The sequence below is a fragment of the Clytia hemisphaerica genome, unplaced genomic scaffold (assembly GCF_902728285.1).
Source record: "Clytia hemisphaerica strain Z4C2 unplaced genomic scaffold, Clytia hemisphaerica genome assembly, whole genome shotgun sequence".
Lineage (NCBI taxonomy): Eukaryota > Metazoa > Cnidaria > Hydrozoa > Leptothecata > Clytiidae > Clytia > Clytia hemisphaerica.
This window is the reverse complement of record NW_027104551.1, coordinates 1,875,409-1,930,112: the sequence shown is the minus strand read 5'-3', so window position 1 is coordinate 1,930,112 and position 54,704 is coordinate 1,875,409. Positions and strand designations below refer to the sequence as shown.

Below are 54,704 nucleotides of genomic sequence, written 5' to 3'. Positions count from 1 at the left end.
AGCTCCGGCTTAAGAGATTAAAAGATGTGAAAGATGAGCTTGTTGAGTTAGTTGGGGGGGGGGGGCGTACGGGTTTGTCGGTGTGTCGGTATTGACCCTTTTTTGCGTCGGTGTTACGGTGTTTTAAGTAAAAAGTGTCGCTATTTCGGTGTTGGACATGCCTTGCGGTGACGGTAAAATTGATTTTTTGGGTCGGTATTTCGGTGATTCGAGAAATACTGGCGGCGAATCTGCATATTTCAAAGGATCTCATAAAGTTTTTGAATCTGCATTTTCAGCTATTGAATATCTTATCTATACAGGAATTGTAGCTATGACGAGTAGATGTAGCTATGACGAGTAGAATTGTAGCTATAATATAGCTATTTTTGTAGCTACCCTGTCTCATCCTCTTTTTAAAATTGTGTGCATAATGGTGTTTCTTAACCACTTCTTTACGGGAAATGTGCACTTTATGAAAAAAATCATAATAGTGGGTAACAGGTAAAGAAAGCCAAGTTTGCAGAATTTCTCGAGGTCTCGAATGCAGCACTCATCAAAAATCAACAATCCTTAAATTCTTTCATTTTACGGAATAATCCATTAACCTATGATTTAGGTGCGTTTTCACAGCATTTCTGGCACCTTAAATTTCAAATTTTGCCTCCTCGGGCCAACCATGGTTGGCCCTCGAATCATATCTCATTTGCCTTTCAATATAAAATACTTCCTGTGGTCCTCCCCTTGCAGAGCTCTCTTTGCAGGCTTTCAATACCAGTTTAGTTTCAGCCTAAATCAAACGAACTATTTATCTGGATGGCGTAGTAAAATGATAGTTTTGTGAAAAAGAGAGCGTTTTTAGCCAAATGAGATTTCCTGAAATATTTTTCTGTCGGCGCAAACCATGCTTGTGCCTCTTTTACCCGCGTGGCTTTGTTTCAATCGGTTGGGCGACCCTGTCTGGTTAAAAGCGTTTTAAAGACAATGTAATGAGAAACATGCTAAGGCGTCAGGGGTTTCGACCCGTGAATGATTAGAAAACCCTTTTCTTGGGATCGGGAGGGGTTCTCCGTTATAATGTCATTGCGTGAATAAATCACCAAATGAGAGATTACCAAAAAGATCGAAACTTGTTGATGCTCGCTGTGGTTTTTGTGGTCCTTATGCGACTAACTTTCTCCTTTTTAGGAGCTCTTTTAAAGCCACTCTATACAAATTCATTTGCCTTTCAATATAAAATACTTCCTGTGGTCCTCTCCTTGCAGAGCTCTCTTTGCAGGCTTTCAATACCAGTATAGTTTCAGCCTAAATCAAACGAACTATTTATATCTGGATGGCGTAGTAAAATGACTAGTTTTGTGAAAAAGAGAGCGTTTTTAGCCAAATGAGATTTCCTGAAATATTTTTCTGTCGGCGCAAACCATGCTTGTGCCTTCTTTTACCCGCATGGCCTTGTTTCAATCGGTTTGCGACCCTGTCTGGTTAAAGCGTTTTAAAGACAATGTAATGAGAAACATGCTAAGGCTTCAGGGGTTTCGACCCGTGAATGATTTGAAAACCCATTTCTTGGAATTGGGAGGGGTTCTCCGTTATAATGTCATGCCGTGAATAAATCACCAAATGAGAGATTACCAAAAAGATCGAAACTTGTTGATGCTCGCTGTGGTTTTTGTGGTCTTATGCTGACTAACTTTCTCCTTTTTAGGAGCTCTTTTAAAGCCACTCTATACATGAGGCTCATTGCTTATTCTGCAAAAGCATAACATTATTCACCTAAAATGTAATTTTAGAAAGAGGACATTCTATTGTTTAATTGAACAGTGAAATGACGTTGCGCGCGTTCTTTTGTTTTGATGATTGGTTTAAAAAAGTGCTATATGTATAAAATGTCAGCATTTTTTAAAACAGTAATTCAGACCTCGCTAAAAAGCGTCAATGTGACTTTAAGCTGGTTTGACCTTTCTCACACCAAAGATTTTTGCCTGCGGCGCCAAAATTTCAAAGAACCCGTTTCTTGTTTCCGTGCCCCTTATTCCTGCCTCTTTTTTAGCCATTGATCTTTATTAATGGAGAAAAAACTAAGACCAGCGGCGCAAAAGCTTAAAGATTATCAGGTAATTTTTCTGAGAAAATTTTAGAAAACAAAAATGTTGTGTAGAACAAATCGCCTTACAAAATCGCCTTAGGTACAAAATTTCAATTTCAAGTATCAACAGCTCATGTATTTTATTTGAGGGGCTTTATTTTTGGTGCTAAATCGGTATAATATGGGGCGTTTTTAGACAGATTGAAAGTTGAAAGTTGAAAAATTTTCTGTCGGCGCAAACCATGGTTGCGCCTCCTTGTCCAGAAGATTTTTACATTTCAAATTACAAGGAAATAAATAACAAGTTATCATTACCACCATCTTCGTATAAATAAAAATTCCAAGTTTCTTAACTCAAAGATTCCGGGCGCTACTTTCAACCATTCACTGCTCTTACAGTTTATGTCACTTAATGATGGAGGGCGCAAATAAGGACAAAAAATACCAGGGGCGCCTATTTCATAGTTTGCACCATCGAGAAAATTAAGCCAGGTCGCCACTGAACAAGAGCTCTTTTGCGGCGCCCTTTTCTAACGGTGCTTTCGGCTAAGGTATATTTATTTCTAATAACGTTCAAAAAGATGTCTTTTAGCTAAACAAGAGGACAAAAATGGGAAAATTTTCTCCGTTTGCGCAAACCATGGTTGCGCCTCCTCCTCCATTACTTTATACATTCAGATATCTCTTTTGTTCCCTCGTTTTTTGCAAAGATCTTTTAAAAACTTTTTAAATGTTTTTCTTCAAAGTCAACTAAAGTAAGCACTAAAGTAAGCACTAAAGTAAAAATAGCACTTTAAACCCTTCAAAGTGTTCCCTATAAATTCTGGATTTGTTTATCCACTAGTCGTTGAAAAACTGAGCTTTAAAGATTTGAAGACTTGAATCGGCGATAGTTTTCTCCAAGAAAAACTGAACTAGTGCACTACTACGCTCGTGATATTGAGCATTCGTACTAAGAATAAAAATCTTAAGCTTGCTCTAAAAGACGTCGGTGTCGGTGTTTTAGGAAAATTTTGTCGGTATTACGGTGATTTAAGAAAAATCTGTCGGTATTTCGGTGTTGGCAACCCTCGTACGCCCCCCACTATGAAGGAAGGGTCTTTGATTCATAGTCCTGAGAAAACCTCCAATTTTTGACCAATCCATTTTCTGTAAAGTTTCTCTAAAAGAGTGAAAAGATTCATATATAATATAAATATATATGAATCTTTTCACTCTTTAAAAAAAAATTTAAGTGTAGAAACTACGAAAATTTTTGAAAACAAATATTTTCGCATTGGAAAATAATTGTGTACAAAATCAAGAATTTTTCATCAGGATCAGAAGTGATCCTTAGGCCAGAAGATCTATCTTCCTTTAGGGACATTAGAAATATTTTCATTTCATTTACACCATAAATTTCTTCTTACGTATGAAATTGTAGTCAAATTTTGATTTAGATTAGAAACAACTGAGATTTTTGTATAGTATATGGTCATGTATATAGGTCATGTTTCCTACATTGTGTAACTGTTTTAAAAATATCAAAAGAAATTTAAACTAAAGAATAATTACGTTATAGTTAAATTTTCCAGCTTCAGGTATGAAAAATGTTTTGTAAACACAATGATAGTCGTACATATACAGAGTCTATTTCTTTGCTTTTTTTCTTTGCAGTCCTGATGGTCCTCTTAATTTTGGCTCACCTCCCCTTTTAACAGGAAAAAGTTTGGCTGATGGCGAAATATCTTTTAACAATTTATCAGTGATCGTTGGTTTTAACGAATAACTACCATGGTTCGTAAAAGGCAGAGGTGCTTTTCTTTCTTGTTGTGTTTGTCCTAGTATTATAACCTTGGGATTCTTTTGATTTTGACCTAACTGTTGTACAGGTTTTGGTCCATGTGTTGCAACTATTTTGATAGTTTTTTGTGCGTTTGTTTGAACAATTGACGTGGGTACGAATGAATTTGTTTGTGCGATTAATGAATACGGTTTAAATGTATTAGTCTGAACGATCGGTGAGTTTGCCTGGACCTGAACGATTGAATTTGCTTTTAATGAGCTTGCTTGAATGATCGAATTTGCTTTTAAGGAATTTGCTTGAATGATCGAATTTGCTTTTAATGAATTTGCTTGAATGATCGAATTTCCTTTTAATGAATTTGCTTGAATGATCGATTTTTCTTGAACAATTGAGTTTACTTTTGATGAATTTGCTCGAACGATCGGATTTGGTGCATTTGTTCGAACGATTATGGACTTTGGTGTATTTGTTTGTATGGTTGACGTTGGTGCATTTGTTCGAACGATCGGATTTGATGCATTTGTTTGAACGATTATGGACTTTGGTGTATTTGTTTGTATGGTTGACGTTGGTGCATTTGTTCGAACGATCGGATTTGATGCATTTGTTTGAACGATTATGGACTTTGGTGTACTTGTTTGGGTAGGTTGTTCTCCGTGTACTGGTGTAACTTGAGAACCAAAGTCAAGTAGATCTGTCGATTCAGGAGATGAACCTAGAGAAAGTGGAGAGCCCAGAGACATAGGCGAGCCAAGTGACCTTGGTGACGTGATGGTAGATGAGGAAGACTGAAGTTGTTCATTGGTTTCTTTCATTCTCTTATCGTGCATCATACCCAATGATGAGCTGTATCTTTCTGTAACTTTGCTTTTTTTCCTGCCATCTTCGTATTCAAATTCAATATACACTCTCCCACCAGTGACCAACATATATTGATACGCTCAGAGAAGAAGTCCTAAGAAAAAATAAATAAAATCTTGCTGTTTTATACTTCTAGAACTATCAAGATCTACACATTTTTTTTTATAAGCAACTCCATTTTTCGGGTCAGGCCTAGAGTTGCTAAGGATTTTTCGAAGTCCAGGCCCAAAGTTGCTTGTAAGGTTGCTTAAAAATTTTCAAGCTTAAAATGGTTGAAAAGCACAGTTTTGCATTTTTCAACAATTCTTCAATTTTGAATGGGCAGTAGAGGTATTTTTCAAAGATTTTCAAGGCTTTCTTTTAAAGTTGTGTCAAAGATATTTTTTATTGTCGAGGAAAAAAGTTGCTAATTTGAATTTGAGGCCTCAGGATTGCTAAGCAAGTTGCTTATTTTTAGGGCAATTTTGAGGCCTGAGCCCTTAGCAACTTTGCTTACTAAAAAAAAATGTGTATCACAATATATTTACATTTTGCCCTAGTACCCACCTCAGGATATTTTATCATTTTAAAAACTATTTTAAGTTCTATTGTCGCTAGATTCATACAGTATATAGGCAATTGTCAATTTGTTTATGGAGAACGGAGTAAATAAATGAAAAATTGTATTACATAAACAAATCAATACCGTTTTTCCTTTTATGTCTGGCATCTGATCGCTTAGACGGATTTGTTATATATCCTTCAGCCCTTCTTCTTGTTTTTTTACCATTGGCCAGGGTTTCTTCTTTCGAAGAGTGTTTCTTATTAGAGTCGCGAATTGGATACTTTTTGAGATTTTCATCATAAACAAAAGGTGTTTCTTCGATTTCTTCTAATGTTTCTTGTTCCATTCTATTTCTATGTTGTTTTTTTTACTTTTTTCTGTAGAAGAGAAGTTGAAATTAAGTAACTGATATTTTATACTTCTTTTTTGTAAAGAATTGAGTAAACTCTCCCTGATTCGAACTTCTTATTATCAGTCTTTGTAATTCGAAAAAAAATGGATATTCTGTTGATGAGAATTCGAATTCGAAAGGGTACACTGTAAAACGCTTGCAAATAGTCCGAGAAAAGTCATATCCTGTCCTCCAAACGAGCAAAGTTTCAGCTGGAGATGTAGAAAAAAAATAGGACTAAGAGGAATCTTGTAGTCAAGAAAAAATTGTTTATTACTCGCAGACTTAAAGACTATACATTGCATACTAGATGGAGATAAATTTTTACATGGATTCTCCTAAAGTAATCAAAGTAGTCAAAGTGTTATATTACTTCGTATAATTCTAATAAGTGCAAAACAAAACATCAATAATATACGCTATACTGTTCAAGGGACGTGAGCTTCTTCAACGGCAATTAATTTATTCATCAGTTCTTCTGCGAGTTCGTTTCTCTTCTGGACGGATTCGAACTCGAAAGCATAAAAAGAAACGAGTTTAGGGCCATCACCAAAATCAATGGAGGGTCCATGTTGCCATTTATCATTTTTCCAGTAAACACTGGTTTTAATTATATGGCCAAGATCGATGTACTTGGATACAATGCGGCAGCATGTCGCTGGCATCCTTCCAACACATGTACCATCTTCTTTCAGGATTTTGATCGCCTTTGGGTCATAATTGTTTTCTGGTTCTCTCATACAAGTCATCCTGTATGAGTAGGGTCTCACGTGAAAGTGATGATACCCATTGACTGTAGAATAAAACCCTAAAAAGGGCTTTTTACGGAGATTATTGTCGAACCTGAATCGGTTGTGCTGAACAATATCTTCCAAATCGGCTTCTTGAAACACTTCAGATGTTAAAACTCTTATAAATATCGGACATTTCTTATAAATATCGATGTTTTATAAGAAACATTTTTCATAAGAATATTGATCATTCCAGTTAGGGTTAGGGTTGGAGACCCAAACAATAGCATAATTATACTAATTATTATACTAATTATGCTATTAATGATGTAATCTTTACTATACGAGATTTTTCATTGACCGCCCTCATAGATTCCGCACGTAATAGAATCGCTTCTTCCGAAGGAACCACACAAGGCGACCCGATAGCCGGATTAGTCTACGCGATCGCAACACAGTTGGCGAACTGCGCGACCACAACACGAACACAAAAGCAGCTGGATATGCCGATGACGTTTTCGGAGGCGGTACGATTCGTGGACTCAAACGATTGTGGGATACCATCGTTAAGTGGGGTCCGAAATACGGCTACTTTCAACAAGCCAGCAAAACGTGGGTAATCGTCAAACCACAATATCTTGAAGAAGCCACTGAAATCTTCAAAGATACCAACATCAAAATCACTACCGAAGGAAAGAAACACCTCGGAGCTGCCATCGGTTCAGAAAACTTCCGTGAAGAATTCATCACCGATAAAGTCAACACGTGGATCAGCGAAATCGAAACGCTCACAGAAGTCGCCAAGATTGCCCCACACGAAGCCTACACCTGCTTCACATCAGGGTACAAGCACAAGCTCAACTTTACCCTAAGGACAATCCCCAACATTAAACAACACCTTCAAAGGCTAGACGAAATCATCACAGCGCGGTTCATCCCAGCCATAACCGGTGGAATTCAGCCAAACGAAACCGAACGTGAGCTGTTCACCTTGCCACCAAGCCTTGGTGGTTTAGGTATACCAAAGTTCAGTGACATTTCAGATCAAGAGTTTTCCAACTCGGAAGCGCTGACCAAACAACTCCAAAATAAGATCAAAAGCCAAGACTATGTCAACGACATCGACAAAGACGAGATCACGAAACTGAAATCATCATTCAAGCGTAATCGAATGCAGAGTTACCGCCAAAAGCTTGAGCTCATCAAACAACAGTCGCCAATTGAGATGAAGAAGTTGATTGAAATCAACAGCGAACCAGGAGTATCCCTTTGGTTATCAACGCTTCCAATCAAGGAAGAAGGATTTCAGTTCGACAAAACATCCTTTTGGGATCTGATAAAAATCCGCTATGGTCACCAGCTGAGTCGCTTACCTACCATCTGTCCATGTGGTTCACCTTTTGATCTGGGACACGCACTCTCGTGCAAGAAAGGCGGTTTCATCATTCAGCGTCATAATTCCATCCGTGACACCACAGCATCCCTCATGACACTAAAAGTATGCAAGGACGTGAAGGTCGAACCGATATTGACCACCTTGTCAGGGGAGACTTTTGAAACTAAATCGACCAACATCCAAGACCATGCTCGTCTCGACATTGCTGCTAGGGGATTTTGGATTCCTGGCCAGAAGGCATTCTTCGACGTAAGGGTTTTCAACCCAATCGCCAAAAAGTTCAGGAATTCCACTGTCTCCAAAGCATGCGATGCAAACGAAAGGGAGAAAAAGAACGTTTACAATTCAAGAATCATGAAAGTTGAGCTCCTTTACCCCAATTGTTTTCACCGCAATGGGTGGTATGTCAAAAATGGGAGGAGGGTAGAAGATCTTGAAACCCTCCATGAACATCAGTCTAGGTGTAGAAGAGTAGTCAGAGATGCAAAAAATTCTTATTTTTCTCGTTTAGCAACTAATTTTAGTGATCCAAATCTGGGAACGAAAAAATACTGGTCCATTTTAAATCAATTTCTTCATAAGAGGAAGACGCCAAGGATTCCCCCTGTTCGAGACTCCAGCAATAATCTCATTGCTGATGTTCCAACAAAAACAAATATGTTTAACAAATTTTTTGCTAATCAGTGCTCTCTCATAGACACTGATAGTGTTTTGCCACAACAAAGCTTTGCTACAAATCTTGAAATAAACAATATTGCTCTTGATGAAGCAAAAATTTTAGCCCTTATACGCGCACTTACATCTAACAAAGCGCATGGTTGGGATGACATCTCCATACAGATGATTAAGATCTGTGATGAATCCTTGGTTAAACCTCTTATGAAAGTTTATCAATTTTCCCTAGATTCTTGTAAATGTTGTCCCTGTTTATAAAAACAAAGGGGACAAGAGTGTGTTAAAAAACTACAGGCCAGTATCTCTTCTACCTATTTTTGGTAAAATCTTTGAAAAATGCATCTTTGACTCTGTTTACACCTATTTTGAAAACAACAATCTCTTTACTAATTCCCAGTCTGGTTTCCGCAAGGGTGACTCTTGTGTGTCCCAGCTTTTGTCCATAACGCACGACATCCTGGTAGGTTTCGATTCAAATCCACCTCTAGATACTCGCGGAGTATTTCTTGATATTTCCAAAGCTTTTGACAGAGTTTGGCATGATGGGCTGATTTTCAAACTTAAGTCGTATGGTGTGTCCGGGCCCCTTCTCTCATTACTTCAAAATTTTCTCTCAGGTAGGTTGCAGCGGGTGGTTCTTGATGGCCAAGCTTCCAATTGGACGGAGGTCTTGGCCGGTGTACCTCAAGGCTCTATTCTAGGACCGCTCTTCTTTCTGATATATATTAACGACCTCCCTGAAGGAATTATTTCCATGATCAAAATTTTTGCTGATGACTCATCAATATTCTCCCTTATCCTTGATCATATTCGCTGTTCAAACGAATTGAACAGTGACATGCAGAAGGTTAGTGAGTGGGCTCATCAATGGAAAATGACCTTCAACCCTGATCCTTCTAAACAGGCTGTTGAAGTGTACTTCACTCGGAGGATAAATCTACCTGATCTTCCAGAAATTTATTTTAACAACGCAGCCATTGCTCGACAAGATCATCAAAAACATCTTGGTCTCATTCTTGATCATGAGCTGGCTTTTGACCGTCATCTTGATGAAAAAATTAAAAAAGCCAATCAAGGTATTGGTCTTATTCGTCGGCTTCGTGCATTCCTACCTAGGGATTCACTAGTCACGATATTTAAAACCCATATTAGACCACATTTAGATTATGGAGATGTCGTGTATGATCGTCCAGGTAATTCCACTTTTTCTGAAAAACTAGAATCAGTTCAATATGATGCTTGTCTTGCAATAACTGGATGTTTCAGAGGAACTTCCAGAGAAAAAATTTATCTTGAGTTAGGTCTTGAAAGCCTGTCGGACAGGCGACTAAGTCGAAGACTAATTTACTTTTATAAAATAATCAATGGCTTTGCACCTGCTTATCTCTCAAATGTTCTTCCTCCCCAAAGAGGTGAGGAGGAACGTAGGGCAGGGCGGAGGATACAACCACCATTTGAGGCACCATTTTGTAGGACTGAACGTTACCGTGCCTCCTTTTTCCCCTTTTGCATCAATGAGTGGAATAACCTGGGCGAAAATATACGAAATCTTCCATCTATTTCATTATTCAAACAAGCGATTCTTAAATTTCTCAGACCTTGCGCTAACTCAGTTTTCAGGGCTAGTGACAACGATGGCGTGGTTCTACTTAACCGATTAAGGGTTGGTTTCAGTCATCTTCGGGACCACAAATTTAGACATAACTTTGTAGACACAATCGACCCATTCTGCAACTGTCGAAGTAATTCTGTTGAAACGACACAACATTTCCTGATGCATTGCTCTGATTACTCCAATAACAGACTTGTTATGTTCGACAGCCTTCTTCAACTTGACATAACCTTGTTTCCATTTAATCCCAAAACATTGTGTAGAATACTTCTTTATGGCGACCCCGATTTTAGCATTATCCAAAATCATGATATATTGAGTATAACGATAAAATTTATCTGTGATACAAGCCGTTTTGGGGGACCGTTATTTTAGTCTACTCCAACTGCTCTCCTAGCTCTTTTAGTTTTTGTTTTTTATTTCTGTTAGTATTTATCCTCTGTAGTTTGTTTTCTTTTTTCCATTTATTAGTTCATTTAATAGTTTATTGTTAGCTTAGTAGGGTTCCTACCTCCTGGCGGTATGATCTGGTGGTCCTTTTGCGGGAGGTTAGGAACCTTTAGTTTTGTACTATTTGTTCGTGTTACCTATATATAGATAAAAAAAAAAAAAAAAAAAAAAAAAAAAAAAAAATGGGTGGAATTGGGAGAGAAACGAAACACTTTTACAAAAGACTATCAGAACTTTTATCTGAAAAACGAAACGAGTCCCTTGCCATCACGACAACTTGGGTAAGAAGAAAGATTAACTTTTCCCTCTTGAGTTCGGTTCTCCTGTGCCTCCGCGGCAGCAGAACTCCATGGAGCAAAGATAGTTTTTCTTCTTCGCTCTCATATAGTTCTAGTGATTCTGAACTTTTGTGTTCCTTCTAGATTTTTGACAAAACTTATTTTATTTAACATATCTAATATTTGGCGTGCCGGTGTAACCGTAAATCTTTACTCCCCAGAAAAAGTCACTCCCTCAGTTATAATTTCCCGGGAAAAAATGACCCCCGGAGTAATAATTACATGAGAAATTATTACTCCCACGTGGAAAAAATTACTCCCCTTCAAATTGCAAATTTATTAGCTCTAATTAGGGGGAGTGTTATTTTCCCAGTAAATTATGACTCCCTGGTGAATTCCGACTATTGCATATTCAAATTAAACATTCGATTTGGACATTCCAATCAATGAAGTCACTTGCTAAGTAGAGACGTTTTGAAAATGTATGCATACTGTAATCCATAAACTTCATTGTTGTGGTTGCTGTAAAAGAAAAACTAGCCATAAAATCATCTACAAGTTAAAGTGATCCGTTGTTACCCCCACCCATCCCGTTGAACTGGTGACGCCAAGAACATTTTCATCCGTTCGGGGAAAAATCAAAGAATGCTATCCCCACTGTAGCGATTTTTTATCTTCATTTTTATGTCGAAATGTTCTACTCTAAGGACCCAAATAATAGAGGGGTCCAAATATAAAAGGGGGAGGGAGTCCGAAATTTCTGTAAAATATAATAGACGGGGGGGGGGGGGTTTGAATAAACGGGGAGGGGTTCGAAATCAGTATAGTCAAGAAAGATGCCTTTTTATTAGAATTTTTATTGGGCCAAGAAAAAGCTATACGAACAAGAATTTTTTGAATTAAATTTCAAGAATTATTTCAAAATAAAGAAAACAGTGTTGCAGTGTCAAGATGTAGCCAGGTTTTTAAAATACAAATTGCACTCAAGAAAAAAGTTTAAATTCAATTTAAATGTCAAAATAACAGTAAAAGTTTCGGTTTGTGTAATTTACGATGCGCGATCCAACGATTCACGATGCACGATGCACGATCCATGCATGATTTATGTCGATTTATGTTAATTATTCTAATTATGCACGAATAAGTTTTCATAATTTAAAATAACTTATATCTTCTGTGTAGAAAAAACAAAAATTGATAGCGAGAGAAAGAAAATGTTCACCGCATGCCTCACTCGTTTTTAAAATGAAAGAAAAAGCCTTGACGTCATAGAAAAGTTTTGGCGCGAAAAATTTATTAAAACACAAACTCATTTTTGCACGTTTATTATTTTTTTAAGAACAGTGAATAAGGTAAAAAAGGAATTATCGGCTACATTACTTTTGGCATGTTCTCATAAAAGCCTTTCACCAACTGAATTGCAACTGGTGCTTTTATTTATTTGATCCTTTTCTTTGTTTGATGATCAGGTTAATTCATTTGATCTTTCTCAAAAAAGGTGAGTTTATACATGCGCTCTTCATTAAAAAACGTCTTCCCTACTTTACCACAACATTGTAAATTTTTGTTTATAACCCTGTCTCAATCCACACAGGAAAAACTTTTTGATTCCCTAGGCTATGGAAATATATATTTCCAGATCTGGAAATCTGGATTTTCCCTAACCAATCCCTAGCTAGGGAAGATGCAACAGCTCCCTAGTTATGGAAATGAAATTTCCCGATCTTATGACTACCTATGGATGTTAAATTTCCCTATTATTGAAAAGTGCTTTTCTCGAGCGAACCCCAATAAAACCCCATAGGGTTACCCATATTCACGAATTAAATCGTGATTTATAGAAAGCTGGTAAAATAATTAAATGTATTCGATCATTCTGTGAGCATTGGTTCGATAGCTCTCATTCGTTCTGACATGTACTTGCGCTACTTTGAGAATCCCGGCACTTTTGTCACAACAGTGGAGCTGCACTAGAGAGCCAACTTAATGACCTCAAACCCGTCTCACCGATCCACTGAGCCCTTGCGACGCAAGTCCATTTCGAACGAATGAGGCCGCCCTGGCGGGACGCCTCACCTTTAGCGTTGTGTTACACACTGATCGAATACAACCTTATAATGGTTTGCTTTACATACGACTCGAACACTTTTGAGTGAAAAATCACTTGTGGTTTTTTCTCACGCATGCGTAATACAAGTTAGGGAAATCAATTTTCCCTAACCTGAAAATAATTCTCCCGAACTTTAGGCTCTAATTTGCAACAGTTTAAAATTTTTGATTGAATTGTCTTATTTGAAGGTTTGAAAAATAAGTTTTGATTTAATTAATTGTTTAAAGGATACACTCAAATTAAAGAGTTCGGGAAATCGAATTTCCCAGTATGGGAAATTTTATTTCCCTAATTCGAGAAATCACATTTCCCGATCCAGAGAAAGAATAGAATAAAGCAAGCAGGGTCACAATTCGTGATATTTCCTTTCCCTAGCTTGTAGAAAGTAATAATTTTAAAAACTCGTGATCTCTCTTTTCCCAACTCATCCATAATCAGTTTAGAAAAACTTGGGATTTTTAATTTCCCGATGCAATTCTGAATGGGCAACTAGAAAGTTAAAAATATTAGTTTTCCACATGTGGAAATCCGTTTTCACTAACACATTGGTAATACACTTCCAGCATGGGAAAATAGGTTTCCCTAGTTTCCTTACTTTCCCGAACTTAAAATTCTAGACTAATGTGATCGAATAAAAAACCACATCTGAAAATGAACCATCCCTAGGCTAGGGAATCAATAATTTTTCCTGTGCCAATGCATTTAGTTGGTTTAACTGGAGAAACGTTTTTTTTAAAGAAAGAAAGCAAAAAGGTTACAAGATATTCAATTCAAAAAAGTTTATGTTTTGATTTGATTTGATTGTTGAGGTTAAAATATATACACGCATACTTTACATTGATTTTCCAGGAATACAAAAGAAGGAATTAAAATATGTGATTACTAAAACCTGTAAATGCATAATTAGAATAATTAACATAATATATGCATTGATCGTGCATCGCGCATCGTGAATCGTTGGATCGCGCATCGTAAATTACACAAACCGTAAAAGTTTCCATATTGTTTTTGTTATTTATTCATGATAAACAGGAGAAAAAAAGATTAGGAAACCGAACGTTGATCGTGATCTATGCCAGTTTTTTGGTAATGGTATACTATCAGGGGAGTAAAAATTTCCCGAAGGGAGTCATCATTTTCGCGTAAATTTATAATCCCGGAAGTAATAATTTACTGGGAAAAGATTACTGGGGAGTAATTATTTCCCAGTAAATAATGACTGGAGAGTATAAATTTTGGGGAGTAATATTTTTATTCAAAATAAACAATGCAATCGTAGGCGCCTCTTAAATTTTGTATCTTTTGCCGGGCAAAAGTGAACTTGCCAAAAGTCCGTTTGCTGTGAATACAGCCGGTTTTCGTCCAATCAAAATCACTGTATAAGTTGTATAAGCAACAAACCCGTTTCCAGTCTTCAAATTAAGAGACAAGAAAAATTATTGTGTGAGAGTTAGATTAAAGATTAAAGATGAAAGAAGCTTTTACGAGATAAAAACAAAAAATCAAGCTTATAACGAAGATTCTTAATATTTTGGTAGTATTTATCCAATTTTGCCCTTTGTTATCTGTAACTGTCAAAGGATCCAACACTAAATATGCAGAAGGGAATACTACCACTGGAAGCTTTGAGAATTTGTCATGATAAAAATCCTGGAATGCGAAAAAGTATGGAAGATGAAATTTCGATTGTTCATGCCCCCAATGATCAAATACCAACTACTTATCTTGGAGTTTTTGATGGTCATGGAGGAAAGGAGGCTGCAATATATGCTCGAGACAATTTATTTAAAAATCTCAAACTTCAACCTGGATTTTTTGATAACGAACCATCAAATGTAAAGAAGGCTCTTCAAGAAGCATACAACAAAACACACATGGATATGTTTCAAATAGTTGGTGAGTAAATTTTCTATTTGCTAGAGACAAAGTATCTTTAAATTTTTGAGTCCATATAACCAGGGGATGTCAATCGAAAATTTCGATTGTCGAACCAATCGAACTCAATCGAAACCAATCGAACTGATTGGTCGAATCAATCGAACTCAATCGAAGTGATTTATCGGACAATCGAACCCAATCGAATATTTACATTTTTTTCTCGGTTGATTGGTTTTGATCGATCAATTCAATTGAGTTCGATTGGTTTCGATTGAGTTCGATTGGTTTTGATTGAATCGGATTGCCTTCGATTAAGTTTCCTTTTTTTGTGCTTGAGGATTAAAGTACGAACAATAACGCTGTGATCGTCTCCTTTCTACCCTTATCGGCTCCCTTTACGTCAGCTCTTATTGGCGTTATTTTTTCGTTGCTGGCGTAATAAGGGCCAGTAATAATAAAGGGACCGGCGTAAAAAGGGCCGATGAGGTTAATAGTCTTCTATTCCTTCTACGCTACGACAATGAAAGCATAGCTGTCAACTCTCCCGCATTGGGCGGGAGACTCCCGCATGCCAACGCTTTCTCCCGTGGGAAAAAAAGTCAGCCAAATCTCCCGCATTTTTAGGATTTTCTCCCGCATCTCCCGCAATTCCAAAAAGTTTCCGATTTCTTGAAAAAAATTCAGAATTTGAAAGAGCGGAATGGCAAAATTTCCTGAATTTGGAAAATTCATGCGTAAAATTTCCCTATTTCCGGAAAAAAAAATCTGATAAAATCGGATTTCGCAGGAAAATTACCTCGATTTCCTGATTTTCCGATTCGGAAAAATTGGATTATCGAGAAAATTTTTCCGACTTGGAGCTCTCCCGCATTTTTGCAAGGCAAAAAGTTGACAGCTATGTGAAAGCCTAGAAGTAAGTCTAAGCCAATTGGAAACGATTGATTGAATCAATTGAACCCAATCAAACTCAATTGAAGTAATCGATCGGACAATCGAACCCAATCGAAATTTTACATTTTTTCCGACTTTGATTGATTTCGATTGTCCGAACGATCACTTGGTTGGGTTCAATCGATTCGATCAATCATTTCGATTGAGTTCGCTTGAGTTCGATTGATTCGATTGACAATCAAATTCGATTGTGTTCGATTGACATCCCCTGGATATAAGTGTTTTTCCATCATATAAGTGAGTCCCCCAGCGGCACCCCTACAGTGTAGACCTAAAGCTCTAAAACAGCATCTAATAACATGAAAACCAGAATATGATTCTTCAATGGGAATCAAAACTATAAAGTGCACTTACAAACATCAATTTGTCAGATCTAACAAAATTAATAACCGCACTGTCATCATTGACAATGAAACAAACGATTTTCTGTCAAGAGCCTTGTAAACATTCCAACAACTTCCATCGAAATGATCTATCACAGCTCAGTTTACCATTTTTAGCGCGGTCCGAGGATTGAGCCGAGAACTCTCGCATAGCGCCCGAGCTCCCAATCATTTTCTCAAGCGAAGTGTACGCGAAGTGATTCTAGCTTTACGATAGTGCCGCGGATCATCAATGGATAGTATTCAATCATCATTATCCCTTTATTTTCATTCCTAGAACTTTTGCAAAAAAAAGGAAAAATAGAAAAGTTTTATTTTTTACTGCTCTATTCACATACTGAATTTGAAAGATCTTCTATGTGGCGTTTTTTTGCAAACTTCAAAAAACTGATTTTTGTCCCGCCTTTGCGGGATTTTGGCTCAAGTGCTTGAGTGCAGCATAGGGTAAAATAAGTCCAAATATGTGTTTCCCGTAATTTTTGTATGAAGAGTTAGGTCTACACTGCCCTTAATCACGCCATCAAGCAAAAAAAATTTCTCTATCACGCAAGGACCCTGCCGACGCAATGGACTTAATGAACACCGAACACGCAAATGAGAATTTTTTTACCACCGGACAATTTCTACACCGGATTTAAGGAAGTCGGATGTCCGGTGGCGGAGAAGGATATTTTTTCCCATGGGACAATCAAATCACCGGACATGACCAGTCCGGTGCGTCCGGTGTTTCTTAATCTTTTGTTTCATAAATGTCCGGTGTCCTAAATTCCCTGTATGCAACACCAGACTGACACCGGACTTATTGCTAGGGGGGATGTTATTTTGCAAAAATGGCATAAATTCTTAGCCCATTTGTCAAAAGTTGCCTTTGGGTATAAAAAGTAGAAAAAATCATGTTAAAACCCTGTGGTACCCTTTTCAAGGTTGCCACAGGCAGGGTGCCACCGTCGCTCCGCCAGCAAAATTGAAATTTCAAAAATTTTCAAAACATAGTGAAGTGACCCCTCATTTGAAAGGTATTTTCATGCTGATTAAGAAAGTCAATATAATGAGGTTGAATAACACTGTCACAAAAAGTAATTTCTGACAGTTGGCAAAATTTTGAGGATTTTGCTAAAAACGCAATTTTTTGATCGTTTTTCTTAAGTTACTTCTTGTTAGAGTGTTTTTCACCCTTACAAAATTGCTAAAATTTGTCATCACGCAAAAAATAGCGAAAAATAGCCCAAATCACACATCACGCCTCAAATTTTTGCCCTATCACGCATCACGCCAAAATCTTGATCACGCCATCACGCCAATAAAAATCTGTAATCACGTCATCACGCAAGAAAAAAGTCCCAATCACGCCATCACACAAACCGCTGGGGGGCCTCATAAGTCATTGGTTGTAATGTTGTATCAGTCTTAAGAATAGAGACAAATTTATTTTCTGATACTCAGAGGTTTGTGCCGTTTCAGGCAGTTTTCAGTCAGATTTTAATGTTGTAATATTGTATATGTTCCAAAATTAACCATAGGCCTTAGGGGAAGTTGGCCATCCTATTATTTGTGTCATTTTAATTTTGAATAGATATACATAATCTGGCATGAGTTGAAGCAAAGTTTTATTCCATAATTTAATTACATAAATTAATAGTGTTAGGAATAAGCCTTAAGGCAGAATGTTCTGCGCCGTTGAGGTTTTGTGTCACGTATGTAACAGCTCAATTAAATATATAGCTACTGTATTAGTACTGTGGGATAGCCAGGGGGGAGAAGCAGTTAGTACAAGACATCATGCCTACTAACTGCTTTCTCGGAAGAAGTTAGTAACACCACCACCTTGGTACACTTAGTACAGTTAGTACTAACTGAATATAGCCTTGAAAAAGGCTTTTGACCTTCATAAATTCAATAAAATCAAAGAAAATAAAATTTAATATCTTAAAAAAAATGATTCAATTTTCCAGAGCTTTCAATAGGAAAAAACAACATTTTAGAAAATCAAATTTCTATTGCAACCAGCAAATTGTTTTTAAGATTTGAAAAGAAAATCTACTTCCCAAAAATTCTTTTTGGTAAAATACGGTCTTTTTTTAAAATTTTCTCACAAAATCCTATTTTTACACAGTTAGTACCAAAATTTGGCAAATTTTTAGCAAGGGACCACCCTTTTTTGCAGTTAGTACATCTGAGTACTAAGTGATTTTATCCAATTCATATGGCACACCACCACGGTACTAACTGGCATGATGTCTTGTACTAACTGCTTCACCCCCCCCCCTGAGATAGCCCTGCTTAAATAGACCTTTTGGCCTTTCCATCCGCCATCTTGAATTGTATGCAAAAATAGAGGAACGAAAAAGCTGCGGTTGGATTTAGTTGGAAAATATGCAAAACATAAACAAGTTTATACAAAGCTTAAAAAGACAAAAAAGCATCTTGTAAAGAAATATTATAATCATTAAAACAATTAAAGATGGAATCTTTTAATCCAAAAAGACAGCCCTGTGAATGCAGACTAAATCATATCAGCACATAAGTGCCTACCAAAACCGGCCGTAGGCCGGCAAAATTTTGTCGAACTAGAGGTCATTTTAGGTCGGCAAAGACAATAATTAACGAACTAACAAATTCAGCTGCTCTATAATTGTGTTAATAGGTTTTATGTTTTATAAAGAGAATGGAATGAGGCTTGATTATCATGTGTTATCAAATGATAACACAATTAGATTAACCTAACAAATAATATTTTTCCTCTTTAGGTCGGCTTTGCCGACCCAAAACATTTCTTTTGTCGGCATGCTGACCTAGAGTGTAAACTAGTCGGCAAATAAAAGCCGACTTCAGCTCAAGTTATGTTGGCTTTCAGGTCGGCATTGCTGAATGCCAACCTGGATTCACAGGGCTGAAAGAAATATTTACCGGTTAGTGTAAAACGCAGGTCACAGGTCACAGGTCAGTGATGACAGGTTAACTCTAATCAATGTCATTGCAGAGGAAAATGTTTGGAAAACACAAAGAATTATCAAAAACATAATTCTCAAGCAATTTCATCCATATAAAACCATTTCAAACATCAAAATTTAACCATGTGCTTTTATCGATCTTTCGCACTTTGCGCCGTGTATAACGCAGACCAGAAAATATTTGAAACCATATTATACGTATAACAGGTATATTACATATTGTAATGTTTGTAAAAATGTTATATGATGGTTACATATAATAAAAGAAATCGCTCTAAAACTACCTTCTCAGAGAACTCACGAGCTTCTGATTGGTGTAATTTTATATCCAGCCATATTGTTATCATCACATTCGGCATGCTGAATATTTTTGGTGTTTTTCTCTTGTAAGACATGATATTTTGTAATTCCGTCAATATTTTTGTCAAAAATTGTCAATAAGTCATTAAAATGACAATTGAATAATTAATTAGTTTCATCCTCCTAAAACCACTCTCTTAGGGACCTCACAAGCTTCTGATTGGTGCCGTTTTATATCCATTCACACTATCTACATCACATTCTGTATTATAAATATTTTTCGTTTTTTTGTCTGCTCTTGCATCATATTTTATGATTCTGTTAATATTTTTGTCAAAAGTTGTCATTAAGACATTAAAATAATAACTGAATTATTAATTAGTTCCATCCTTCTAAAACCACTCTCTTAGGGTCCTTGCAAGCTTCTGTTTGGTGTCATTTTATATCCATTCACACCATCCACATCACATTTTGTATAATAAATATTTTTCGTGCTTTTGTCTTGTTAGGCATCATATTTTATGGTTTTGTCATTATTTTTGTAAGTAAGTGTCACTATGTCAAAATAGGTTGTCATTCTATTCAATTGTCATTTTATAATATCTAAATAGCATGTATTACTTTTTTGTAATTTAATGCGCTATGTATTGATGTTATGTTATGTATATGTTATGATCTTACTTTTTTCCGGTCTGCACTTTGTTGACCTGTGACCTGTGACCTGCGACCTGTGACCTGTGACCTGCGTTTTACACTAACCGAATATTTACAGAACAACAAAAGCCTTTTAGAAATTTGTTCTTAAAGACATTGCATATTCTGTTTTCATGCCATTAAAAATTTCCACCAAGACAGAGTATACACATCAAACTTTCAAAACACGCAAACTGAAAGCAGTAATTATGACGTCACACATTCAGCGGGTTCGGATCAATGTTTTGATTTGATCGTCTGACGGTTCTATTCCCAGGAGAATAATTTACCGTCAGCAGAATAAGGAATATTTCTGTCCTTCGCAGGTGATTTTTCAGATTGAGTTTATGTCTAATGTTATGGTTTTTTGAAGTGCTTGTTCTAAGAGATGAGCGAATTTGGGGAGAAGACATAACTTGGACCCCCTATATGGACCCCATTATGGACCCCAATATGGACCACATTATGGGCCCCCTCAAAAATGGCGGGAAAGCTAAAGAAGCTTTATATTTGACCATCTGATCATTATTTTGTAAAAATAAGTCATTTTGTCAACATAAGGACAAAAGAATATATGATGAGAATTGTATCTCTAAAACTGCGCTTCCCAGTGTTTGCCTCTTGACAATATTTATCTATTTATATCAAAGGCATCTCATTCGGTACAATTGAAATATTTGTTTAAATAAAGCTTGCAGGTATCCCACTTAAGTGCCCTGTCAATATTTTTGTCGAAAAGTGTCACTTTGTTACGAAAATGACAGGTAACCAGAGGTAACGTCTTTCCCGTGGAAGAAACACGTCCTTTCAAAACTTGAAGTTATGTAATGCTCTGTTCATACGAAAATAAAAATAATAATAAAAGTACTATTTTCATATCTCTAAAACAGCTCTCTTGGAGCATTTAATGTTTTCATTGCTTCACAATCTATATCCATTTGCACCCCCAGCATCCTATTGAGCATGAAAAAAACACTTGTTGTAAATTGGTGTATACACCTTATATTTTTTGATGATGTCCTTATTTACAATATTACATAACTTAAGTGTCATTTTTGTCAATATTTGGGATTGATGATTTGTCATTGAAATCTTCTAAATAGCATATTTTGTATACATCATTTCCATTGCATATATTATTTTCATGTTATATATAAATTATATGATACGAGCGCGTTACAATTTTTCTGGTCTGTAATTTGTATGACCTGTGCCCTGTGTCTAACTAAGACACGTTTGACCTTATGTTCTAAAACATAATTTCAAAGTTATTTTTGATAATGAAATGATTTTATTTCAAGAAATACAAATAAATAGCCGGTCTATGAAATTAAACATGTGGTAACCATCATACAATTTGACCGCGTGTCAATTTGCAATTTTTGAGGGGGTCCATATTAGGGTCCATATTGGGGGGTCCAAGTTATGTCTTCTCCCGCGAATTTGATTATTTCTAGTTTTCAAAAGAAGCAAATTTAATCAACTCACATTTGTTTCGTCACTCCAAACAAACCGGTCATTCACGCATAATCATGCAAAATATGAAAATTATTGGCTCGGGCTATAGAAACAATTTTAAAAGAAAACTCTCCGAGGCATTATTTATTTAAACAAAAACATCCCAAACTCAATGTTCAAGAGAAATCAGTTCCTCTGTTACTTTTTAAATAGAAACAATTAATATTTTATCGATCATTTAGCACCTTTGTATTTATTTTAATGACTTTTTAATTGACCAGATTTTTTAACCTTTTAATCAAATTTTTTGAAACGAATTTCATTTTAACTGAGGATGATGCTCGGAGAGCATCGAAACGTCTTATAATAAATTTTTAACAAAAATAAAAAATGCTTCTGTTAATTTTTATCATTAAGATTCTGGCCCGATTGAACATATTTTTACATATCAAAGTGAAGCATGGGCAGACTACATTGGCTATCGTTAGAAAGTTTGAACAAATCAAATACAAAATTGTTAAAATTGATGGAGATATTGATTTTATTAAGAGGTGTAAAAAGGAGAAGTTGAATCCAACATTTGCTCGAACAAGTTTACATTTGAAAGAAGGAAATGCTAAACTTAAAGAGAAACTTTGTATTGTGATTTTGAACGCTGAATTAAATAACAAACACTCGGAGAAACGGAGGTTAATGAAATCTTTCAAACAATTACGAGATCAACTACACAGAATCTTATCGTTCTTGGAGTTTAATGCCTTGTTATATCGATTAACATTATACACTTCAACAAAAAGGAAAGACATCGCAGAACGACATGAACGTAAGTTATCGAATCTACGAGCCCAACAAAGCAACAACACTGTTAATACATGGTTTCAGCCCCCCCTTAAAATAAGGGGTGATTTAAAATTTAGAGAAAAACACAAAGGGCAAAACTGTTAAAAACTGAGAAATAAGGGGGGACTTGGTCTCAAGGGTCAAATGGAAGCCCTTGCTACTTGAGGGGGGAGTAATCTTGTTCCTTTCTGTTCCAACGGCTGATATTTCTTCGTCACTTTTTTCATTTTTACCTCATTCTAAAATAATTTTGTTCCTGCTGTGTCCCGATCTTGTAAAGCATCTAAGGCTCCAATCACATTTCAGCTATGGAATTTTCTATTACGATTCGAATGTTACATTCGAAAATATTTTTGTTTCCTTGGTGTGTCATCATCCTACACTACATCTAAGGCTCCAATCACATTTCAGTAATGGAATGTCCCGTGATTCGAATGTTTACATTTTTTAAAGACATTCAATTTTTCTGTTCTGCTTCTATATGGAATAGTTTCCAGTTTGAGGAGAAAACGATTTTAGAAAAGTGTATTGTAGGGATTTTTATACCAGGTATATTGCTTATTGCAGTTTATCATACTCTACTAATATTTTAAATTTGCTGGTTTAGAAAAGTATATAATGATAAAAAACTTTTTCACAAAAGAAAGAAATAATATCAGTAGAAGAGCTTCCTCAAAACAAAAGATGGAGCTGATGCTGATGCACCACCAACCAATAAACAAAAAAATAAAAAGCGGAACCCAGAACTAGGGTTTTCCCCCGGATGGCATTCAAAAATTGTGTGAGGTTTTCAAAAACAGCAAAAAAAAGAAATTTGAATATATCTCTTTTGAAAATAACTCTTTTCAAACGAAACTTCACAATATTGGTTCTAAAGTAGGTTGAAGTAGGTTTGAAAAAAAGTTTTTTGTAAAATGGGCCAAAATTGCGGCACAAATCAAGAAAAACACTATGTTGATAAAACAGCAGCCACAAATTTGTTCAATGAGTAAAAATCATTTTTTTCAGATGAAAGTCGTAGCAAAAGGGTTTATCCACAAAATATAAAAAATGGAACCAAAATTGTTGGGTCATTGGGCTAGAATTGTGGCTCAAAGTTGAAAATTTTTTTCATATATGCTTTGATTGAAGCCACGTTTTAAGCCCATTGAAAACCCATAAGTATCTTAAGACCTTAATAAACTACCAATTTCAAGAAAAACGGTTAAAAAATATTGAAGTCTTAAAGCAGGACAGCACATAAGCCAACCCTAAATATGCCAACTAATACTTATATGTAACAGCTCAGAGGGTTATAGTTACAAAAAATGGTATACTAGTTGCAGCCACAAAATATACACTCTTTCTTAAAATAACACTGTATTGTGTCAGATTGTGTTTGCTTTGCATTAGGCTTTGCAAATATTCATGTTTTAAAAACAAAACCCAACCTGGAATGTGTAAATTGATAAATTAGTGATTGAAGTATGATTGAAGCCACATTTTAAGCCCATTGAAAACCCTGCAGCCACAAATTAAACCCATAACTATCTTTATCCGACCTTTAAAACTACCAATTTCAAGAAAAATGGTTAAAAAATATTGAAGTTTTAAAGCAGGACAGCACATATAAGCCAACCCGTTGAGTGAGCCACAGTGACATACAGTCACAAAACCTGCCCTCACTTTGCCATCTTATATTTCAAGACTGAATCACTCAACTTCAAAGAGGGCCACATTTTTGGAAAGCTCATCAATTTTCTTATTTATGGAATTTTGTACTACACAGCAGCCACAAGAATGTCAACGCTGTGGGCTAAAAAGTGGTTGTTATTGAAAACCTCACTTTTTGGGGTTCTATTTTTGAATGCAATCACCGCAATGTGTTTATGGACTAATTTCTCGCTTGTCTCTACACCCCAAAAATTAAGGGCATGTATACATAAGAGTCTTGCAAATTTAAGGGGGGAGTAAAACTTAAGGGGCACCTCAAAACCATCTTTAAGCTTTAAGGGGGGATAAATTGATAAGGGGTGATTTGTGTTTTTAGGGGGGACTCAAAATCATGGATGAAACCATGTTAATAAATGCAACAATTTTATCAAACAAGTCGTACACAATTTCTCGAACTATGAACTTACCGCTGACGAACAAATCGCGTTATCTTTTGGTCTAGACCAGCATATCCCTACGAAAATCAACAACAATAATCTCAAGGTCGAATTCGAAAATTTTTATCAGGATATCGTCCGTAGTATATCTCCACTTACCGATGATACAAAGGAACTGTTAAAAACTAAATTACGTCACACGTATGATCAATACTCGAGAATCAAAATACCTTACAAAAGCATCGTCAAACAATCGAAAACTTGAGAAAACGTGATGATATTATCGTGATGAAACAAGACAAAGGAAGAGGTGTTGTCATTTTAAATAAAACCACATACACTGAAAAATGTATGGAATTCTTAGATGGCGTACAATTCGTTAAAGATAATCAAGATAAAACTAAATTGATCGAAGGAAAAGTCCAACGTGCTTTGAGGAAAATCAAAAAACATTTTCCTGATAATACCTACAAAAAACTTTTCCCTACAGGCTCAAATTTGGGAAAATTTTATGGACTTGCAACAGTTCATAAATTGAAATCTGGCAAAGGAGTAGATAAACTTCCCATTCGACCAATTGTTTCTAACTTAGGCACCTCTACATACGAAACAGCCAAATACTTGTCAAAGTTATTACTACTACTTACTAAATCTGAGTACACTATCGAAAGCACGAAACATTTTATCGAATTAATAAAGAATGAGAAAGTTCCAAAAGGCTATAAACTTATATCGTTTGACGTTAAAAGCTTATTTACAAATGTACCTCTCGAAACCACCATAAACATCATATTGAATCGTATTTACAACAAAAAAGAGATCAAAACTACCTTATTGGAACTAATTTTCGCCGGTTTTAATTTTAGCGTTTTTCGCGGTTTTTCGTCAAATTCGCGAAAATTTGATCCCGTTAAAATTTTTGAGAGTCGAAAACCGCGAAAATTAATTCCCGCGAAATACAATTTTTTCCGAAAAATTTGAAAAATCTCTAGGAAAATGAAAGAAATTTGTCCAAAAAAAGGCAAAACCCCGAAGATTAAAACCCGCGAAAATTCCAGAATGGAAAAAACCGCGAAAATTAAAACCCGCGAAATGCAATTTTTCGGATATTTTTTTTCGACCGCGAAAATAAGTTCCCGCGAAAATTAGTTCCAATAAGGTACCATTCCAACAGCCCTTTCGATTGACTTCCAAATTTGCCATACTCACCAACTTTGCCAAATCCACAATTTCAATGTCAAAAGATCACAGCTTCATGGCAAATTTGTACATCACCGATGGCTAAATCTTCATGATGCACCGGCCTTGCAAGTACACCGCGCGGGTACGCGCGGGCAAAATATTGTGCGCGTAAGCGCACAGGCGAGCGCAGCGTTTTGTTAGGGATAGGCAGCAGGCTGGCGAAGCCAGCCTGCTGCTCATCCCTAACATGCACCCAGACGGCTGTGCACCCTCCCGGTGGTGCACCCGTGTGTGGGGTCTTCCTGGAGGAATGGCGATCATAACAGTTAGCCTAACTTGTGAGGTCTGTTCACCCGTATATACTATATATGTCACTCTATAAATAACCTTGAATTTCGGAAAATTAGCAGCCGCCGTGGTCCAGTGGTATAGACTACGTGTTTCGTAATCGGAAACATGTAGGTTCGAACCGGGGTAAAGTATTGAAAAGTTTCAAAAAATTTTCTAAGTCTCCGTGCTTGTCGGTGCATCATGAAGATTTAGCCATAGGTTGTACATCGCTACTCTGCCATTATGATTTCCGTTTTGTGATGCTTAGTCAGCAGTTTTCTGTCGGCGTTTGTAAAGCGAACGATTTTTTAACCAATCAAATTGCCGATCGGCATTGTTTTGCTTTAGCATTGGAAGGTTTTCTATTTTTCAAAAACTTTGGCAAAAGTGGCAAAATTGGAGCCGAAAAGAACACAGGTCTCGTGGGAACAGTGTTTTGTATGGAGACGTATGGAGGTAAGTTCCAAATTTGCCAAGAATGCCAGATTCACCACTTCTTTTTTATTTGGCATTTATGGCACTCCAATTTTGCCAACTTTGCCAAATTTCTGTCAATCGAATGTAAAATAATTGGCAAACAGGGCAAAATTGGCATATTTTGAAGTCAATCGAATTGGCTGCAAGAAAAGAAATGAAAGAACTGCTGTATTTATGTACCAAATCAGGATGTTAATATGTTCTTCTCACAAACTGACGGAGTTGCCATGGGATCACCACTGGGTCAGTACTTGCCAACATCTTCATGGTTGAGCTAGAACGTTCGTCTGTACCCAAAATGCGAAAGATAATGAAATTCTGGTACCGCTATGTCGACGATACCGTATGCCTCGTAAAAGAAGGTAAACTTGAGCAAATTTTGAAAAAGCTGAATAAATTCCATAAAAACATTGAATTCACTTATGAAGAGGAAAGAAATTTTATGTTAGCTTTCCTAGATGTCTTAATCATTCGCACTTCAAAAGGATTTGATACGGTCGTTTACAGAAAGGAAACGAACACAGATATCTACCTACATTGGGAATCATTTGCCCCAACTGTCTGGAAGAAAGGCACACTTACGGGACTAGTTAAACGTGCCTTTACAATATCTAGTAAAGACTACCTTTTAGAGATGGAACTTGACCACTTACGTAAAGTTTTCATCGATATTAATGGATATCCAAAATGGTTTGTGTACCAAACAATCGAAACAGAAAGAAAGAAAACACACATTACAGTAAATGACGACCAACAGCCGGATTTAGATATTGACGAAAATTCGACAAAGAAATTGCAGATTTGTTTACCTTACCAAGGAGAAAAGGGTGAACTCGTTACCAAGAAAATGAAAAACTATCTAAAGAACTGTTTACCTAACACAGAAACTCGCGTAACTTTCAAAGGTACACGACTCAGTTCTAAATTTTCTATCAAAGATAGAATTCAAAATCAACACAAACATAACATTGTATATGAGGGCCAATGTCCCGATTGTGACGCCAATTACATTGGAGAAACCGAAAGAAGATTCTTAATTAGAGCAAACGAGCATGCTGAAAAGGACTGCAACTCACATTTGTTACGTCACTCCAAACAAACCAGTCATTTACGCATAAGCATGCAAAATATGAAAATTATTGGCTTGGGCTATAGAAACAATTTTAAAAGAAAACTCTCCGAGGCATTATTTATTAAACAAAAACATCCCAAACTCAATGTTCAAGAGAAATCAGTTCCTTTGTTACTTTTCAATAGAAACAATTAATATTTTATCGATCATTTAGCACCTTTGTATTTATTTTAATGACTTTTTAATTGACCAGATTTTTTAACCTTTTATTCAAATTTTTTGAAACAAATTTCATTTTAACTGAGGATGATGCTCGGAGAGCATCGAAACGTCTTATAATAAATTTTTAACAAAAATAAAAAATGCTTCTGTTAATTTTTATCATTAAGTTTCTGGCCCGATTGAACATATTTTTAAATATGTTGTATATTTTTAATTATTATATACCTGTAGGCAAAAACAGCCATTGAATAATTCCTGATATACCATGGCTATTATACCACGGTAGATTTTTTTTTTCACATTTTGCATTCAAAGTTTGATTTTTTTGTCGCTCTTGTTGTTATCAAAGAAATTCATTAAAAAAATCTATTGTGAATTTCATGAACAATTTTATGACTCAAAGTAATTAAGAAAATCTTTAAAAAAGAAAAACATTCGAACGTTCGATTATGGGAGTGTTTTATGTGAAACGTTCGACTATTGACACAATTAATGTTTTGTTTTTGCCTCTAGGTATATAATAAAACATATATTCAATAGGTTTTCGTTGGTTATTGGATTTATTAACCCTCGGTGATGTATATTCAACTGGATATTACATCACCTCGGGTTAATAAATCTCAATAACCAACTTTTACCCATTGAATATCTGCTTAATATTTCTTAAAAGAAATCTAAAGAAAAATGATATATATTTTGAAAAACATAAAAGAAGGTTCTGATTGAGAAAACATATGCACCCTTTAGTTCTTAATTGCCCTCTGAAATGTGCCAAGAGGCCTAACTTTTTCCATAGTAGAAGGTTATTGTCTAGTTGTGGAATCATCCGCTTTTGTGTGACAGCTCCTTGAATCCCATCGAAGCCTCTCTTTTCTTATCATTTTGATCTTTTTTGTGCGTCGACATATTGATAATATAATTTATATTTGATTCATTTCACAAAATAGATAGTGATGAAATTATTATCCTTATGCAACAAATATACGAACAATATGAAAAAAAAACATGTGTGATCAAATCGCCATCAAATCAAAATTAAAACATTTTAAAGTGCTTCGCTCGCAACAATAGAATGTCAAAAAAGCAAAACATTTGAATCGCTTCGCAAAAATAGAATGTCTTCTTTTTGGCCTTTTTGTGGTGTGTGTACCAACCCCTCTCGCACGCAGATAAAAATAAAACAGTAGAATATTTAAAAACAGAACATTAAAAACTAACAAAAAAATATTTTTACAATTTCTTAATTATTGTAATTAGCCCCCAGGATTTTAGTGCAGCCCTTCAGGTCCCCACTTTTTTAGCCCCCCCCCCCTGAGTTTAAAAAATGAGACAGCTCCCACCCACTTTTAGGCCAATTTTAGATTTACACCCCCCCCCCCAAATAAGTGGAGGGGGCCGAGCCATGTCACCACTGCAATTCGGCCACCATAATTTTTGCATATAATTCAATATGGCGGATACAAACATTCCCTCTCCAAGTTGAACAATAAACTATTGCAAGAACTCTCAGAACAAAACATCCAGACAATGTCAATCGAACAACTTAGAACAAAAATCGCAATCAAACGTAATCGAATGCAATCGAATAATTGCGATTCGATTGTCCAACGTAATTGAATCTCAATCGAACGACCGATTCCTGGGTAATATTCGATTGTGTTCGATTGCGTTTGAGTAAGGTTAGATTGGTTCAATTAATTGTTGACTATGTTCCATTTGTTCGATTGATTGTCAATAGACCTTTTCGCCTTTCCATCCGCCATATTGAATTGTATGCAAAAATTCTGGTGGCCGAATTGCTGTGGTGAAATTCCCTTAGAAAGTATGCAAAACATATGCAAAAAGAAAGTATTAATATAAAACTTACATGCATAATTGGTATTATATTAAAGTGTAATCTTGTAGAGAAAGATTAAATTTGTTTCTTTTGAAAACTAGAAATAATCAAATTCAGTCATCTCTTAGAGCAAGCACTTCAAAAAACCATAACATTAGACATAAACTCAAGCTGAAAAATCACCTGCAAAGGTACAAAAATAATCCTTATTCAGCTGACGGTAAATTATAGACCGTTTTTTAAAGAGGCAGCCATGTTGAATAACTATGTACTCCAGCATAAAAACAATGATACAGCCATGCATAATTACTGTATCATGCATATTTTAAAAATTATGCATGGCTGTATCATTGTTTTTATGCTGGAGTACATAATTATTCAACATGGCTTCCTCTTTTAAAAAAGGTCTATTCTCCTGGGAATAGAACCCCCAAACGATCAAATCAAAACATTGAAGCTGCTGTGTGACGTCATAATTACTGCTTTCAGTTTGCGTGTTTTGAAAGTTTGATGTGTGTACACTCATTTCGTTTTATAAGCATACGGTAAATTTCGGCTGAAGCTCACTATGCTTAAGTAAAGCTCAATCTTGAGCCTCGACTATGCTTAACCCTATGCTTGATAAAAAAATTATAAAGGGGGGTAAAAAATTTCGCGCATTTTCCCCTATCTTTAATCTTGAGAGAAATGAAGACATTCTAATTGTTTTCGAATGTTGTTGTTATTATAAGTTGTGTTATTTATAAGAGATTAAACAAAAATAAAATCACCAATTTTGTTTGTAATTCTCTTCTTCATTCTTCTGTTATTTTCTGAAGTTTTGGAAATTATGGTTCTAAATATTTTTTCTTATTATTATTTCTTTGGCTGAGCCTCAAGGTATGCTTAGCATATGCTTAATTTTTCTGGAAATTTGAGCTTCAGTATGCTTATAAACGTTATGCTTATAAAACGAAATGAGTGTACTCCGTCTTGTGGAATTTTTTAATGGCTTGAAAACAGAATATGCAATGTCTTTAAGAACAAATTTCTAAAAGGCTTTTGTTCTGTAAATATTTCTTTTTGGATTAAGAAGTTCCATCTTTTATTGTTCTAATAATTATAATATTTCTTTATAAGATGATTTGTTGTCTTTTTCATCTTTGTGTAAACTTGCATATGTTTTGCATATTTTCCAACTAAATCCAACCACGGCTTCTTCGTTCCTCTATTTTTGCATACAATTCAAGATGGCGGATGGAAAGGCCAAAAGGTCTATTACATTTGATTTTGTTCGATTAGGATTATGTTCGATGAGTTTGATTGTGATTAAAATTAGATTGAGTCACTCCATTAGAGCTTTTTAGAGTTACTCTAGGGGCTGAGTTAGGTCTCATATGCACATCGGCGTATAGTCATTTTTTCTTTTGATCATGAAAGTATAGTCCTTGAAGAGTCAGAAAACATGTGTGGCGTTATTTGGATCAGGCACATAATGGCGGGAGTGTGATTTTTTTCGTGCCTTGCGTGCCTTCGTGCCCTTCGTGCCTTTCGAAAAAAAGTTCGTGCCTTTCAAAAAAAAGTTCGTGCCTTTGAAAAAAAAGTTCGTGCCTTTCGAAAAAAAGTTCGTGCCTTTTGAAAAAAAGTTCGTGCCTTTCGAAAAAAAGTTCGTGCCTTTTGAAAAAAAGTTCGTGCCTTTTGAAAAAAAGTTCGTGCCTTTTGAAAAAAAGTTCGTGCCTTTTGAAAAAAGTTCGTGCCTTTCGAAAAAAAGTTCGTGCCTTTTGAAAAAAAGTTCGTGCCTTTTGAAAAAAAGTTCGTGCCTTTTGAAAAAAGTTCGTGCCTTTTGAAAAAAGTTCGTGCCTTTTGAAAAAAGTTCGTGCCTTTTGAAAAAAGTTCGTGCCTTTCGAAAAAAGTTCGAGCCTTTCGAAAAAAAGTTCGTGCCTTTTGAGAATAGTTACTAACAAAAATTATAACCAGAAGCTTCATGAGGTTAAAAAACTTAGAAGGGTGGTGATTTCAACTACATACACTTTTTTATTAGAACGCCTTTTTTAAATCATATAAGTAGTTTTGGCGAGCAGGGTATACTTATTATTTTAAACAAATTTCAGCGGATTTTTGTCTTTGAAATTCATAATTCATAAAAACCCGGGGGGGGCACTCGATTTCGAAACGACGGTATGTGCCGCGCAAAATCTGCTTTTCAAAATCGTACCCTTTAGACCAGCGGCCGAGGTAGTGAATTGTGTCACTTCGTAGGGCACCCCTTAGATCAGGGCAAATTTTTGATATTATGCTCCTAATAGGGTGTAGAATTGACAAAAAAAATTTGCCCTTCGAATCTCCTGCAGTTTTCGAGTGAATCGATTTTTAGTTAATCGATAGAACTTATCAAGGGTCCCCCCTTTACTAACGGTTTTTTCGAAGCCTGAAAATCAAATACCTGATGCTACCAACTGATTCAGCGTGAAAAGTAGATAAAGAAAATGGGGTTATTTGTTAAGTTTCGACAACCTGGAGGCGAAAATCGACATTTTGGGCGTTTTCCGATGACGTCAGCATTTTCCTAGGAGCATTTTCAGAAAAAATCATTCCCACGGCTGGATAGCCCTGAATTAGTAGTATCCAAAAATGGTATGGTTTGTTAACTTTCGATGTCCAAATCTCGAGACATTTTGGTTTAAATATTGAAAATTATCGATATTTTTTGCTGAGTCAGCAGTTTTTCAGCATATTTACCCACAAAAATGAATTATCTTTCATTTTTTCTTGATTTACTCAACTCTTTTATAGTACACTATATTTCTCAGCTGTAAATCTCCGTGAAAGAAGAAGCTCGGGAAATTTTCTGTTTCAAAGAACGAAAAACGGAGAGAATTATTCTTGTCAGCTGTAATTACTCTCGGGTACCTAATAGCCGGGGGGGTTGGAATAAGCGGGGGGGGGGGGGGTGGAAAAAATTTCAAAACTTAATAAGCGGGGGGGTTGGAATAAAAATGTCCTGGGTGGAAAATTTTTGAAAATGAGGCTAATACAGCTGAATTAGGACAAAAAAGGAAACTTTCAAAAACATTTTCCCAAAAATTAATAAGCGGGGGGGTTGGAATAAGAATGTCCTGGGTGGAAAATTTTCGAAAAATTAATTAGCGGGGGGGGGGACGGCTATTAAGTACCCGAGAGTATCAGACTTTTTCAAACAAACGAGAAGTAAAAACCTTTCTTTTTAACAATTAATTTGTTTTAAAATTCCACCCTTGCAGTGCTGCAGTGCAATCTCACAGAAACACACCCTTACAGTGCATTTGGGATGCCGAAAAACAACACCCTTAAGCGCGGCACATGACGTATTCTATTCTGTGATTTTGTAAGCAAAAATTAACTATGACGTCATATTGGTCACTTTCTGCATTAATAACTATTTTTCACTTGATTTTTACCCTATGAGATAAACCTTTTTTGAAATCTACATCAAATTTCCGATCCAACGATGTATAATATGACCATATTTGTGGAGGTTCAAATTTCACCTTAGCTTGACCGCCCTGATGACGTCACAAAATCTTAAAAAGGCCTGGAAACGAGTAAAGGAGGTGGATAGAAAATGGCCAGTAAAACTTTTCTGAATCCTTTGATGTTATATAACAAGTTCCAAAAGGTTTTAGATTCTTCGCACTAAGATTTCTAAAAAAGTGGTCCAGCAACCTGACTAACTCAAATGAGAAAAAAAAGAAGACATTAATACAATAATGACCGGTTAGTGAGGGCTGTACTGAAAAATATTGCCCGAGGTCAAGTAACGACCGAGCTTGCGAGGTTGTTGCGTTGACCGAGGGCAATATTTTCAGTACAGCCCGAAGAAAACCGGTCATTATTGTATTTGTTAACCGTTTCCTTCAACTTTGATTGATTTTTAGCGCTTTATCCAGGAAAAATAGCGAAATAAAGCAGAAAAAACAAGCGAAAAGAGATAAAAAATTGCTATAATTTCTGACGTCAGAAATAAAAAATGAGAGAAATGATGTCAACGCATTGTTCATTTTCCTTTGAAAAAGTGACGTCACAATGAATTTTCCTAACGACGGGCAACTCTGGACAATGTAGGCCCGTCGTCATGCGAAAAGAACCAATTGCATTGCGCAAAAAGCCATGTAGCCCGCTTCGAAAAAGTAACCGGTTAACAATGCATATTAACGAATGCGCTTTCGAATGTTTATTTCAAAATTCGAATGTTTTGTTTTGAAAAGACAGGAAAGACAAAAAAGGATATACATGAGTTGTCGGGTTTGAGCAATGGTTTGAGAAGTCAACAAACGCGTGCAAATTACAAAAATTAGCGCGGATGCAAAGAAGAAGTGAAAGAACTAGTAGACGATGCTATCGTCCGTATAATATACTATTTTGATACAATGATATAACATAGTTTGTATATTATAAAACGTAATATGTTGAGTCTGTGTGCAAAAGGGACGAACTTTTTTTCAAAGGCACGAACTTTTTTCAAAAGGCACGAACTTTTTTCAAAAGGCACGAACTTTTTTCAAAAGGCACGAACTTTTTTCAAAAGGCACGAACTTTTTTTCAAAAGGCACGAACTTTTTTTCAAAAGGCACGAACTTTTTTTCAAAAGGCACGAACTTTTTTTCAAAAGGCACGAACTTTTTTTCGAAAGGCACGAACTTTTTTTTCAAAGGCACGAACTTTTTTTCGAAAGGCACGAACTTTTTTTCGAAAGGCACGAAGGGCACGAAGGCACGCAAGGCACGAAAAAAATCACACTCTAATGGCGGATTTTAGATTTTCAACCCTTTTTAGCCATCTTGCTTGAAAAAAAATTTTAAACATAGACATATTATATACCAATCGATCACAAATTTTATGCTGATTAAGAAAAATGTCAGAACCATGGTCTGAAAATTTCGTTATCTGGAGATATGAAGCACTTTCGATTTTGATTTTTTGAAATGACTACTTTTGATTCCAAATTTGCGTGGCTGTAACATTTGATTGGCTTACTTGATTTACTTGAAATTTTCGGAGGGTCTTGCCTACCGTTCAAATAATAAAATTCAGGAAAAGTTTTTTTTCTACATGATTTTCGAAATCCATAATGGCGGATTCAAAATTTTCTTTTGTCACATGGGCTCTTAGGCTCTGCTACCCTAAGAAAAATATTTTTTGAGCTTAAAACCCTGCATATTATATACCAATTGATCAGAAATTTTATGCTGATTAAGAAAAAGGTCAGAACTATGGTCTGAAAATTTTGCTATCTCGAGCTATGAAGTACTTTCGTTTTCAAAACTTAGAAAACGTAAATTCTTCCTATCTCTTGATAACGAAATTTTCAGACCATGGTTCTGACCTTTAGGTAAAAAATGGCTCAAGCAGATTTTTGCAAAAAAACTTTGTTGGCTCAAAAAACGCATGCTTATCTATAACAGATAAGAATCACTATTAATAAGCATACATCAAATGTTCTTAGTCAAATTACTAAATTTTTTATGAGATAGATGTTTTTTTTTGCTCATGAGGGCTTACTTTTGAAAAAATTTGTGTCCAATTTTCGGGCAAATTTGGGCCAAAAAACAGCTAAAAAAGGGTTTTTTGGACTTTGTGAAATATTGGACCATTGTTTTTTTCTGTTTTTTTTTTGCATGAAAGTAGGTAAAAGATGGCTCAAGAAAATAAAAAAAATAATGTTGCAGCTCAAAAAACGCATCTTCATCTATAAGAATCACTATTAATAACCATACATTGAATGATTGATCAAAGCTCTTAGCCAAATTACTCAATTTTTTGATGAGATAGATGTTTTTTTGCTCACAAAGTCTCGAATATGAAAGATTATTTCAAGAGCATGAAATTTTGGTTTCTAAACGGTTTTTAAGAAACAAACGACTAATTTTAATAGATCATCACTATTTGTGTTCTGAATGATTGTTTAACGGTCATGCTCACGTAGATATCAATTATGTATGTGTTAAATGTGAAACCAGGTAGGTCCATAAAAGTATCACTTGTTTATTTCTATTCTCTATCTATCATTAGGTACAGGTACCAGTACAGGCTGCATCATTTGAAAATTCCAGGCGTGTGGTCAATCACACTCCTAAAACCTTAATTTTAGTAATTTAGACGTGTGATTAGGAGTGCTATGCTCAACTTTGAGTTGTAAAACTAATTTTATGGCTTGCAATAAATCGCACTCCTAAGACATGGAGCTAAGGGTTTTTTTTTCTCTAAAAGGATTATGAAACTTATTTCTAGTTAAACAAAACATTTTTATAAAATTTGAAACTTCTCAAATTTAATGCCAAGACCCCCTGATGAATCCTCAATAAAATTTCCTCGAATTTGAATTTTAAAGTCACTCACTATCGAACCACTTGGAAATAATTCACCAAATGCACCCCATAAATATTTTAGTTTTGCACTGATCTTGAACTCCAAATTTCCAAATTGTTGCACAATTTTAAAAGCTGGAAGATTTTTTTGAAATTAGGTGGACTGAGAATGTAACGTTGCTGGAAAATAATAGATTTAAAGTCTAGCTTCACGTTTTGATAGTATTTAATATTGTCATAGATACTTTAGTGACCTTCAGGAGGAAAAAGTGAAAGTTTATGAACTCTTTTTATAGTCTAAGTTTACATAGTTCTAAAGATTCTGTCAAAAACTGACTTCTTTCGAACATGTAAATTGTGGACACATTTATAGGGATAAGCATTAGGTTCCAAGTTCTCTTCTAAGACTGTTCCAATTTTCAGAATTGCATAGTAGATTGGAAAATGTCAGGAGGAAGCCAGAAGCTTCCTTTTTATCAAATAAAACAGAATCAGTAATCTCAAAATTCTTTTTCAGATACATGGCCGAAAAGAAAAGATGGACACTTATCTGTAAGTGGAACAACAGCGACGGTAGTTATTCTTAGGCAAAACAAAGTTTATATTGCTCATGTGGGAGATTCTGCAGCAGTTATTGCCCAAAAGAAAAACAATAGATATGTTGCTCAAGAATTAACAGTTGACCATAAGCCGGAAAGCGTGAAAGAGAAAACAAGGTAAGCATCAATTGAAAATACTAATGGACCTACTTCAATCGAACTTTTTTAAGGAAAAAGATTTTTTTCCAAGGTATCAAGCCTTTGTAGCATGCAATTTTTTATTCAAACACCATGTCATCACACCTTCGGATAACTTTGCTGAATGAGCAGGGATATAATCCAGTCCAATTTTTGGTGTGGTCCAACTTTTTGACCTTTTCTTAAATGTAATCCCGATGGTATCAAATGATGACGTGTACTATTTTTAAATCATTGGTATAAGCATGTGCTCTTTTTTTAGGATAGAACAGATGGGCGGACGTGTTGCTGCTACAAATGGTGTTCCAAGAGTCATCTGGAAGCGTGCAGTCAAATTGAACTGTTCCACCACTCCTCGTTATGAATATGTTCCTTTCCTTGCTGTATCAAGATCACTGGGTATGTGTATGTGTTTTAACAACATCAGTGAAACGAATCAACCTAGATTGTTGATAAATCGATAGTTTTTAACTGGTTTATATCGGTATTCGCTAGTAATTTTAATTCCATCGCTGTCAAATCCTTTACTGTTGATTAAATGACTGTCTTTGCATCTTTTTGCATAAATTTAACCTAATGCTAATTATTAGGTAATGCTGATATTTCGATAACTTTTTCCAACAGGCGATCTTTGGAGCTATGATGAGTCCTTAGACAAATTCGTTGTCTCACCCGACCCAGATGTCGACCACATTGACCTTGAAGATACCCCCAATGAAAACAAGTTTATCATACTAGCAAGCGATGGTCTATGGGGGGTGATGAATGCCAAAGAAGCTGTTGATAACGTTTGCCAATACGAACTCAATGTCACAAGGAAAAAGCGAAACTGTTCTAAATTGTAAGTTTCATCAATTGAAATATTGCTCTTTTTATAAAGGAACGTCAGCGCTTAGGAGCTGTAACCTCTTTTATAGAACGAAGCCACGTGACCTGGTTAATTTTAAAGTTAATTAATTCTTTGCTGCGCCAGTGACGTCGCAATGTGGGAAACAACTGGAAACAATCAAAAGAGTACAGCGGAACCTTTTATCAGTGGATTTAGTGTTGGCAATGAAGTTGAAGCGCTAGTGGTTTATAATTAAGATTTTGTTGTCAAGGGCCTAATTTTCATAGAAATTTCAAATTCATTTCAGGCCAAAACCAATGATAGAATGTGAAAGCTCTTAAAAAGCTATATAGAAGACTTTAAGGGAGATGAGAAAGATCAGATTTTTCGATGCATGATACCGGGTCCGCCACAAAATTCTAAAAATGTTGAAAGAATCAAACTTTTTCCATTGGAAAGAAGAAAAATAAACTTAAATTTTGATGGGTGATTTATTAAATTTAGTTCATTAGATCAAATGTTATGCTCAATTGAATAAAAAAGTTACTTTCAGAAAGTGCTCAAAACATTGAAAATGTATCAAATTAATCAGAAGCATAATTACTTGACACATCAGTACTTTCGTTTCAATCATTAAAAATGATAATTAGCTGTGAAAATGACCTTTTGTTATAATAAAGGAAAGTTGAATTTCAATGAAAGGAAGAAAATTCGTCGAAAAATGCCAAAAATCTGGTAAGATTCATGAAAATACATCTAATATGGGTTTCGAGGTAGATCCAGCCTTACTTATATAGGCTTTATCCAGTCTAGAACCAAAAATCTGAGGAAAAGTTCGGTAAAAGTAAATCAAAATGACTACTTTAATGGGATAAATTTTCGCGGGGATTAATTTTCGCGGATTTCGCGGATTTGGGTGTCATCTGCGAAAATAAGTCCCATTGGAAATTTGAAAAAGGCCCATCCGCGAAATATTTCTAAACAAAACTCAAAATATGTCAAATAAATACTATTTGAATGGTTACTTGCATCAAAGAGGCGCAAATAATGTGTATTTCAACAACCAATATGCATGATTTGACAGTAAAAGTCACAAAATCGAGAAAATAATGCCCCCCAATAGTGCCATCCGCGAAAATTAATCCCCGCGAAATCTTAAAATTTCGCGGATGAGCTCAACCGCGAAATTTAATCCCCGCGAAAATTTATCCCATTAAAGTAAGATGACGATTTCAAACCCTTTCGAGGCTTCAGTTTCAAAATTTATGTTTTTGATCACTTAATAATGCTCTTTATCATGTGATAGCTACGTTAGGCGTACAAACTTTCGCGAGCAGAAACTTTCGCGAGGACAAAAAATCGCGAAATTCACGACATTTACTTTCGCGAATTTAACGGAAAAATATTTTTCGCTAGCATAAACTTTCGCGAATCAAGACGTAAAATTGAGAATTCTCACATGAAAAAATGGCTTAGAGGGACAAATACTTTTTGGATTGGCTTGAAACATTTGTCCTTTGACTTATTAGTCTTTTAGCAGGCTAAAAAGTGCCATAAAAGTTACATTTTTGGACCTACCCCGGTGGAGGTCCTATAAATTAACCGTTGTATGTTCGTTTGTTCGTTCGTTCGTTCGTTCGTTAGTTACCAGCTTTTCTCGAGATTGGCTCATTAGTTTTTTCTGATTTTTTGCACAAAGATGCATAACTACAAACCCTCGAATGTGACGGAGCCCAATTTTCGAAAAAAAGAATTTTTAGGCAAATTTGGGCCAAAAAACGGCTAAAAAACGGGTTTTTTGGACTTTGTGAAAAATTGGATCATTAATTTTTTCTGATTTTTTGTATGAAAGTAGGGTAACCATCATAGGTAAAAGATGGCTAAAGCAGATTTTTGCAAAAAAATTGTTTTGGCTCAAAAAACACATGTTTATATATAAGAATCACTATTAATAAGCATACATCAATGTTCTTAGTCAAATTCCTCAATTATTTTTATGAGATAGATGTATTTTTTGCTCATGAGGGCTTACTTTTGAAGAATTTGTGTGTTTAGACATGAAATTTAGGCTGCTTGGTGTGTTTTTATAGAAAAACTGGCCAAATTCGATATTTTTTTATAAGCACATTATCTATTACTTAGGTATTAGCTTTTCTCGAGGTTGGCGCTTTCATTCTTTATGATTTTTTGCACAAAGATGCATAACTATAAACCCTCGAATGTGACGGAGCCCGATTTTCGAAAGAAAATGTTTTTAGGCAAATTTGGGCCAAAAAACGGCTAAAAAACGGGTCATTAATTTTTTCTAATTTTTTTGAATGAAAATAGGTAAAAGATGGCGCAAGCAGATTTTTGCAAAACAATTTTGTTGGCTTAAAAAACTCATGTTTATCTATAAGAATCGATATTAATAAGCTTACATCAATGTTCTTAGTCAAATTACTCAATATTTTGATGAGATCGATGTTTTTTTTGCTAACGAAGTCTTGAATATGAAAGAATATTTATAGACAGGGTGGGTCAACATCCAGATACCAGACCCATAGCCGGGTGGTGGTGTCTTTTTTTCCTTTAAAAGTCTGAAAAGTCAAGTTGGTATTGATGGGGGGGGGTCCCCCTTTTTTTAGGAAAAAGAGTTATCTTCAGTTGGTATTGATACATGATTCAGAAAGTTGGTATCCATATCAAAATGACAGCAAAACTTTCCTAATTTTTGCCCTTATAGCTAGAAAATACCCGGGGTACATATCAGTCTAAACAGGTTTCAATTGGATTTGTTTTAGCTTTTGAGTATAATGACTGTAAATGAGTAATAAGTTTAAATGACTTTGAAGTTTGTTTATTTTGGACTTTTTCGATATTTTCAAGTTTTATTTTTGATCAAGCCTGAAGCAAAAGCATTTTTTCTGTGATAGCATTTGGTAATGAGTGAATCTATTCTGTTCTAAAATTATGTACTAATAATAGCTTCTCCTAGTTTTTGCACATCAATTATATTCAGATAATATTGATTCAGATTGATTTTGCTAGCTTCATTAGGTTTGTTTTTATTATATTGTCAGTTTTTAGTCATTTTCTATTTTAGCATATGGCATTTTTTGTGTTGTGTTGAAGAAAGAGTATTTCAAAAATGAGTTTGTGTGGGAGGGGGTGGGTTCCCTTTAAACAGCTTTAAACTCAAATTTGTCAGATTGGTATTGGTACTAAATTAGGGGGTGGGTCCCATGATATTTTGTCAAATTCAAAAAGTCATGTTGATATCGATACCAAATTAAGGGGGTGGGTCCCCCTTTTTTCTGAAAATTATGATTTTCAAGTTGGTATCGATACCACTTTTGGAGTGGTCGTGTTAACTTAGATCAAAAGGTCAAAAGTCGGGTTTTTGGGCTATGGGTTGGTATTATAAATGTTGACCCCCCCCTCTGTTATAGAGCATGAAATTTTGGTTTGTAAACGGTTTTTTATAAGAAACAAACGATTGTTTAATGGTCACGCTCACGTAGATATCAATTATATATGTGTTAAATGCATAACCAGGTAGGTCCATAAAAGTATCACTTGTTTAATTCAACGTTTGAAGTTTTACAGATTTTCTATCTAGTGAGGTCAGGTAGCACATAAAAACGTAAGAATACTTCAGATGGTGATTAAAGCATGAAATTTGGTACATATGATCCTTAGAGGGTCTAAAACTTAATTTTAAACAGTAACACCAAATTTTGCCACCTGGCCACCTGCCAGATGACGTCATGTAAAACTTAAAAACCTCGTAATTTTGGTACAAATTGACCAAATTTCATGTTTTATACATGAATTCATATCAAAATTCATTGCTTTTTCCGATTACGATGTTCAAATTGAATTAAAAGCTTTAAATCCTACAGAATACTAAAACTTAGATTTTGAGCTTTACAAGGCAAATCAACGCAGCGTTCTCCCTTCAGGAGCACAGTGTACAACCGACTAATTTTGTTTGGATGTTTTAAGCCTTCCTATGTCGTTTAGACCCAAACATCAGATGGAACTTCAAGAAGATTTTGAAGGCATGTTTTATACCTCAATTTTCATCAGCATTTCATGCTCTTTCCGCTGATACCATCAGATTTTAAATATTTTCAAAAAAATAAATTTTTGCTAAGCCACCTGATGACGTCATGTGGCAGGTGGCCAAGTGGCAAAATTTGGTGTTACTGTTTAAAATTAAGTTTTAGACCCTCTAAGGATCATTTGTGCCAAATTTCATGCTTTAATCACCATCTGAAGTATTTTTGTGCTAACAGACCTCACTAATCTTGTCAAGAATTTTTTACTTTCGCGAAAAGGGCCAAAATTCGTGAAAATCGCGAAAGTTTCTGCTCGCGAAAGTTTGTACGCTTAAAGTATTCAATTGCGATTGACAATTTTGAAATAAAAATTTGATAGGTCAATTTTCAACGTTTTCGAGCACTTTCTGAAAGCACTGAAAGTAACTTTTATTCAATTGAGCATAACTTAACTTTTGATCCAATCCACCGAATATGATAAATGACCCATCAAAATTTAAGTTTATCGTTCTTGTCTTCAATGAAAAAAGAATCGTTCTTTTAGAATTTTTAACTTTTTAAGAACTTTTAGAAAAATTAACTTTAAAGAGAGAAACTTTTTTGTGGCGCACCTGGTATGTTTTCTGGAGAAGCTCTAGGATTCAGATACCTTGGAAAACATTCCGGAGATGAGAAGATTCCACCCTGTTCTATTTTTTAATTAGATATGCGAATTATTTAACCAACGCAAAGGGGGAATTTACTGATTACAGAAATATAGCTTTTCGACGAATGGTACCTGAAAGTTTCTAACCAGTGATATTGTTGCTTTTCAGTTTGGTGGACGAGTCGCTAAGTATCTGGCAAAAGAAGCGTGCACGCGCAGATAACATTTCCGCCATAGTGGTATTTCTTGATGATGAGTTCCTTCCGAAAGTTGAGGAAGATGATGACAGTGTTTCAATCGCCTCTTCAGAAGCCGATACCGTCATCATTGAACACGATGATGATGACACACCTCCCATGATGAGCAATTGTAGTGCAAACCTCAACTCGCTGGTTCGTCAAATTGCTCTTCCTTCGTTTTCCAACAAAGAGGAGGAGAACAAGAAGAAGAGTAAAGTCATCTCTCCCTCTACGTCATCAGGATTATCATCTTGTGGGGAGGACTCTGAAGGGAAAGAGGAAGATGTCAACCAGCACAACAAACGAAAACTGTTACACTCCGAAGAATCTTCTTCGCAATGCAAACGAGCACGAACGAGCTGCATGTCACCTTCACCGTTGAACAACGAGAGTGAAGATAGCCATCAATGTAACAGTATGATCACCGTCCTCAGTGCAGAAAGTCTTGTTCATCTTCAGCTCGATCAAGATGAAGAAACGAATTCAAGCTCTCAGAACATTAACAAGAATTTCCAACCGGTCCCTCAAGCTGCTAAGTAAATTCGTCTTAATTTATTTTTTGAAAAGTTCTTCAGTATTTCTAAATTGTTCAGAGATCTAACCCACTAAGAAGTGTCTTTATATACTATCTTCCGTTTTAGTTATTCAAAAGTTTGATAACTAATCTACCGGGATTTATTTATGTGTGTTGCTTGACTATCAGTCGGTACCACTACATGAAAAAGGCAACTATTGCCTTAACGGGAAATATTTCCCGAAGGGAAAGGTGAAAATAACCCGAAAAGGAAACTGTTTCCAGATTGAAAATTTCATTACTTTTCTGTTTCCCGTTTTGGTCAAGAACTTTTCATCGTCCCCGAACGGGAAATAGAATTTTTGTAAACAAAGCAGATCTTTGTTTCCCGATCGAGAAAAAGTTTCCAAATAGGGAAGTTTTTAATTGGGAATGTGGAAAGTAGAATTAAGAAGCGATTACCCGGTGGGTTTCTTAAGTACCTGGCGAATATGATTTATTTTCCCTCCTTTACAAGAGGCACAAGTTTTAAACTTTCCACAGGCATTTCCGGAGTGCGCAGAGGCCAATTTCCCGACTGCCCGATTTGGAAAGTCTAGCCATTTCGGGAAGTTTTCCACCTTCCCGTTCGGGAAATTTTTCCCGTTAAGGCAATAGTTGCCTTTTCCATATAGTGGGCCTGACTGCCTATGGTCGCCGAAAACTGAAGAATTTTAGGTATATTAAAATTATTTATTTAAACGTAGTCTGAATCATTCAAATCATGAGTGGTGTGTGTTGGGGAAAACCTAAGATACAAACCTCCAAAATGTCATCAGCTACTGCTCATTCCGACATTTTAAATTTTCCGGGGGTTTTGCTGTTTGGGATTGTTTAGGTCAGGGTTGCTAGTAATGGCTTGTCACTGTGCCGGGTGCATACTCGGCGCCTTGGGCCCCGCAGGGTTGCTAGTAACGGCTCGAATTTCAGTCAGGTTTAAAAAAGGGGCAATTTTACCCATATTATAATAACATTACCCCCGTCTTTTGCCAGTTTGGTATAAAATGTTATGAATTGCGTGACTTTGCTGTGCGGCGATGGCTCAAGGGATAGAGCGCTGGCTTCCGAATCTGAAGGTCTTTCTTTGGTGGTTAAGTCTCAGAAACTCAGAAACTCAGACAGTCAGAAAAGAGAAAGACGGGATCGGAGATAAGGATCACATTTCGGAGGTTTGTATCTTACGTTTTCCGTGTGGTGGTCGCAAAATGATGATCGTAAGTTTTTTGTGCTTCATTCACGGTGCTAGTCTTTCAATTGATTGTTGATGAGAGTCCCATTTATTTGAAAGATCACATTCTTATTTTGAGTAAGTCATTTGTAGTGCATCTTTCTACATGATGAAACAATGAAATACAGGTTGATGATTTATTATTCTAGGTTTTTTGAATGGGACTTTCTTTAATTTTAACTTATTGATAAACTAGTGTATATGTATAAAAGTTGCGAAGCGATCGAGGCAGGTCACTAAATTCGCAAGTTGCAAGCAAAAAGATAGAAAGTATTGAATGAGCCCGATGAGTTCTTTTTTCTAACGTTATGGGGTCTCACCAAACAAAAATGATTTATACCTTATTACATGATTCTAAGTATGGAGTTTAACGGCCTTGAAATTAACATGAAATTTCTAAATTTGTGTTAACTCTGTTAATTACACGTCTCCTAATACTCATGTAAGGTAAGTAAAAAATATTCGAAGAAAATTTTAAAATCGCGTCTTTTGTTCGGGAAAGCTTTTCCACCTAAACCTAAAAAGTAAATCATTTTTAATTTTGGTTTTTATTTTGACTCATTTTACTTCCGGTTTTAAATTCCTTGTGTTCGAAAATCGAACTTTCGAATCTTTCGAATTTCGAATGTTTCAATAAAAACAAACATTCGAATCCCCCCTGCCATAAATAGTTTTTTATTTGTTAGAATTCCAGGGTAGACAGACTTTCCTCAGTAAATGATTGGTGACTCGGCGATGATAGTATTCATGGTTTCGAAGATTTTTACATGTAAATGTTGATATCAAATCTAGTCTTTATTTTAGAGTCCCTTGCATACAACCAAAACCCAATCAAAACAAAAGAATCCTCGGGGTCAAGCACTATCCGGTTTAAACACCAGTCGGTCTATTGAGACAGGGATGTGAAATACTGAGGAATTTAATATTTAATATAACCATACCCAGTTACGAGTTAGAAATATTGTATCCAGTTACATCATTATTTACACAAAAATTTAAAAGTTTAAGTTCTATAATTAGAATAAAACTATTAGTGGTATAAAATCCTAAAGATAAATATAAAGAAAAACCAGAAATAAAGAACTAAAATTTAAGAAGATTCCTACAATTCCTTCAACCAGGGTTTGCTTCAACAATCAAGCAAAAAACCTCATTTTTAATGGCTGTATTTTCCAAAGTGATGAAGCCTATATGGTTTTAATCTTAAATCTGCTGGAGACAAATGTTTGACAGTCTTACCATTGATTTAGGAGGAAACTCTTCACATTAAAATAATTTTATCAGCTGTAGCACAGAAATTTAAAACAGTTAAAAGTACATCATCTCGACATCATAAATATCCATAATATCATGTTTTGATAATTGTCAAGATTTGTTCATGGACACATATTTCGATATTTTACAAGTCATTTTCATTTCCAGCAATTTCTAAATCCTTTTTACAATCATATTAAATAGTTTCCTCGATAGTTACTTTATCCTGGCCATCAAATGCATATTTATAACAGCAGGCAACCAGAGCCCACATATTTTCGAGCAGCCAAGTCAAGATTTCAAGAACAACGACAAACAATCAGTTCTCTTTTCCACTGAATAAGAGGAGGGATAAATTCTACCAGATTATCCATAACTTGAATATGTTCGTCCCCATCTCAAAGTATGCAAAAAGGCCAAGTTCATGTTCTTGCTCACTCTCTTCTTATAGTTACATTCGCTTCGCAAAAAAGGTTTTTTCACCACGTATGCAGGTCATTTTTCAGCTTTCCTTTTCTGGAAATGACACAACAACTCTGTTGAGCCTGTCTTGTCAATGAAACAATAAAAATTTCCATCTTCTTTCTTCTGTTCTTTCTCTTTGCTACAGTTTTAGCTTCTTCTTTTCAACCAACATCTTACACCTCTTCAACTTTTTCAAAACATTCAACGTTTCATTTTTATTTCTCACAAAAAAGTAAACATTCGAAATTGGAAAGATTCGAAGGTTCGAAAGTGTCAGTTTTCACTGATCGAGTCAATGCAGCGACTTCTTAAAAAGGAGCACCATGAGAGCAGAGAGAGAGAGTTTGAGTTCTTTGAACGCTTCGACCGCGCGCTGGTTTTCCGAACCAATCAGCTTTCTGATATTTGAACGCTTCGACCGCGCTCTGGTTTTCCGAACCAATCCGCTTTCTGATATGGAGCGGGAGTAAAGAAGGGTAGGTAGAAAACCTGGCCCACCTCTCTGGCCCGGGCCATATGGCTTACCCTTGGCCTACCCTTTGGCCCACCTTACAACTCTAAAAAAGATTTGATTCTTATCATTCTGAAAATCTGCAAACCAATTCTGAGGTTGGACTTTGGTTTTTCTGGCATTTAGAAAAACAACGCGACTGAAAAATAAACAAAAAAAAATAAAAAGTTTTGAGTCTGCATTTTATACACCTGACATAGATTAAGGGGACCCCCGGGAGAGGGTCTGGTTAAGTCCTGTACGGGTGCCAAAAACCCCCGTAGCGCTGTTTCTTCAACTTTTCAGGACTTCGGACCCCTTTTTTCGGAATCTTCACCCAAAAAAACTTAAAGTATAAAAACCTGGCGAAAAACTTTGACGTTGACCCGAACCCGACTTGAACTCGGGATCCCTAGTGCAAGAGCACAATGCGCTACCATTAGGCTAACTTCTATTGAAATAAATTGGAAATTTTAAGGGTCTTATCCCTTGGTCAGATAGACAAGACCTACGTTAAAAATATTTCACCCTCAATTTTGGCACTTCTTAAGAATAATTGACCCTCTCGTCCAAAGTACACTATTCTTATAAAAAAAAGCGTTTAATTCTTAGAGCGTTTAGAAGATTTGACCAATTGTTTGTCGTAAAACGGCTGATTCAATAACGCCAACACGCTTTATGATGAAATCATAATGAAATTATAGCGCATCCCGACGCACACATATCATTATAACCTGGTTGTCCGAGAATAAAATCGGGGAAAAAAATGTTTGAAGGTGGGCCAAAGGGTGGGCCAAGGGTAGGCCATATGGCCCGGGCCAGAGAGGTGGGCCAGGTTTTTTACCTACCCAGTAAAGAAGCTAAAAATGTACGGGAACGACGGAATATCTTTTATGGAAGTTGCCCTGACTCGGAAATTTTCGGCACCGTAGAGTGGTTCTTTTTCTCGACGAAGCCATCCTAAATACAATCTACCAAACCGATATTGTAACGCCTCCTACCTGGACGAAAACAACCGGGATCTGAATGCTTAATCCACATTTAACAGATGAGAACTAAATTTTCGTTTTCGTCTTGCGCTCCCCTGGGTATATAGAATTTAAAGGTACATGCACACTATAGCAAAACTGCTTCGCTCATGTATATTCGCTTCGCAAAAAACATTACAGTAAATAATGTAAGTTTAAAATTATTTTTTTCGTTTAGGATTATTTTGATCTTGTGTAAATAACAACTTTTAAATTTTAAATTTTAGAGACCAAATGTACATTGTTTTAAAGTTTATTACCAGATGATTATTTTGCATTTTTTTAGAAAACTCTTGGCTCCAACATGAATCTTGCACTTTTTGTTCGTCTAAGAGAAACGAATGTTTTTTTTCTTCAAATTTGATTATTTTATGTATGTAGAATTAACCAGTATTTTATCATTTTAATTATTTTACTGCCGGCCTTTCTTTCCACTCTCAACAACAACGACATTTACGGGAAGACTTCCGAAATGTTACCAGAGAACTATTGAGGTGTCTTTCTAATTCACCTCGTTTGTTCAAATTAGGAAGATAGATGCAACGGTTTGCTCTCCATTTGCTTCTCTAGATCACTACTTGATTTGCACAGTATATTTATTGCTGATACACGTCTTTTTTTTTAAGAAACTAGTTTTACCAAGCAGCCTCAATGTTTCTTAAGAAATCGTTTCTTACATGTTTCTAAACTTTTTGACATGATTAGCCTTGATTGGAAGGTTCTTATTAAAAACCCAATTAAAAAATGTTATTTTCTCATTCTCAGCCTCAGCATGTTTCTTAGATGTTTCTTAGTTTTTAGGCATTCTGAGCCTCATGTTTCTTAAAAGTGTGTTTCTTAAAAAAAAAAGACGTGTAAACAAGCAAACAAAAGTTCTACATACCTTAGGCGCACTACACAACAACCGACCGTGCTCTTAATCAAAAGAAATCACAAGTTTCCACAATATTCCTTAGAGTTTTACAAACCTCCTTGTATAATAAGAGAACCATAAAACATCATTTACAAATGTGGATAAAACACTCGGCAAAAGTCAGTAAGCTTCATCCTCCAAAAACCATCTTTCTATCTTTAAAATTCGAGGGCGGTCATTGTTTACAACATTTGAAAACTGAATATGGGTACACCAAGCGACTTCAAACTTCAAACCTTCTAGAAATGTTTCTAGCGACTTGAAGACGACCCGTAAAGATTTTCAAGCCGTTCGAGCTGCTAGAGAAGGTACCTTAAAGGAAGAAATTTTGGCGGGAATTTAATTTGGCGGATGGCCAAAAAAGTTTTTTAGAGGGAATTTAATTTGGTGGACGGACGAAAAAACTAAATTTGGCGGGAATTTAATTTGGCGTTTGCTGAAAAATTTATCCTTAAAATGGCGTAAAAACAGCAAAAAAAATGCAAAACCACCTTAAAAGAGATCATATTTTCAAAAAGTTTAATTTGGCGGGAATTTAATTTGGCGGATGGCGGAAAAAAGAAATTTTGGCGGGAACTTAATTTGGCGGATTCTGGCCAAATCTGCCAGATCCGCCAAAATTTCTTCCTTTAAGGTAGAATTCTTGATATGCGTAAGTCATTTTTCTAGCGGAAACACCCTAAAAAAGCCGGGATTTGACCTCTCTCTGTTACTAAAAATAGAAACACTATGGCGTACGATGCTCACAATAATTATGCTTAATCTTAGTTAAAGCAGTTCAACTTAGTTTAACTCTCAGTTAAACTCTAAGTTTTGTCTATACTTAAACTAAGTTTAAGCAACAGAAACTATGATTAACTATAAACGTAAAAACTAGTTTTACTTTCCCTAACTAGATTTAAGTGAATTGAATTATTGTTTGAGGGAATGAAGCGTTTTGATTGGAGAATTTTTTATTAGTGCCGAGGCTTTCGTAACATTTTGCTCCACAACCAGTCAAGGAAACCTTCAAATTAGCCTATCATAGGCTATTTAGACTATTTTATATAGGCTATTTAGCCGAAAATCGATAAAAACCTCGATTTCTGACGAAATATAAATAGTCGCGTCTTCTCTAAGGAATACATGGTTACTCATTGTCAGAGAAATGCTCATGACAAATTTTGACTTTGGGTCAATTTTGGTTTAGGAAATATTCAACTTTTTGGTACTGGGTAAGTAAACTGGAAGAAAGCGAACCAACAAGAAAAAAACTCTTTTTTAACAAACATGTGTTTTTGCTCACGGCACTTCATTGTCAGAAAATTAGCCTATAGTCGGTTAGTTAGCCGATGGATAATAAATTTATTCATATTATTCTGTTTCCAAAATTGAATGTTACATCAGTTTAAGTGAAAAAGATTCTTTTGGCTTTGGGCAATGAGGCCCGGAAAACCCGAGTTTCGACGAATATGACGTCACAAGTCTCAAATTATTACGTCATAAGGGGACTTCTTAACTCGAAAAAGATTTTTACTGTAGTTTTGTAACTCGAAATATTTTTTTCAAATTTTGCTTTAGAGTTACGTAACTCGAAAATAAAATTCAAATTTCAATTTTCGAGTTACGTAACTGTAAAACAAATTTTAAATTTCATTTTTCGAGATACGTAACTTTGCCAAAGTCCGAAAGCAATTTTCATTTATGTTAATTTGTGGTGGCGTGATGTTTTAATCGACAGAGACAGTGGCCTTTCCTAAGGAGTGATAATTTTAAATAATTTTAAATAAATGGAGTGAAAATGAGTACTGAGGATTTTTCTCAACTGTTTTTCAAAAACTTCTTCAATCGCTGACATCTTGCACCCTTGCTCGCTATCTCACATATGTGCGTTGTTGTCTTTTTGCCAATTCTCCATGCTGTTCAACTCCAAATAGTTCCTAGGCTTCCTTTCTTTTAAACATTGTTGCAAAGTTTTTGGGGCCTGGAACCTAGGTTTAACCACATTCATTTTACTACGTAAAAATTCCACAATCTATATTTGTTAAATTCAAATTCATTGTCCTTTCGCTAGAAACTTCGCTAGAACTTGTAGTTTCTTTACGTTTTTCACACATTTTTTTAAGAACAAACCATGAGAACAGAAAGTTTCGATGGCTAGGGTAGTAACAATAAGTTAGGTAGATTCGCTGGATTGTAGGATTGGGATTCAAGGATTCGGATTCGGATTCGGATTCAGGATTCGTAAAAAGCTTTGTAAAAAAAATTGAAAAAAGATATTAACTTCAAACCAAAAGATCTTAAAAGATTACATAACATAAAGCAGTTCTTGACAAAAATTGATGTAAAAATGGGCGTGGCCTTGACGCTAATTAGGGAAATTCCCCTTTTTAGGATTCAAATTTCCAGCCCATTGCATACTTTGGCTAGTTCTCAGTCCCTTCGTTGTATTTGGATCAATTTCTAAACACCTGATCTTATGTCCGGAAATGTCAATGATTAATCGTGGACAAAATTTATTGACAACAAGGGCGTGGCCTCGATGCTAATTAGGGAAATTCCCCTATTTAGGATTCAAAACACGAAAATTGCAAAGTTTGGCTAGTTCTCAGTTCCCTCGTTGAATTTGGATCAATTTCTAAACAGCTGATCTTATGACCGGACATGTCAATGATTAATTGTGGACAAAATTTATTGATAAAAAGGGCGTGGCCTCGATGCTAATTAGGGAAATTCCCTTATTTTGGACTCAAAACACGAAAATTGCAAAGTTTGGCAAAGTTTGGCTAGTTCTCAGTCCCTTCGCTGTATTTGGATCAATTTCTAAACACCTGATCTTATGACTGGAAATGTCAATGATTAATCGTGGACAAAATTTATTGACAACAAGGGCGTGGCCTCGATGCTAATTAGGGAAATTCCCATATTTAGGATTCAAAACACGAAAATTGCAAAGTTTGGCTAGTTCTCAGTTCCCTCCTTGAATTTGGATCAATTTCTAAACAGCTGATCTTCTGACCGGACATGTCAATGATTAATTGTGGACAAAATTTATTGATAAAATGGGTTGGAATTGAACAATGTAAAGAAAAATAGAAAGGAAAAGAGGCTTGTTTTTTTCATGTTTATTTTTTCAAGTTTAGTAATTCAATCCTTGAAGAGGTTTTTCATGAATCTCAATGAACCCAAGTGCTCCTCTGGGCATCTAAATCGAATTAATTTTAGATACTTTTGTTTTTTTAATTGTAAAATTGTTTTTAACATAGTGCGTGCTTCAGTTTTGTTTAAACTTGGCAGGTAGTCGGTGAATCCTACAGTAACTGAACGGCATTTCGATTCTTCCAGCTTCGCCAATATAGCAACTAAAACTGTTCGTAGGTCATCGAATTTACCTGAAATTTAATTACAAAAATTATGAACTTGTCTAATCTTTTACTTCTAACTTGATAATTACTCAAAGGTTTGAATAAGTGGTGGGAGGGAGTCTGAAAGTTATGTAAAATATTATGTACTGAATAAAAAAGGGTATCCGTTATTTATTCGTGAGGAAACCTTGTAGGAGGATTGACGTGACTTCGAAGTCGTTCATTTTTTGTAAGGTATGAAAAAGGATACCCTTATGGCTTGCACATACCTCTCACCTGTTTTTCCAAAGTGCAATCCCTTCGGAGTATAATCTAGCTCGTACTAGACGATAATGGCTTGTTCTCCTGTACCGTTGTGTTTGTGAATTTTTACCTTTTTCCCCACCGGAAACCTTATAGGAGGATTGACTTGACTTTGAAATCATTATAGTATGAATAGGAAAGTGACGTAATTTCCATGAAAATACCATCCCGTAAAATATCATAGACCAAAAAATAGCTTTTCAATTTTCTTTTAATGGTTGATGAAAACATACCGCCTTGTTTTGAAATGAGGAATATCCTTTGATGGGTATTTGCATGATAAACGTTGACATTGTCTAATTTCTCCGTCTGTTCAAGTGTGAAGCCAAAATCATTTTCCCAAGAGGTAAATCCATCCTGATTTAATATTGAAATAGAGTATGAACATATTACGAAATAAATCAAAAATGCCTAAGAAGATAGAGAATTCTTTGTCATTAGAATTAAGTACTTATAACAGGTACTTTATCGTCTCTATTTACTCTTCTAGCAACCTCTAAAATCGAGAACACATATACATGTACATGTATATAACGGAGTTAAACTTTATCCACAAGCTTATACCTTGTGATTTTACAAAGCCATTTACAGAGACACTTCATTGGGCTCTGATTTATGGTGGTTGGCCTTCGTTCTTAAAGATATATTTAGTACTTTTTTGTTAAGAAAAAGGATCTCGTAACTGAAGAACTCTTACAACTTTCATCGGGATAAAATTTTTGTTCGTCTTGAAAACTAGAGCATCTGTTCGTTTTTCCAACAGGATGTCTGCCGCTCTGCATTGGATGAATATGCCATTGAAGGATGCCCCATCCGTTTTTCGTTGCTGTAAAAGATACCCGCACTTGTCACTTAGGATTGTTATCATTCAAATCGTTTTAAGAAAAATATACTTAACTGGTTCATGTGGTATTACTGGATAATTTAGTTTTTCATGCTGATTCTACTAGATATTAGTGCACATTGAATTCTTGTTGCATTACCTGAAGAAATTGATCCAAATACAACGAAGGGACTGAGAACTAGCCAAACTTTGCCAAACTTTGCAATTTTCGTGTTTTGAGTCCTAAATAAGGGAATTTCCCTAATTAGCATCGAGGCCACGCCCTTTTTATCAATAAATTTTTTCCATAATTAATCATTGACATGTCCGGTCATAAGATCAGGTGTTTAGAAATTGATCCAAATACAACGAAGGGACTGAGAACTAGCCAAACTTTGCCAAACTTTGCAATTTTCGTGTTTTGAGTCCTAAATAAGGGAATTTCCCTAATTAGCATCGAGGCCACGCCCTTTTTATCAATAAATTTTTTCCATAATTAATCATTGACATGTCCGGTCATAAGATCAGGTGTTTAGAAATTGATCCAAATACAACGAAGGGACTGAGAACTAGCCAAACTTTGCCAAACTTTGCAATTTTCGTGTTTTGAGTCCAAAATAAGGGAATTTCCCTAATTAGCATCGAGGCCACGCCCTTTTTATCAATAAAATTTGTCCACAATTAATCATTGACATGTCCGGTCATAAGATCAGGTGTTTAGAAATTGATCCAAATACAACGAAGGGACTGAGAACTAGCCAAACTTTGCCAAACTTTGCAATTTTCGTGTTTTGAATCCTAAATAGGGAAATTTCCCTAATTAGCATCGAAGCTACGCCCTTTTTGTCAATAAATTATGTCCACGATTAATCATTGACATTTCCGGTCATAAGATCAGGTGTTTATAAATTGATCCAAATACAACGAAGGGACTGAGAACTAGCCAAACTTTGCCAAACTTTGCAATTTTCGTGTTTTGAGTCCTAAATAAGGGAATTTCCCTAATTAGCATCGAGGCCACGCCCTTTTTATCAATAAATTTTTTCCATAATTAATCATTGACATGTCCAGTCATAAGATCAGGTGTTTAGAAATTGATCCAAATACAACGAAGGGACTGAGAACTAGCCAAACTTTGCCAAACTTTGCAATTTTCGTGTTTTGAGTCAAAAATAAGGGAATTTCCCTAATTAGCATCGAGGCCACGCCCTTTTTATCAATAAAATTTGTCCACAATTAATCATTGACATGTCCGGTCATAAGATCAGGTGTTTAGAAATTGATCCAAATACAACGAAGGGACTGAGAACTAGCCAAACTTTGCCAAACTTTGCAATTTTCGTGTTTTGAATCCTAAATAGGGAAATTTCCCTAATTAGCGTCGAGGCCACGCCCTTTTTGTCAATAAATTATGTCCACGATTAATCATTGACATTTCCGGTCATAAGATCAGCTGTTTAGAAATTGATCCAAATTCAACGAGGGAACTGAGAACTAGCCAAACTTTGCAATTTTCGTGTTTTGAATCCTAAATAATTATTAGCATCGAGGCCACGCCCTTGTTGTCAATAAATTTTGTCCACGATTAATCATTGACATTTCCAGTAATAAGATCAGGTGTTTAGAAATTGATCCAAATACAGCAAAGGGACTGAGAACTAGCCAAACTTTGCCAAACTTTGCAATTTTCGTGTTTTGAGTCCAAAATAAGGGAATTTCCCTAATTAGCATCAAGGCCACGCCCTTTTATCAATAAATTTTGTCCACAATTAATCATTGACATGTCCGGTCATAAGATCAGCTGTTTAGAAATTGATCCAAATTCAACGAGGGAACTGAGAACTAGCCAAACTTTGCAATTTTCGTGTTTTGAATCCTAAATAGGGGAATTTCCCTAATTAGCATCGAGGCCACGCCCTTGTC

General features: G+C 35.6%; 1 protein-coding gene across 1 annotated transcript; it reads left to right on the top strand.

Annotated features, from left to right (window-relative positions):
• Positions 1-14,341: 14,341 nt before the first annotated feature.
• Positions 14,342-44,439, top strand: LOC136822819 (protein phosphatase 1D-like). Its single transcript, XM_067079129.1, has 5 exons — positions 14,342-14,795; positions 36,404-36,602; positions 36,886-37,022; positions 37,248-37,464; positions 42,311-44,439. Exons 1-5 carry the CDS (start codon positions 14,495-14,497, stop codon positions 42,918-42,920), a joined length of 1,464 nt encoding a protein of 487 aa, XP_066935230.1. The 5' UTR covers positions 14,342-14,494; the 3' UTR covers positions 42,921-44,439.
• The last annotated feature ends 10,265 nt before the right edge of the window (positions 44,440-54,704 follow it).

What these genes read in the sequence shown, in the direction of transcription:
- LOC136822819 (XM_067079129.1), top strand. Translation starts at nt 14,495, where the DNA reads ATGCAGAAGGGAATACTACCACTGGAAGCTTTGAGAATTTGTCATGAT. An exon ending in GGATATGTTTCAAATAGTTG is followed by an intron (nt 14,796 to 36,403) that starts GTGAGTAAATTT and finishes ATTCTTTTTCAG; the next exon opens with ATACATGGCCGAAAAGAAAA. An exon ending in TGCTGTATCAAGATCACTGG is followed by an intron (nt 37,023 to 37,247) that starts GTATGTGTATGT and finishes TTTTTCCAACAG; the next exon opens with GCGATCTTTGGAGCTATGAT.